At 42.6% G+C, this 68,964-nt stretch overlaps 4 protein-coding genes across 4 annotated transcripts; 1 reads left to right on the top strand and 3 right to left on the bottom strand.

Moving 5' to 3' along the window:
- Window positions 1–15,595: 15,595 nt before the first annotated feature.
- Window positions 15,596–27,635, bottom strand: LOC120066482 (transcription initiation factor TFIID subunit 3-like). The gene is made up of 7 exons (XM_039017881.1): window positions 27,295–27,635; window positions 26,313–26,564; window positions 24,232–26,075; window positions 24,026–24,108; window positions 20,596–20,857; window positions 18,460–18,566; window positions 15,596–17,978 (listed from the first exon to the last, which is right to left on the bottom strand). The coding sequence occupies exons 1-7, from the start codon at window positions 27,458–27,460 to the stop codon at window positions 17,864–17,866; spliced, it is 2,829 nt and encodes a 942-aa protein (XP_038873809.1). The 5' UTR covers window positions 27,461–27,635; the 3' UTR covers window positions 15,596–17,863.
- Window positions 27,636–27,707: 72 nt separating this feature from the next.
- Window positions 27,708–47,700, top strand: LOC120066481 (rab GDP dissociation inhibitor beta-like). The gene is made up of 11 exons (XM_039017880.1): window positions 27,708–27,858; window positions 28,847–28,954; window positions 29,829–29,928; window positions 30,117–30,251; window positions 31,176–31,374; window positions 31,750–31,881; window positions 32,171–32,270; window positions 39,077–39,248; window positions 39,585–39,729; window positions 46,983–47,037; window positions 47,145–47,700. The coding sequence occupies exons 1-11, from the start codon at window positions 27,814–27,816 to the stop codon at window positions 47,298–47,300; spliced, it is 1,347 nt and encodes a 448-aa protein (XP_038873808.1). The 5' UTR covers window positions 27,708–27,813; the 3' UTR covers window positions 47,301–47,700.
- A 58-nt stretch (window positions 47,701–47,758) lies between these two features.
- On the bottom strand, window positions 47,759–65,345 carry LOC120065967. Its single transcript, XM_039017007.1, has 11 exons — window positions 65,285–65,345; window positions 62,760–64,241; window positions 60,227–60,538; window positions 59,734–60,046; window positions 59,046–59,511; window positions 55,027–58,929; window positions 54,765–54,890; window positions 54,466–54,619; window positions 54,112–54,217; window positions 49,659–49,840; window positions 47,759–48,405 (listed from the first exon to the last, which is right to left on the bottom strand). Exons 1-11 carry the CDS (start codon window positions 65,343–65,345, stop codon window positions 48,305–48,307), a joined length of 7,206 nt encoding a protein of 2,401 aa, XP_038872935.1. The 3' UTR covers window positions 47,759–48,304.
- A 605-nt stretch (window positions 65,346–65,950) lies between these two features.
- LOC120065966 (protein TASOR-like) lies at window positions 65,951–67,165 on the bottom strand. Its single transcript, XM_039017006.1, has 4 exons — window positions 67,147–67,165; window positions 67,023–67,114; window positions 66,419–66,556; window positions 65,951–66,150 (listed from the first exon to the last, which is right to left on the bottom strand). The coding sequence occupies exons 1-4, from the start codon at window positions 67,163–67,165 to the stop codon at window positions 65,968–65,970; spliced, it is 432 nt and encodes a 143-aa protein (XP_038872934.1). The 3' UTR covers window positions 65,951–65,967.
- Between the last annotated feature and the right edge of the window lie 1,799 nt (window positions 67,166–68,964).

Raw genomic sequence — 68,964 nt, 5'->3', positions numbered from 1 at the left:
GAACAGTGCAGAGCAGGGGTGTATTCATTAGGCACCAAACGGAAGAAAATGTACTGAATCACAGATGGCGGGAGGGGCTACCTGAACTTGCCTAATAAGAAACACTCGTTTTGGTTTGCTGTTGCAAAATGTTTTGGTATGTTGTGGCCTAATGAATACAACCCGGAGCAGAGAGAGTTTGGTAGCCTCATCAACTGGACAGGAATTGTTCATTATAGCGTTCGCAGCAGCTTCACATTCACATCCCCCCTAAAATAATATTGGGAGTGACTCAGTCGCACTGATAAGGAATATCCCATTTATGAAACCCCAGTTAATTCTGTATCCATAGCAATTTTCAAGGCAGACTACACTGCAGTTTGTGTTTATGTTAATGCAGAGTTTAAAAGAGCTTTGCTATGCATCGCCTACATACAGTTGAAGTCGAAAGTTTACATACACCTTAGCCAAATACATTTAAACTCAGTTTTTCACAATTCCTGACATTTAATCCTAGTTAAAATCCCCTGTCTTAGGTCAGTTAGGATCACCACTTTATTTTAATAATGTGAAATGTCAAAATAATAGTAGAGAGAATGATTTATTTCAGCTTTTATTTCTTTCATCACATTCCCAGTGGGTCAGAAGTTTACATACACTCAATTAGTATTTGGTAGCATTGCCTTTAAATAGTTTAACTTGGGTCAAACGTTTCGCCTAGCCTTCCACAAGCTTCCCACAATAAGTTGGGTGAATTTTGGCCCATTCCTCCTGACAGAGCTGGTAACTTAGTCAGGTTTGTAGGCCTCCTTGCTCTCACATGCTTTTTCAGTTCGGCCCACAAATCTTATATAGGGTTGAGGTCAGGGCTTTGTGATGGCCACTCCAATACCATGACTTTGTTGTCCTTAAGCCATTTTGCCACAACTTTGGAAGTATGCTTGGGGTCATTGTCCAATTGGAAGACCCATTTGCGACCAAGCTTTAACTTTGTGACTGATGTCTTGAGATGTTGCTTCAATACATCCACATCATTTTCCTTTCTCATGATGCCATCTATTTTGTGAAGTGCACCAGTCTGTCCTGCAGCAAAGCACCCCCCCAACATGATGTTGCCACCCCCGTGCTTCACGATTGGGATGGTGTTCTTCAGTTTGCAAGTATCCCACTTTTTCCTCCAAACATAACAATGGTCATTATGGCCAAACAGTTCTATTTTTGTTTCATCAGACCAGAGGACATTTCTCCAAAAAGTACAAACTCTGTCCCCATGTGCAGTTGCAAACCGTAGTCTGGCTTTTTTATGGTGGTTTTGGAGCAGTGGCTTCTTCCTTTCTGAGCGGCCTTTCAGGTTATGTCGATATTGGACTCATTTTACTGTGGATATAGATAATTTTGTACCTGTTTCCTCCAGCATCTTCACAAGGTCCTTTGCTGTTGTTCTGGGATTGATTTGCACTTTTCAAACCGAAGTACGTTAATCTCTAAGAAACAGTACGCGTCTCCTTCCTGAGCGGTATGACGGCTGTGTGGTCCCATGGTGTTTATACTTGCGTACTATTGCTTGTACAGATGAACGTGGTACTTTAAGGTGTTTGGAAATTGCTCCCAAGGATTAACCAGACTTGTGGAGGTCTACAATTGTTTTCTGAGGTCTTGGCTGATTTCTTTAGATTTCCATGATGTCAAGCAAACAGGCACTGAGTTTTGAAGGTAGGCCTTGAAATACATCCACAGCTGCACCTCCAATTGACTCAAATGGTGTCAATTAGCCTATCAGAAGTTTCGAAAGCAATGACATCATTTTCTGAAATTTTCCAAGCTGTTTAAAGGCACAGTCAACTTAGTGTATGTAAACTTCTGACCCACTGGAATTGTGATACAGTGAATTATAAGTGAAATAATCTGTCTGTAAACAATTGTTGGAAAATTACTTGTGTCATGCACAAAGTAGATGTCCTAACCGACTTGCCAAAACTATAGTTTGTTGACAAGAAATTTGTGGAGTGGTTGAAAAACGAGTTTTAATGACTCCAACCTAAGTGTATGTAAACTTCCGACTTCAACTGTACATATGACCATGTGACCTATTGTACCATATACTGTACGTTACATTCAGGCAGGCACATACACAGCCTATCGACCATTATCAAATACATCTAATCAAATTGTATTTGTCACATGCTTCATAAACAACATGTGTAAACTAACAGTGAAATGCTTACTTACGGGCCCTTCCCAACAATACAGAGAGAAAAAAGGGAGATGTTATAGAAAAATTATAACACGAGGAATAAATACACAATGAGTAACGATAACTTGGCTATGTACCCAATTACCTTGTACCCCTGCACATCGACTCAGTACTGGTAGCCTGAGGCAATTGAGTTAAATACTGTATGTACATAAAGGTAGGAATTAAGTGACTAGGCAACCGGATGGATTATAAACAGTAGCAGCAGCGTTAGTTAGTGCAAAAAGGGTCAATCCAGATAGTTAAATAGTTAACCAATAGCTACCTAGACTAACTATTTAGCAGTCATATGGCTTGGGGGTAGAAGCTGTTTAGGGTCCTGTTGGTTCCAGACTTGGTGCATCTGTACCACTTGCCGTGTGGTAGCAAAGGGAATAGTCTATGACTTCGGTGGCTGGAATCTTTGAAAAGTTTTTGTGCCTTCCTCTGACAGCTTCTGGTATAGAGGTCCTGGATAGCAGGGAGCTCAGCCCCGGTGATGTACTGGACCATACGCACTACCCTCTGTAGCACCTTGCGGTTGGATGTCAAACAATTTCCATACTAAGCGGTGATGCAGCCAGTCAAGATGTACTTAATGGCGCAGCTGTAGAACATTTTGAGAATCTGAGGGCCCATGCTGAATATTTTCAGCCTTCTGAGGGGAAAGAGTTGTTGTCGTGCCCCCTGAGGGCCCCCCCGTGTTGAGGATCAGCGTGGCAGATGTGTTGTTGCCTACCCTCACCACCTGGGGGCAGCCCATCAGGAAGTAGAGGATCCAGCTGCAGAGGGAGGTGGTCAGTCCCAGGGTCCTGAGCTTAGTGATGCGCTTGGAGGGCACTATGATATTGAATGCTGAGCTGTAGGTAATGAACAACATTCTCACATAGGTGTTCCTCTTGTCCAGGTGGGAGACGGCAGTGTGGAGTGCAATAGAGATCTGTGGATCTGTTAGGGGGGTATGCGAGTTCAAGTTGGTCCAGGGTGTGCAGGATGATGGTGTTGATGTGAGCCATAACCAGCCTTTCAAAGCATTTTATGGCTACAGATGTGAGTGCTACAGCTCGATAGTCATTTAGACAGGTTACCTTGGCGTTCTTGGGCACAAGGACTATGGTGGTCTGCTTGAAACATGTAGGTATTACAGACTGGGTCAGGGAGAAGTTGAAAATGTCAGTGAAGACACTTGCCAGCTGGTCAGCGCATGTCCTGGTAATCCATCTTGCCCCGCGGCCTTGTGAATGTTTACATTGTTGCCCAGAACAGCTGGTACTCTTATGAATGGTTCCGTGTTGCTTGCCTCGAAGCGTGCATAGAAGGAATTTAGCTCGTCTGGTAGGCTCGCTTCATTGGGCAGCTCACGGCTGTGTTTCCCTTTGTAATCTGTGATAGTTTGCAAGCCCTACCACATCCGCCGAGCGTCAGAGCCGGCGTAGTAGGATTCAATCTTAGTCCTGTATTGACGTTTTGACTGTTGGTTGGCTCATCGGAGGTCGTAGCGGGATTTCTTATAAGCATCCGGATTAGTGTTCCGCTCCTTGAAAGCGGCAGGTCAAGCCTTTAGCGCAGCTTTTGGTTGCCTGTAAACCATGGCTTCTGTTTGGGATATGTACATATGGTCACTGTGGGGACAACATCATCGATGTACTTATTAAAGAAGCTGGTGACTGATGTGGTAAACTCCTCAATGTTATCTGATGAATCTCTGAACATATTCCAGTCTGTGCTAGCAAAACAGTCTTGTAGCGTAGCATTTGCTTCATTGGACCACTTCCGTATTGAACGTGATTATAAGGTGATCTAGAGGTTTTTCGCCTCTAATTGCACAGGTGACATGCTGGTAAAAATGAGGTAAGACCGATTTCAGTTTCTCTGCAATAAAATCACTTGCCACTTGGAGCGCCACCTCTGGATGTGCATTTTCTTGTTTGCTTGTGGCCCTTTAAAATTTGTTGAGTGCGGTCTTAGTGTCAGCATCGGTTTGTGGTGGTAAATAGACAGCTGTGAAAAATATAGATAACTCTCTTGGTAAATAGTATGGTTTGCAACTTATCATGAGGTATTCTAACTCAGGTTAGCAAAACCTCGAGACTTCCTTAAAGGGATACTTTGGGATTTTGGTAATGAGGTAATTTATCTACTTCCCCAGAGTCAGATGAACTCGTGGATACCATTTTATGTCTCTGTGTGCAGTATGAAGGAAGTTAGAGGTAGCTTCGCAAGCCAATGCTAACTAGCGTTAGCGCAATGACTGGAAGTCTATGGGTATTTATATGCAGAAACCCATAGACTTCCAGTCATCGCGCTAACACTAGTTGGCATTGGCTCGTGAAACTAGCTCTAAATTGCTTCATACTGGACACAGATAATTGTGAGTAATACTATTAGATCTCCAAAAATCTCATTAAGAAAAGAAGATACATTTCAACAGTAGTCTCGTGGAATCCGACGAGTTAGTCTGGATATTGCAGCGGTTAAGAGAGTTGAGCCAGTAACCAAAAGGTCACTGCTTCGAATCCCTGAGCCGACTAGGTAAAAAAATCTGTTGATGTGGCCTTGAGCAAGGCACTGAACTCTAATTGCTCGTGTAAGTCGTTCTGGATAAGAGTGTCTGCTAAATGACTAAAATGTACTAAATATAGTCAAGTCTGGCATGGGAGATCTGCTGGGCAGCCTACTGTGGGCATAAAGGGAACATATTGTGCAGAGATATTAAAATAAATACTGTTTTATTGTTGCAATGGAAGTATGTTGCCGCCTCTCTCAGTGCTAGCCTCCCATGTTTAATCCATCAGATGATTACTATGATAATCCTATTGTAATCCCTACACATACCATGCATTCCTTGTTTACATCTTTTCTATTGTATCCCTCTGTAATGTGGGACGATCCGGACTATTCCTAGCCCCTACGAATCAATTCATCCAGCATTTGATTTGCACCTCTTCTAAACCAATGGTGGAGCGGGTCAAGTAAAAATAGGCCAACTGCACAGAGCGACCCAAATGGGTTATGTCACGTCTGTTTGTATATGTCGCCATAAACTTACTGCCTGCCTGCCTGCATGACTGACATACTTTCTCTTAGCTCTGAAAGCATTTGCAGAATGGCAAACAACTGAAGCTGGCGCTCTCAAAATGGAGAAGGAGAGGATATGAGTATGACTCAATTTTGTAATCTAATCTGAAAAGAAATGCACAGCGTCGTAGCCTGGCTGTAATGTTGGTTAACACAAACCTTATCAGAGTAGTTTGAGTTTAGGTTTGTGGTACTGGCTTATGCAAATTCCTTATTGGCTAATGTAAATTGTCCTGTGCCTTGCAGAAGATAGCTCAGAGCTTATGCTGATTTTGACTAGAGGCGTTAGAGACAGGATGGATGAACTTGTTCTCAGAAACTATGCCCTGTACTTTCCAGTGGCCTCTGTCATTTTCAGGAGGTGGAATTCTGTTTGCGTCACCGACAGCCTGACTGACAGAGCCCCATTTCTTCAGTTTTTAACTGTGAACGAGAGTCGCACCTATTTTTGTCTTCGACCCATTTATTTTTCTTCCATTTATTTTCATTTCTGGGTGACCGTTGACCTTCAGAAGGGACGTCCTTTAATTTAGATGCTGTTAATACATTAGTATTGAATACACAATTCTTTGGTTTTTAAATCAGATAATATGTTTTTTTTACACAATTGATTTGATGATAACTTCAATCAATAGGACTAATAGGTGCGTCCTGATCAGGTCTGTCTGTTTCTTAAAGATGGATTTTTGGGCAGGAGGGGAGATTTTCCCCCAGATCACAAGTTAGATTGTGTCTCTTTTTCTTTCAGTGAAAAACATACACATCATAAATCTACCCTAACCCACCATGGAATGGGAATGAATACGGCAAACAATGAATCCATCCTATAACAATAGCCATTATCCACCACCACAGGAACAAAGAAGCATTACAATCACTGACTATAGCTCCAACTACAACCACAACTACAACAAGAGCCAGTCAGTTTAGATCTGATTCCTTCTGAATGAACTAGGGGCCAATCCAACATCCAACCAACCCTACGGACGTACCTCAGAGATCCTAGGTCCTCATTCCTGACGGGGACACCAGCGGCGGAGGCAGAGGGGGGACAGCGCATGCTGTTAACATACAAGCTCTGCACCAGGGCTAGATCCGACGAGTGTTCCAACATCGCACGGTGCTCTTCCAGAAAAATCCAACTTATTGTGTGTGTTTAAATGGCCACTTCTCTTCTTCTCACTCTTTCTCCCTCTCTCCGGGTAGCCTATTTCTCTCTCTCTCTCTCTGTCTCTCTCTCTGTGTCTCTCTCCCGCTCCCCCCACCCCCTCTCTTTCTCTCCTCCTCTGGTTTAGTGCAGTAGAGCACCCCCTTCGCTAACTGGCGTAGCTGAAATAATCCTTTTTGACAGCTCATCGTGGGCTAATGCATTGTGCCGCCCGCGGCAGCCTGGTTCGCAGGCTGCAAAGCTGCGGCCACAGTAGCACTCTTCCACTAATTGACACCCGTATTAGGAAGAGTCCAGGAAATTGGACAGGGTTGGTTTGTTCCTACTGGCACACTGGGATACATGGGGCAAAGAAGGGGAAACTTCTGAATAATTTACCAATGGATCCTTGGATCTGTTTTTCACTCAGGTCCTGGGGTTCAGGTTGTTGTGGCACGATCCCTGTTTCATGTTTTGCATGTATTTTGAATGATGCCTGGATACAGGAAAAAGACAGTATAAATGTACTTCAAACCCAGGTCAAATGTAGGTCAAACCCAGGTGTTGTTGTGATGAAGCACATACATGGAAGCTAAACCCCAGGTGCACTTGTGGCAGGAAGTTTGGTCCAACCACAGTCTCTGGGTCCAACAGGGGAATCAATACAAAAAGAAAAGCTCCACACTCTTTTGTAACAGATAAAGGAATTTCTATGTGTTGATAAACTGTATTCTGAAGTGTCAAACTTCAAATGTTCACATATTTCAATTTTCAAACTCCAATTTTCAAACATCAAACTCCTAACTACTAACTATGCAATTAAATGCGAGGCTTTTGCCCAAGATTTAAGCTGTGAAAACACCAAATCTTTAACACCGGTAAATATTTATTGGGGCCCGGCTCCTATCCCAAAACCCATCTCCAATCCAGTCATACCATCACTTCCTGAATAATCTCCTGTCTGACCGGAGGGGATGTGCATATGTCACATTCTCCAGATTCTCTCGACTGATGGATGATAAGCCACAGGAGGAGAAGAGAGAGAGAGAGGTACAGAGAGAGAGAGGAGAGACACAGAGAGTGTGATAGAGACATTGAGAGAATGGGGGAGAGAGAGACAGTGTCATTATTACACTAGAGTAGAGATGGGGGGGAAGGATAGTGTGCTGCCTATACCGTATATGTTTAGTCAGTAAGCCAACACTGTGGTGAGCATGAGTACCTTTTAATAAAGGAAGGATTATGCTTGTCTTTTGTTTGCCATCTCTGTCAGGTCGCATGTTGAGCCTGACCTGAACAGAAATTTCTGCAATACTTTTGCTAGATTAAATACTGTATATCCCCATTGAGACATGGTGTGCATCCTAAATGGACTCTAATCCCATAGGGCTCCGGCCAAAAGTAGTGCACTATAAAGGGAATATGGTGCCTTTTGGGACACACACGTGATCATATCCCATTGACAGTGTAGCATATTAGCTGTTTGACCATCTCTGTATGGTCATCAGATGTGCTTGTACTACAGACAACGTCTCTTCTACTGTAACGATCGTTCAGTTGGCATGACAACGCGAGTTAGAGAAGTTGGCTATTAGCACACTCAGATCTGGCAACTTGGCCAGTCAAAATGCACTCTCATCAACTTCTTCAGATGAGATAAGCATGCACACAAACACACTCACGCACACGCACGCACACACAATATGTTACCCAAACAGGTTCCAGAACTAAAATATTTACATAGTGTTGTCCCAGAACCTGGAGCCATTGGCCATCACCCAACTGACAACAGGAAGTGACACATGAAGAGGCATACCCTAGTTTCAAATGACTTGTTTATTACTCTAATTTAGTTACTCATATCTCATCCGCCGTCATATTTATCAAAGTGAAGAGTATGGCAGGCAAGAAGTTCGATCATTTCCTGCTGATAGCCATATGTAGTTTCAAATTACAACTCGATTTCCTTAGTTTGCATAGCAACTCATCATTGCTCATCCACCTACACACTACATTGTTAAAAAAATATTATGACAATGACATGCAATCATATTAGTTCCTGTTGATGTGTTTAGCTCCTCCTTTCATTCCAGGTACACGATGGAACAACCTAGTGCTTTCGCCTAACCACAACATTAAGATGACATTTTGAATGAGGTTTGCTCTGTGATATCCTTCTCTGACTCCGAGAGCCCAGGAGAAAATACATCTAGGCCTCCGACCCCCATAGGTCTCTCTCTCTCTCTCTCTCTAACATTAAGTAGGAAAGGGATTTGAATGCAGTGCATGTGGATGTGTGTGTGCGTGCAGTGTGTGTGCACTTCATGCAGGCTGGGCGGGTATCATAGGGATAAGACTGACATGATGAAGGGGATCCTCTCTTCCTCTGATCTGAGCATAAATCCCTCCTGTTTCAGCACTACTCTTACAGTCTTAGTTTCCACATAAATCATTTAACGCTGATGTGGAAATACTAGCAAGTCTTTGTGATGTGTTGATGCTGTCTGTCTGCCTGTGTGTCTGCCTGCGTGTGTGCCTGTGTCTCTGCCTGTGTGTCTGCCTGTCTCTCTACCTCTGACTCTGTCTGTGCTAGGGGCAATTGCACATTCATATTCTGCACATCTACCATTCCAGTGTTTAATTGCTATATTGAAATTACTTCGCCACCAAGGCCTATTTATTGCCTTACCTCCGTTATCCTACTTCATTTGCACACACTGTATATAGACTTTTTCTACTGTATTATTGACTGTATGTTTGTTTATTCCATATGTAACTCTGTGTTGTTGTATGTGTCAAACTGCTTTGCTTTATCTTGGCCAGGTCGCAGTTGTAAATGAGAACTTGTTCTCAACTGGCCTACCTGGTTAAATAAAGGTGAAATAAAAAATTAAATAAAAAAATGTATGAAGCAGAGAGCTAAAGTTCCTGGATTCTTGGCCTGACCTAAGTTAACTTACATTAGTATTTTCTGAAATACCTCTGATCCAAATGTTACATTCTAACACTGTAATATCTATAGTCTGATCCAAGTGTCACGTTCAACAGTAGGCTTGATTCTAATGGAAGGGATTTTGAAAGTAAAGCCGTATCTATTAAAGAAACAGTGAAATTATATCATTCAGGAAATAACATCAATTTTAAAGATAACACTTTTCAGAAGGTCAATATAATCTGAAAGGAAAGTCAAGAACATCCGTTAGTCAACAACATCCGTTAGTCAACCACCACATCCGTTAGTCGACCACCACATCCGTTAGTCGACCACCACATCCGTTAGTCGACCACCACATCCGTTAGTCAACCACATCCGTTAGTCAACCACCACATTCGTTAGTCAACCACATCCGTTAGTCAACCACTACATCCGTTAGTCAACCACATCCGTTAGTCAACCACATCCGTTAGTCAATCACCACATCCGTTAGTCAATCACCACATCCGTTAGTCAACCACCACATCCGTTAGTCAACCACATCATGTTAGTCAACCACCACATCCGTTAGTCAACCACCACATCCGTTAGTCAACCACATCATGTTAGTCGACCACCACATCCGTTAGTCAACCACATCCGTTAGTCAACCACCACATCCGTTAGTCAACCACATCCGTTAGTCAACCACCACATCCGTTAGTCAACCACCACATCCGTTAGTCAACCACCACATCCGTTAGTCAACCACATCATGTTAGTCAACCACCACATCCGTTAGTCAACCACCACATCCGTTAGTCAACCACATCATGTTAGTCAACCACCACATCCGTTAGTCAACCACCACATCCGTTAGTCAACCACATCATGTTAGTCAACCACACATGTTTCAGTCTCTCTCTCCCCTCTCTCTCTCTCTTCTCTCTCTCTCTCAATTCAATTTCAATTTAAGGGGCTTCATTGGCATGGGAAACATATGTTGACATTGTTTATTATCTATTTCACTTGCTTTGGCAAACGTGAAATAAGCAATAAAACATTTACAGTAAACATTACACTCACAAAAGTTCCAAAAGAATAAAGACATTTCAAATGTCATATTATGTCTATATACAGTGTTGTAATAATGTGCAAATAGGGAAAATAAATAAGTATAAATATGTGTTGTATTTACAATGGTGTTTGTTCTTCACTGGTCACCCCTTTATTGTGGCAACAGGTCACAAATCTTGCACACTGTGGTATTTCACCCAACAGATATGGGAGTTTATCAAAATGTGATTAATTTTTTTATTCTTTGTGGGTCTGTGTAATCTGAGGGAAATATGTCTCTATTATGGTCATACATTTGGCAGGTTAGGATGTGCAGCTCAGCTTCCACTCATGTTGTGAGCAGTGTGCACATAGCCAGTCTTCTCTTGAGAGCCAGGTCTGCCTTTCTCAATAGCAAGGCTATGCTCACTGAGTCTGTACACAGTCAAAGCTTTCATTAATTTTGGGTCAGTTACAGTTACACTGGGTAATCTCTGTTTAGGGCCAAATGTCATTCTTGTTTGCTCAGTTCTTTTGTTAATTCTTTCCAATGTGTCAAGTAATCATCTTTTTGTTTTCTCATGATTTGGTTGGGTCTAATTGTGTTGCTGTCCTGGGGCTCTGTGGGGTCTGTTTGTGTTTGTGAACAGAGCCCCAAGAACAGCTTGCTTAAAGGACACTTCTCCAGGTTCATCTCGCTGTAGGTTATGGCTTTGTTATGGAAGGTTTGGGAATCGCTTCCTTTTAGATGGTTCTAGAATTTAACGGCTCTTTTCTGGATTTTGATAATTAGCGGGTATCGGCCTAACTCTACTCTGCATGCATTATTTGGTGTTTTACGTTGTACACAGAGGATATTTTTGCAGAATTCTGCATGCAGAGTCCCATTTTGTGAATTCTTGGTTGGTGAGCGGACCTCAGACCTAATAACCATAAAGGGCAATGGGTTCTATAACTGATTGAAGTATTTTTAGCCAGATCCTAATTGGTATGTCAAATTTGATATTCCTTTTGATGGCGTAGGCCTTTCTTGCCTTGTCTCTCAGATCGTTCACAGCTTTGTGGAAGTTACCTGTGACGCTGATGTTTAGATCGAGGTATGTATAGTTTTTGGTGTGCTCTAGGGCAACGGTGTCTAGATGGAATTTGTATTTGTGGTCCTGGCAACTGGACCTTTTTTTGGAACACCATTATTTTGGTGTCTCTGAGATTTACTGTCAGGGCCCAGGTCTGTCAGAATCTGTGCAGAATATCTAGGTGCTGCTGTAGGCCCTCCTTGGTTGGTGACAGAAGAACCAGATCATCAGCAAATAGTAGACATTTGACTTCAGATTCTAGTAGGGTGAGGCCGGGTGCTGCAGCCTGTTCTAGTACCACTTTCCCTTTCTATTAGTGGATGCACTTTCACATGGGTCTGATTGTGAAAACGGATTCTGAAACTTCTGTCAGTCTGTGTCTTGTTATCCATTATTTTGTAGAAATGAAAGCTCCATCCGTAGGTATTGGTTCAGGGTATTGGTTCTGAGTATTGGTTCAGGGTATTAGTCGTTTCTGGCCAGTGACTATGTCTATGAGAACCTCCAGTCCAAGCCCTGTGATGACCAGCTTTAATTGGCTCATCTAAACACCCTCAGATAAACAATTTATGATGGAACAGATGACCCGGCAACAAGACCTGGCAACAAGCTGTGAATGTATGAGACTTGACACCCAACAGCGTGGGGGGGGGGGGGGGGGGGAAGAGAGAGAGAGAGACATCTTAACTACCCAACACCATCAGATGCGTTTGGCTAAGATGATGGTCACAACCATTCCTATAACCTTGTTTCTGCTGACGTCGCCATCTCCCTGTAGGTCTCACACATCTCCAATATATCTCCTAAGGTCTCACATGTCACACAGGAGAGGAAACGGTTTGCTTGTAAGAAAGGATATGCTCGACATTGATATTATTCTTACGTTAGCAGGGAAGAGCTCGTATAAGTCCAGTTCAATTTCAAATGCCAAACTTGTTTACACCACTTTCTCTCTCTCGGTCTCTCTCTCTCTCTCCCTCTGTTTACACTTTCTGTAACAGTGACTTGACTTAAACCCTGCACATACTGTATAATGCTTCCTGGCTTTTTATAAGCACATCTGAGCATACCACACTTTCTATAAAGAAAGGCATTTGAGGGAAATGTTTACACATTCAATGATCTATGTATTGTTCATTGAATGCATGGTGTTGTATAACCTGATGAAGATGGCAGAGAGCCGCCATTAAAACACGTTTTTAGTTATCTGTACAAAGCACAGTTGGTAAATGAGCTTATCTTGCAAGAGAACACTTTTCACTTCTCTTTTTCCAAGGTCCTGTTTCACTTCCTCTCAGACTTCTTCACATCAGAAGACTGTCTTCTTCCCATCAAGGGCCAGCTGTGGCACACACAAACACACACACACTTTCACTCTTTATCTCATAACATTCTCTATACGCCATTACATTTTTAGCACTCACCTACACTATCCACCCACCCAGCCACCACCCATACAACACAACACAATCCAAGCATGACAGTATAGTGCATCAGTTCTGCTTTCTGCCTGGCCAAATATTTCAATTTACTGTGAAGATTTCAACAAGATTTGGAGCCCACATCATCTGACTCAAGCAGTCTAAAATAGACCAAAATGAAACCCCCAGCATGAGATGTACCGGGTTGTGACAGACAGGCAGGCATACAGACTGACAGAGAGACAGGAAGGCAGCCAAGCAGACAGACAGACCGACAGACAGGCAGAGAGACAGACTGACAGAGAGACAGACAGGCAGAGAGAAAGACAGACAGACAGAGACAGACAAATAGGGAGATAGACAGAAGGAATAGTGTAGGTATCTCCTTAAAGGTGCAATCTGCAATGGTTACAGCTATTCAATGGTTGTTTCAATTAATAATATATTATAGACCCATTGGAGTACAGATGACAGATTCTGGTTTTAAATGTCATCACGATGCAAGTTACAAACCAATTGCCTCCTAACTCATGGAGAGACATGAGATAAAAAATGCTGCCTGTTACTATGGTGATGATTTCGCTGCTTGCATGGTGTTGCTATTCCTATTATCGGCACAGGTACTGTTATATACTGTATATAAAAGGAGAGATCTGGAGAGCGAAATGTAACATTAACATGTATCCTATTAACGACGGCAAAACAAAAACCCAGTCCCTATTCACTGGGTGGCCGTGTCTAGTTATTTGACCTCTGAAGTGAAGCACCATAGGATTTGGCAAGATAGCACAATTATTATTATTTTTTTCATTTTTCAAAATCAAACATTGCTAACAGCACATGCCATTTTTACCTACAGACAGATGGGTATCAACAAAATAGTTCCCTGCATGATATAGGCCTCATTATGGTCCAATCAGAACATCTATTTACTCGTCTACTGTAATCCCATGGCACCTGTGGTTTGTTGCATCATGTGGGCTAGAAGACACACTACAAAAGCTACTGGACTTTAATTACAGTTCAAATTGCAGAAAGTGAAAGGGGGATACCTAGTCAGTTGTACAACTGAACGTATTCAACTGAAATGTGTCTTCCACATTTAACCCAACCCGTCTGAATCAGAGCGGTGCGGGGGGCTGCCTTAAATCGACATCCACGGCGCCCGGGGAACAGTGGGTAGAACGACAGATTTTTACCTTGTCTGCTCGGGGCCAAACTATTCCTCAGAGACGTTCCACATGGTTTCTACAGCATTCTGTGCACAAAATGAATTCCACTTCTTCACGCCCCATAATCCAACATTGGATAAGAGCACCACACTCAATGTCATGGCATGTGAAGAAGCCTGCCAGTACCTGCATTAAGAATGACACCATGTGGTCATACGGAGAAATGCAAAATTTGAAGAATTGCTGTGTAATGGAACATAACTGTGCTGCATAGTGCCTGACAGACCTTTAAATTGACTAAATACTGTGTATTACAACACCAGGAAGACATTACTTCTTTAACATTCTACCTACCCTTGGATTTTTTATATTTTTTATTTATCCTTTATTTTACCAGGTAAGTTGACTGAGAACACATTGTCATTTACAGCAACAACCTGGGGAATAGTTACAGGGGAGAGGAGGGGGATGAATGAGCCAATTGTAAACTGGGGTTTATTAGGTGACCGTGATGGTTTGAGGGCCAGATTGGGAATTTAGCCAGGACACCGGGGTTAACACCCCTACTCTTACAATAAGTGCCATGGGATCTTTAATGACCTCAGAGAGTCAGGACACCCGTTTAATGTCCCATCCGAAAGACGGCACCCTACACAGGGCAGTGTCCCCAATCACTGCCCCGGGGCATTACGATATTTTTTTTTTTTAGACCAGAGGAAAGAGTGCCTCCTACTGGCCCTCCAACACCACTTCCAGCAGCATCCGGTCTCCCATCCAGGAACTGACCAGGACCAACCCTGCTTAGCTTCAGAAGAAAGCCAGCAGTGGTATGCAAGGTGGTATGCTGCTGATTTTTAAGTCTTATAAAGACATTATGAAGGATCATACATGTCTTCAGCAAATAATAAAGCATTTTACCTGTCAGCTTTAAGTAAAGTATTACTGGAACGTTTACACTAGGCTTTAGACTAAGTAAACGCTCTGCGCTGGATTCTTGAACATTCTAGTAGGCTCCATTTGAGCAATCAACATGAGGTGTTTCTTGAATATTATCCACTAGACTTCTGGGTGCCAGTCTGTTAAATCTCTTGCCAACTCCTTATGGAAGGGGACTGTGGACAAGGGAGAGGAAACTACTTATTTTGGGCTGTATGACTCCATACTCCTCAGACAATTCAAATCCAAATGACAGCAAAAAAAAAATGACACTGCTTCTTTATCCAAACATTTCAGATTAATTTAACAAATTCAACTTCGGTTTTGTTAAAATATTTCCACTGTATTTTCATGAATTAAAAGCATCAAAACAAAATAAACTAAGACAAAAGTATCTTAGGGTAAAAGGGTGAGAATTGCACACAGAACAATCAATGTAAAAAAAAAAAAATCACAATGGAAGATAGAAGTGGGATATGAACCTGAATCATGGAAACAAGGACAGATACGTACAGAGAACTTGGGTACAGATGAAGATGACCAACTGCCATCCTAAAAAATGGAAAGAGTAATGACATTTGTGTAGTTAACACTGTTAGGCTTTAATATATGAAATATCAGCAAAATTAGATACCTTTACAATGAGCACAGCTACTGTTTAACTGATTGGAAGACAATCTATATGAAAAATAAAAATACAAAAACTTACTTGAAAAAATAACCATAAATTACAGAAATTCATTTAAGTTAAAAACCAATAATCTGGAAATGGATTTAACAAATTAGAATAAAAGTCCTAAGAACAAAATGCATGTGGCTTGGTTGGAAGTTGGTATTTACACACAAAGGCAGTCACCTTTATATACAACCCCCTACGTATTTATTTGGACAGGGAAGCTAAAACTTTTCAATTTGGCTCTAAACTCCAGCATTTTGGATTTGAGATCAAATATTTTATATGCGGTGACTACAGAATGTCCTATTTTCATACATATCTGTTATACCGTTTAGAAATTAATGCATTTAGTCCCCCCATTTGAAGTTGTCATTACAAGTACAGTATTTGGACAAATTAACTTATAGTATGTTACATTTAGTCAAAAGATTAGTATTTAGTCCCATATTCCTAGCACACAATGACTACATCAAGTTTGTGACTCTACAAACCTGTTGGATGCATTTGCAGTTTGTTTAGTTTGTGTTACAGATTATGTTGTGCCCAATAGAAATTAAATGAATGGTAAACAACATTGTGTAATTTTGGAGTCTCTTTTATTGTAAATAAGAATAGAATGTTTTCTGAACTACATGAATGTGGATGCTACCATGATTACAGATAGTTCTGAATGAATCGTGAATAATGATGAGTGAGAAAGTTAGAGGCATAAATATCATAACACCTTATAAAAATGCTAACCTGTTTTTGTTAATGGTTAGAGGTTTGCATGTTTTAGGGGCATGATCTTTGTGAATATAACTTTCTCACTCATCATTATTCACGATTCAAGTCATGATTATCCGTAATCATGGTAGCATCCACATGAATCTAAAATATTCTATTCTTATTTACAATAAAAGTGACTCCAAATTGACACAATACATTATTTACCATAGCTTTCTATTGGACACAACATGATCAGAAACACAGCCAAAACAAACTGCAAATGCATCCAACTCGCTTGTAGAGTCACAAGCGTTATGTAGTCATTGTGTGCTAAAAATATGGGAACAAATAATCAACTTTTGAGTAAATGTAATACACTATAAGTGAATTTGTCGACATTCAAATGGGCGGACTAGATACATAAAGTGCATTAATTTCTAAACGGTATAACAGATATGTATGAAAATACCCTCAAATAAAACAGGACATTGTGTAGTCACCGCATATAAAATATTTGATCTCAAATCCAAAATGCTGGAGCATAGAGCCACTAAAAGTTTAAGCTTCACTTTCTCAATAAATACGTAGGGGAGTATACATTACACATTTAAGGATACTGCAGCAGAAAACCGAGAGGGGGAATTTTAAACAGGTAGAATCTGAATCTGTCATTCAGTTTGATATTATTGACCTTATTTTATGTGACAATACTAGCCTGGTTCCCAGATGTGTTGTCTTGCTGTCTCCAACTCAAGACAATAGCCATCGGAATTGGCAAGAGCACACACAGATCTGGGACCAGGCTATGACAATACTAAGGTAAACAACAATAATAATATGAGGATGGATGAATGTAGACTTCTCTCTATACCCTGTTCTCTTTGACAACATTGAACTCAACAATTATCTGTTTGAAGCCATGATGATTGAAAAGCATAATCTCCGTGACAACATCAGAGCACCTGAACATTCCTTCCTGAACACTGGGCTCTCACATCAACAGAGGCTGCGTCCCGATTATCTACCCAAGTGTGCACTTGCAAGTGCACACTCCAAGAGATTGTTCAATCCATGAAAGGGACTGTGATGTGGAGTGCTAGTGCACACTGACAGAAGGGTAGAAAACCGGGACGCAGCCTTAAAAGCACCCCCCTCCCCAAAACACTTTACAGAAGGGAGGGGAAGGAAGCGTAGTAACCATGGAACCCACAGAATGGCGGTTGGACATGTGCTGGTTAAAGAGTCTGTATTTCTTTGTTTCCTACAGTCATACACGGGCGCTATCATATCATTGGCTCATCATGTCATTCACTAAAGTCATCAGGAGGTGTGAATGTCTCATCTGTTATGTTTTTCCACTTTTCTTTCTTTCTTTGTTTACAGCAGTGTCCCAAGAGGATGGCTTGAAGAAGCAATCAGTCCAGCAAATGAACAGTCCTAAGTGAGCTTTGTTTTGCATAGTCTCTCTCAATGCACTTTGTGTTTCCTCTTCTTGTGTTTTTTGTCCTTTTTCTTTCCGGCACACTTCACACAGAACCACTGCTGGTCCTCGGGAGGGGCCGAGACCATCCCGACACAAGGCCTGGGGGGAGAAAGACGGAATCAGTGAGTGATAAAAAGGAGGGAAGATGGAATGATCAAATAGAGATTCATAGTAAGAGTAGATCAGCTTTCCACAGTGTAGCATAAGTTGTATTCTTTAGGTTACAACAAGTCAATGTTCCAACTTGTCAATGTTCCTCACTATGGTTTTACAGCAATAACTAGTCAATGTTCCTCATTATGGTTCTACAGTAATAACTAGTCAATGTTCCTCACTATGGTTTTACAGTAATAACTAGTCAATGTTCCTCACTATGGTTTTACAGTAATAACTAGTCAATGTTCCTCACTATGGTTCTACAGTAATAACTAGTCAATGTTCCTCACTATGGTTTTACAGTAAATGAATGAATGAATAAACAAATATATGAATTAAATCAATGGATGGATGAACAAACAAATTAACAAATGAATAAATAAATGAATTAATGGCTGGATTAATGAATCCAAACCTCTCTTACCAGTGGTACCAGTCATCACAGTCATCACAGCCAATCATGGGACTACCGTCGTCAGGCTTGTTACAACCAGGACAGATCCAGACCTTGTTTCCCCACTCATCACGGACCTACAGGGGAAACAACATTAGCAACAAGACAATCAGGAGTACAATAAGAATATGCATCACATAAAATAAACGTGTTTATTATGTATGCCAATGTACACCGAGTGTACAAAACATTAGGAACATCTGCTCTTCCCCAGGTGAATTCAGGTGTTTATTATGTAGGGCCAATGTACACCGAGTGTACAAAACATTAGGAACATCTGCTCTTCCCCAGGTGAATTCAGGTGTTTATTATGTATGCCAATGTACACCGAGTGTACAAAACATTAGGAACATCTGCTCTTCCCCAGGTGAATTCAGGTGTTTATTATGTAGGGCCAATGTACACCGAGTGTACAAAACATTAGGAACATCTGCTCTTCCCCAGGTGAATTCAGGTGTTTATTATGTAGGGCCAATGTACACCGAGTGTACAAAACATTAGGAACATCTGCTCTTCCCCAGGTGAATTCAGGTGTTTATTATGTAGGGCCAATGTACACCGAGTGTACAAAACATTAGGAACATCTGCTCTTCCCCAGGTGAATTCAGGTGTTTATTATGTAGGGCCAATGTACACCGAGTGTACAAAACATTAGGAACATCTGCTCTTTCCCAGGTGAATTCAGGTGTTTATTATGTAGGGCCAATGTACACCGAGTGTACAAAACATTAGGAACATCTGCTCTTCCCCAGGTGAATTCAGGTGTTTATTATGTAGGGCCAATGTACACCGAGTGTACAAAACATTAGGAACATCTGCTCTTCCCCAGGTGAATTCAGGTGTTTATTATGTAGGGCCAATGTACACCGAGTGTACAAAACATTAGGAGCATCTGCTCTTCCCCAGGTGAATTCAGGTGTTTATTATGTAGGGCCAATGTACACCGAGTGTACAAAACATTAGGAACATCTGCTCTTCCCCAGGTGAATTCAGGCGAATGTTATGATCCCTTCTTGATGTCACTTCTTAAATCCAGTTCAATTTGTGTAGATGAAGGGGAGGAGACGGGTTAAGAATGATTTTTAAGCCTTGAGACAATTGAGACATGGATTGTCTAGTGTGTGCCAATCAGAGGGTGAATGGGCAAGACAACCGATTTAAGTGCCTTTGAACGGGGTGTGGTAGTAAGTGCCAGGCAATTTGTGTCATGAACTGCAACGCTGCTCAACAGTTTCCAGTGTGTATCAAGAATGGTCCATCACCCAAAGGACATCCAGCCAACTTGACACAACTGTGGGAAGCATTGGAGTCAACTTGATCCAGCATTGACGTGGAATGCTTCTGACACCTTGTAGAGCCCCGATGAATTGAGGCTGTTCTGAGGGCTAAAGGGGTTCAACTCGATATTAATGAGGTGTTCCTAATGTTTGGTATACACAGTGTATATCCATGACCTGTTACTATCCGGAGCAATGGAGAACATGCTCAAGACTATGCATGCTGCAGTTGTGCTTCTTCAATAAAAACATATTTCAAAACACATAGGAGTAGAAAGACATGGAAACGTATATCTCCCTCACTGACTTTAAGCATCAGCTGTCAGAGCAGATTACAGATCATTACAGCTGTACACAGCCCATCTCTAAACAGCCCACTAAAATACTTCATCCTAATATATACATACATATATTGCTCCTTTTCACCCTGGTATCTCTACTTGCACATTCATCTTCTACACATCTATCACTCCAGTGTTTTAATTGCTAAGTTTGAATTATTTCGCCACTATGGCCTATTTATTGCCTTACCTCCCTAATCTTACTACACTTGCACACTCTGTATGTATATTTGTCTATTGTGTTATTGACTGTACGTTTGTTTATCACATGTGTAACTCTGTATTGTTGTTTGTGTCGCACTGCTTTGCTTTATCTTGGGCCAGGTCGCAGTTGTAAATGAGAACTTGTTCACAACTGGCCTACCTGGTTAAATAAAGGTGAAATAAAAATGTTAAAAATGAGATGTATATGAGTGATTAAGGGGGTCCCTCAGGAAGACAGAATAGTCAGGAGAGATACATGAGTAATAAAGTGCGGTGGCACTCACCACATATGTCTTGACAGTTTCAGTGACCACGCTGCGTACACATGTTTTGCCGGAGGATGCGGGGGACAGCATGGCAGGGGGAGGGCTGTCAGGGGGAAGATGGGATGCAGGAGGTGCCAACGAGGGTATTGGAGGGAGGATTGGAGGAGGTGGCGGCAGCTGAAGGCGATTGCCGGGTCCAGATTTGGTGGCGGGGGTCTTGGGAGCTGGCATCTTAGGCGGTGGCAGCGGCTCGGAATTCACGACCACCTTGCTGATAACTCTGGAGATAGGCAGAAAGAGCGAAAAAGAGGGAAGGCGAGAGAGAGAGAGCGAGAGAAGAAGAGAAAGAGAGACATCAGAACAGAGCCAATGAGAAATGACTTCATGCGGGTCAAAATAAGAGTCCCTGAACCACATAGGACCAGCCACAGCACTTGTTTTGTACATCTATGTATAATTATTCCTGTGTCAGTGTGTGCTATACATGTTTGATGCAGCTGAATGCCGCAGCCAAATTAAGTTAAAGGTGCAATATGTAGAAATTGCTCAGCATTTCCTGGTTACTAAAATTCTAATAGTTCGCTTAATTTCAATTTGTGACAAAACAAGCAATGTATAGTGTAGATAATCATTGTACCATCTAAACCGCTGTGAAATCTATTTTCAAACACCAAAAAATATTGTATTTTCAAATGTTTGAAGCTGGTGTACAAAATCAAAAGTAAAAGACAAAAACGTAACTTAAGAACGGGCAGCATAGAAATAGTGCCACATAAAACAGATTTACCTACATACACCAGTCAATAGTTTGGACACACCTACTCATTCCAGGGTTTATCTTTACATTGTAGAATAATAGTGAAGACATCAAAACTATGAAATAACACATATGGAATCACGTAGTAACCAAAAGTGTTAAACAAATCAAAATATATTTTTTATTTGAGATTCTTCAAAGTTTTCCCCCTTTGCCTTGATGACAGCTTTGCACACACTTGGCATTCTCTCAAACAGCTTTATGAGGTAGTCACCTGGAATACATTTCAATTAACACGTGTGCCTTCTTAAAAGTTCATTTGTGGAATGTCTTTCCTTCTTAATGCGTTTGAGCCAATCAGTTGTGTTGTGACAAGGTAGGGATGGTATACAGAAGATAGCCCTATCTGGTAAAAGACAAAGTCCATATTATGGCAATAACAGCTCAAATAAGCAAAGAGAAACAGTCCATCATTACTTTAAGACATGAAGGTCAGTCAATACGGAAAATGTCAAGAACTTTGAACGTTTCTTCAAGTGCAGTCGCAAAAACCATCAAGCGCTATGATGAAACTGGCTCTCATGAAGACCACCACAGGAATGGAAGACCCAGAGTTACCTCTGCTGCAGAGGATACGTTCATTAGAGTTACCAGCCTCAGATTTCACCCCAAATAAATGCTACAGAGTTCAAGTAACAGACACATCTCAATAACAACTGTTCAGAGGAGACTGTGTGAATCAGGCCTTCATGGTCAAATTGCTGCAAAGAAACCACTACTAAAGGACACCAATAATAAGAAGAGACTTGCTTGGGCCAAGAAACACGAGCAATGGACATTAGACAGGTGGATATCTGTCCTTTGGTCTGAAGAGTCCAATTTTTAGATTTTTGGTTCCAACCGCTGTGTTTTTGTGAGACGCAGAGTAGGTGAACGCATGATCTCCGCATGTGTGGTTCCCACCGTGAAGCATGGAGGAGGTGTGATGGTGCTTTGCTGGTGACACTGTCTGTGATTTATTTAGAATTCAAGGCACACTTAACAAGCATGGCTACCACAGCATTCTGCAGCGATGATCTGGCCTCCACAATCACCTGAATTTAACCCAATTGAGATGGTTTAGGATAAGTTGGACCGCAGAGTGAAGGAAAAGCAGCCAACAAGTCCATGCGCCGAATACAACAGGTGGAGACCATGAAATACATACTTACAAGCCCTTAACCAACAACGCAGTTCAAGAAAGAGCTAAGAAAATATTTACTAAATTAACTAAAAGTATTTTTGTAAAGTAAAAAAGTAACAAGAAAATAACATAATAATGAGGCTACCGGTACCGAGTCAATGTGCGGGTTTACAGGTTAGTCGAGGTAATTTCTAAAGTGACTATGCATAGATAATAAACAGCGAGTAGCAGCAGTGTAAAAACAAAGGGGAGAAAAAGAGAAACTATTTACATTGATAACAATGTAAATAGTCCGGGTGGCCATTTAATTAATTGTTCAGCAGTCTTATGGCTTGGGTGTAGAAGCTGAGAAGGAGCCTTTTGGTTCCTAGACTTGGCGATCCGGTACCGCTTACCGTGCGGTAGCAAAGAGAACAGTCTATGACTTGGATGACTGGAGTCTTAGACTATTTTTTGGGCCTTCCTCTGACGCCACCTATTATATAGGTCCTGGATGTCAGGAAGCTTGGCCCCAGTGATGTACTGGGCCATACGCACTACCCCTGAGTAGTTGCCATACCAGGAGTTGATGCAACCGGTCAGGATGCTCTCGATGGTGCAGCTGTAGAACCTTTTGAGGATCTGGGGACCCATGCCAAGTCTCGCTCACATTGGCTACGGAGAGAGTGATCACATAGTCGTCCTGAACTGCTGGTGCCCTCATCCATACTTCAGTGTTGCTTGTCTCGAAGCGAGCATAAAAGGCATTTAGCTCATCCGGTAGGCTTGCGTCACTGGGCAGCTCACGGCTGGGTTTCCCTTTGTAGTGCTCAGCATATGTGGGAACTCCTTCAAGACTGTTGGAAAAGCATTCCAGGTGAAGCTGGTTGAGAGAATGCCAAGAATGTGCAAAGCTGTCATCAAGGCAAAGGGTGGCTACATTGAAGAATCTAAAATATATTTTGATTTGTTTAACACTTTTTTGGTTACTACATGATTCCATTTGAGTTATTTCATAGTTTTGATGTCTTCACTATTATTCTACAATGTAGAAAACAGTAAAAATAAAGAAAAACCCTTGAATGACTAGGTGTGTCCAAACTTTTGACTGGTACTGTCCAATGCCGCTCTGACATATATGTATATATATTCTTAATCCATTCATTACTTATATTTAGGTGTATTTTGGAGTATATGTTGTGAAACTGTTAGATATTACTTGTTGATATTACTGCACTGTCGGAGCTAGAAGCACAAGCATTTCACTACGCTCGCAACATCTGCTAAACACGTGTATGACCAATAAATTTGAATTGATTGCTGTTTAAAAATATATATATTAAAAACCTGTTTTCGCTTTGTCACTATGGGGTATTGTGTGTAGACTGATGAGGATATATTTTTATTTAATACATTTTAGAATAAGGCTGTAACGTAACAAAATGTGAAAAAGGTCAAGGGGTCTTAATACTTTCTGAATGAACTGTAAATGGACTTAAAGTTGTATTGATTTGAATTGAGAAACTTACATTTTGTCCTGTCCAGCCCCCACCCTCAGGGTCAGCCTGGGGATGACAGGAGACGGGACAGTCACTGGAGTCTCCACCCTCACCTGGAACAGTGGGAAAAAGAAGGAGCAACGTGTTATTGTGTGTGTGTGTGTGTGCGTAAGATGCTTTACTAATGTTTTATAAAACGCTACACTACAAACCAATACTGGGAAAAGACAAGTTACCTTTTCTAGTCTGATCTTCTCTTTTTCCTTCTCTCGCTTCTCCTTCTCTTTCTTCTTCTCCTCTTTCTCTCTCTCCTTCTCCCTCTCCTTTTCCTTGTCTTTATCTTTCTTCTTCTTCTTCTCCTTCTTGTCTTTCTTCTTGTCCTTCTCCTTGCTCTTCACATCCTTGTCCTGGAGGATGGGGGGAAGAGGGGGCAACATCGAGGGGATGCGGAGACACGTCGACGGGCTGAACAGGACAGGCATGTCACCCAAACTGAACGGGGTGAGGGAGGATATCTTCTGCCTGTCCTTGCCCTTCTCCCGCTTGTCTTTGTCCTTCTTGCTCTTCTCCTTGTCTTTCTTCTTGTCTTTGTGTTTGTCCTTCTCCTTCTTGCCGCTGCCATCCCCTCCAGCGCGGGATTTGATCTTGATCATGGAGCCCTCCGGACTGCCAAACCCTATCATCTGACCCTGGAAGTGTTCCCTGAGGTCGTCCTTGTTTCCAAGGTCCTTCCATGGCATCTTGGCCTCTTTGGAGAAAGAATCTTTGCTCTTGTCCCTGTTCTTATCCTTGTTCTTCTCTTTCATCTTCCCCCTGTCCTTATCCCTCTCTTTATCTTTCGGTTTCTCTCCTTTCTCCTTCTTCTTCATCTTTGTCTTCAGCTCCTTCTTCAGTTTCTTCTTGATGTCAGTCGAGGAGATGAGTTTGTTCTTCTCCTGGTACATCTTGAGGAGGGGCTCCGGCGTCGGGGGTGAGGCGGACGCTGAGGAGAGGTACGATTCGTCCTGGGGTTGTCCTGCCGAGGGATCCCCCTGGTTTACCTTGCGTATGACCTCATTGATGGAGTCGTCCATGGTCCAGTTCCCGGGGCCGCTACCTGCGTTGAGGTGTAATGGCGTGGACAGGTCTTTAGCCATGCTGTTGGCTCCCAGTGAGAGCTTAGGCATTCCTCCTGGCTCCATGATAGTGAGCCTCCGGGGAGAGGAGAAGCCATCGTTCTCCGACTCGCAGCCCGACGAGAAGGCGAAGGGGTCGGGCTCCCGCTCGGCGCATGCCCTGGCGATCACAGTGTCGATGGAGTCGTCGATATCGGCGTTGTCTGTGCCAGGTTCGACGAGTTTACTAGAGACGAAACCTGCAAGCTCGTGGTCCTCCAGGCTCTGCACGTGGATATTCTCCTTCCCCATCCTCTCACTGAGGGCTGACAGGGGCAGCCTCTGTAGGCCAAGGGCCTGAGCCTCCGACTTGCCCTGGGGGTGAGACCCAGACTTGGCTCCAGAGCCTATTTTGGGGCTCTTGGGACTTTTAGGGCTCTTGTTACGACAAGGGGACTTTTTCCTTTCCTTGGAAGATTTGGGCGAGCGGATGGGGCTGCCTGACATAGCCCCACCAGCGTTGACCCCCTTGGTGGACTTAGTCCGTGGCCTGCCGGGGGATGAACCTTTGGGCCCTTTGCGGCCTTGACTGCCATGTGACTTATGATCCGAGTGTCTCCCGGGGGTCACCGGCTGGGGTCTGAACGACGTTGGAGGCCCAGGTGTCTCAGGGGACAGAGACATTGAACCCAGGCTGTCGTGCGAGTGGGAGGCCATCATGCCTGGAGGAACACGCTGGGGGTTGAGAGAGGTGAGGGGCTCCCTGGGCTCCATACTCCAGTCGGGGCTGAAGCCGGGGTGCATGCGAGGCCTCTTGGAGGTGGGCATCATACCCATGGCTGCGTCGGGGCTGTCCAGGTGTCTCTTCACAGGGTGGTTCTCATCGTTCACCGCCTCGTCGTCATCCATATCCTCGTCGGTATCGTCCAGCGGGACCTGCATGGCCTCAGCAGAGGTGCCCATGTCACCAAGGGCTTCCTCCTCTTCTGCAGTTGAGAGAGAGATAATACTGAGTTAAATCAAAATCACTCAATCTTCCAGAGTCTGACTGGCATTGAATTAAAGGTCAAAGATAAAAACATGATCTGTTTGACAAAACCTCATAAACACACAAATACAGAAGCATACTCTCCCCATCACTCCCTATCTCACAACATTCTCCATGCACAGCTGTTCTCCATAGAGGTAGGTTGTGTAACACACACACAATGCTACAGCCTTACCTTCCTGTAGTGAGACCAAAGGTGGCATATAATCTGGAATGTAGTCCTTCCTCTCCTCTGCGTCCCCCCGGACCCCCACTCCAGGCTGAGGGAACTGCAGCATGTTGTTCTTGCTGAGGGGGAAGAGGGGCGTCTGCTGGGCGAACCCTACGGGCTCCAGGTTGTGGACATAGTCCTCCAGCTCAGATAGACTCACCCCCAGCAGCCTAAATGCCTGGCCTACGTCATCCAGCACTGGGTCTGTTCTCCCATCTAGGAACAGACAGGAGAATGCATGAGACATCACACCGAAAGGTCTTCTTTTACATGCATCTTCCTAAGGGTCAAACCCAAGGGGTGAGACTGAATGGACAACAAGGATCATATCATGCCAGGACTTGTCTGCATACAGTATTTCCTTTGTCATACAGATCATCCTCTTTCTTAAATCATGGTTTGATTGAGCAAAAATGAAGATATCCTAAACCATTAGCTGTTAGGTCTTCAGCAAATAGTTGCTTTTCTGTAATTTCATCCTGTGCAATTATTGACAAACCTACTATATTTATAGGACAGTATTTTCTTAAAAGCCATTCTAAATGAGATACCACACTGTTTTCCTTCTCTGCCATGTTGAACACTCCCCTGTGTTGACATCTGCGCTAACCATGTCGGACACAGCATGACCGGTTTTAGAGAAACACAAATACACATGGCCAAAACATACACAATTAAGCTAACTAAACAGCTACATACATGCAATACTTAGAAAATGTATACTCGCAAACATAACTAAGTCTGGTCATTGATTACATAATGTGGCTAAATAACATAGTTGGTTAGCAACTTGGTTATCTTTACTGAAAAGGTATATTATTAGCACTAACGTTAGGCCTCGGTTGGAGGGGTTGCTTAGTCACAGAGCCGGGAATAAACAACGTGACTCAATACCTAGCCAGATCACTTTCACTTCAAGTAGACATTTCAGAAATACAGTACTTACAGAGCTCCGAATATCGATGACAACCCCTGGCCAACTGCTGGATATATCTGTGCATAACATCGGAAAGCAGGTCGCAGGCGGTGAGCTGCACCGCATCCCAGCCCAACGCTTGGCAGATCTGCGCCACCGACACACGCAGCAGCGAGCGGGCATAGCTCTCGCACATCACGGTGACTTTAGTAACGGTCGTGGCTTCGTCAATCCCTACTATAGAACATCTTCCTGGTCTTCATGATGCATGAAATACATGCAGGTCGCGAACAAAACGCTCGATGAGGGTTAATTTTGACATCTATTCGAGTAAATATGTTGGCGGTCTTGTCAGAACCGCCATCTTGTTTCCACCGACAAACCCATCGATTAGACATGCGCAAAAACATGGGACAACCCACAGAAGGTACGTTCGCAGGGATCATTACCTGCGCTGCGCAGCCGGAAAACTTTTCAACTACCAAACAGCCATTCCATTTTCACTGACATAAATAACCGTAGGGATAAAGTAAAGAAGGACACTCAGCTATGGATGAAGAATATGATGTTATCGTTCTCGGTACCGGCTTAACGGTGAGAAAATGGACAAAGCAATAGTACGAACTTCCAATAGTCGAAGCATGCTCATGCATGACATGTCACAGTTAGGTGTGTAGGCTAATCTGTAGGCTAATGTCATAGCTAACTAACGTTAGTGCTAAATTAGCTTGCTTTCTCTTTTGTTAGATATCCATTTTAAGTTATTTTCAGAAATGTGTCTGCTTTGTTTTTCAGTAGTGTTATCTGTGTGTGGTGATACTTTCCACAGTCTGCAACAAGTGACAGCTCACGTACAATAACTAGTATTTCCTGTTATTTTCAACTAGAGTAAAATCACAGATAGAACAATGAGACAGATATTTCACAGGATGTATAAATGTGAAGCATCTGCTTGGCGTTTCCACTCACTACCAAATATGGTAGTGAGAGGAAGCCCACTGGCGGGCAGTGGGAGATGGATTTTGGCCGAGATTCTTATCGAGAAAAACATTTGATCTCAATACAGTTTTCTGTAGCCAAAACTAAAATATGCTATTAACAGAGTGGACCAAGGTTCGTAGACTTTACCCTTTGTGAACGTTTTTTAAAAGTATTGTTGTTTAGAAGGAACGCAAAGGCGAAATGAGCTATTGCACACGCGCACTTCACAGAATAGGCGTTCCCTAACGGAAACATGCAGATGATGCTAGAACGCGCCAATAGGATTTCGCTCACACGTGCCTGGCTCTTCACCCCTCCTTGCTTGTTCTGCCCACTATGGCTCACGTGTTCACATTGGAAACGACAGGCTGTGGTGTATCTTGGTTTAGTTATAAAAAATCATTGGTAAAATGTAGCTAACATTAGCTAGTTGGCTACACTGGCTAAGTACTAGTAGCCAGTTTAGCTAGTTGTGGTGTTAGCTGTTATACTGTTTACATTGTTATTTAAACATCTGTCTAAAACATAAAATACCACTTTTATACATCTATTTTTGTGTAACGAACTTACCTGTCTGACTTCTATCTATTTATTTCCAAAGGAATGCATTCTGTCTGGCATAATGTCAGTGAAGGGGAAGAAGGTGCTTCATATGGACAGGAACTCGTACTATGGAGCAGAGAGCGCTTCCATCACACCACTGGAAGACGTAAGCGAAGGCACACAAGATGACCATTTTTATGCTATCATGCCTGTCCTGTTTTCTTTTGGTCAAACCTTAACTAGGCCAGCCCAGTAATTGGCTCAACTCAGATCAGTAGTGTGGAAAGGGTATTAACCTGGGCTGTATTCATTATTCGAATTCCGTTGCAAAACGTTTTGCAATGGATACCGTTTACCATTTACTCTAGAACCCAATCGGAACCAAACAGGGAGGGACCTACCTGAAGTTGTCCAATAGAAACTTGTTTCCGTTGCAAAACGTTTTCCGTTTGTAGTAAACCAAATGTTTTGTAACGGAATCCAACTAATGAATACACACCAGTGGTTCTAAAACAGCCCACATCGTGTGGTGTTGTCACACAAATATAGAGTTACATGTTCTATTATCTATGTTGTCACACAAATATAGAGTTACATGTTCTGTTATCTATGTTGTCACACAAATATAGAGTTACATGTTCTGTTATCTATGTTGTCACACAGATATTGAGTAACATGTTCTATTATCTATGTTGTCATACAGATATAGAGTAAGTAACATGTTATGTTATCTATGCTGTCACATCTCATTGTTATAGTTGAGGCACAGCTGAGTTTGAGCTACTCAAAAACTGACAGCACTGTTTTACTGTCAAAGAAATTAAGTAATCAAATCAAAGTTTATTTGTCACGTGCGCCGAATACAACAGGTGTAGACCTTACAGTGAAATGCTTACTTACAGGCTCTAACCAATAGTGCAAAAAAGGTATTAGGTGAACAATAGGTAGATAAAGAAATAAAAACAACAAGTAATAAAAAAGTAATAACAAATCAAATGTTTAATCATTCCTGTTTAGTTTTTTTCTTGTCCCCCCTCCAGTTGTACAAACGCTTCAGCCTTCCAGGTAAACCTCCGGAGTCCATGGGAAGAGGTCGGGACTGGAGCGTGGACCTCATCCCAAAGTTCCTGATGGCCAATGGTAGGAAAGCAATATGGCATTCTAGATATAATACTGAGTGCAGGGTTGTGTTTATTAGCCACCACACAGGGGGGGGGGGGGGGGGGGGACTGGAACAGGAAGGGACTAACTGGCCTTGTCCAATAAGAAATGTTTTCCTTTGCATGCCCTAATGACCAGGTCTCTTTTCCTCTCTGGGCTCTACCCAGGTCAGCTGGTGAGGATGTTGCTGATCACTCAGGTGACCCGTTACCTGGACTTCAAGGTGATCGAGGGCAGCTTCGTCTACAAGAAGGGAGCCATCTACAAAGTGCCTGTCACTGAGACAGAGGCACTGGCCTCCAGTGAGTGTATATACACTAGGTGTACAAAACATTAAGAACACCTGCTCTTTCCATGACCGACTGACCAGGTGAAAGCTAAGATCCCTTCTTGATGTCACTTGTTAAATCCACTTCAATCAGTGTAGATGAAGGGGAGGAGACAGGTTAAAGAAGGATTTTTAAGCCTTGAGACAATTGAGACATGGATTGTCTATGTCTCAAGAGGGTGAATGGGCAAGACAAACGATTTAAGTGCCTTTGAATGGGTTATGGTAGTAGGTGCCAGGCTCACCGGTTTGTGTCAAGGACTGTAATGCTACTGGGTTTTTCACACTCAACAGTTTCCCATGTGTATCAAGAATGGTTCACGACCCAAAGAACATCCAGCCAACTTGACACAACTGTGATCAACATGGGCCAGCATCCCTGTGGAATGCTTTCAACACCTTGTGGAGTCCATGCCCTGACAAATTGAGGCCGTTCTGAGCGCAATAGCGGGGGGTGCAGCGCAATATTAGGAAGGTGTTCTTAATGTTTTGTACACTCAGTGTATATCAATGGGATTCTCAGATGCTTATTTCTATAATATTATGCCATTAAGTACAAATAAACTTACAGTACAGTGAGTGCATACATTTGTTGGTATGTATATGCTATCTTCTCTGTTGATTATTTGTGGATGACCTATCCTCAAGGAGAAAAAGTTAAGTCTAGTAAGTCGTATTCTATTAACTTATGCTATAGCTATACAACTTAACCAAGCTTTTATCCCAAGCGACTTACAGTATTTCTGAGCGCATCCATTTTTTTTGTATGTGTATGCGACCCCCACAGGAATTAAATCCACAATTGAATCCACAACCACACAGGACCACATTCTTAGTCTCATTTCAGACCAAAGCAGCTTTTTCTATTTCTGTCTGACTGACTTTTCTGACACCTCAGGTTTGATGGGGATTTTCGAGAAGAGGCGGTTTAGGAACTTCTTGATCTTCGTTGCCAACTACGACTTGAACGATCCCAAAACCATGGAGGGTGTCGACCCCAACAAGTCGACGATGCGTGACCTGTACAAGAAGTTCAGCCTGGGCCAGGATGTGATGGACTTCACTGGTCACGCCCTCGCTCTCTACAGGACAGACGAGTAAGTGGCTTTGTCTGAAATAGGACAAATATACGCACCCATATTATTATTATAATAATACAATTATAGGGAATTGGGTGCCATTTCTATATATACTATATGTGTGGATGTTTCTTGAGGTTTTATTTAGTATTATTTATTGTGAGAGCTCGGGTGAGTACGATTTTTGTCTTCTACACTATTAGAAACTTGAATGATGGGAATTAATAGGATGGGCGACTGTCCACTGTGTTCAGGCAGGTACAAATAATTCAAGGGGTGTCAAATCTAAAATATGTAACATCTATAAACATTTATAAGCATTTTTGATGGCTTATTCATGAACATTTTAACAAAGTAACCGTGTTACAATCTAGTATTTGTGTGATCTCTCAGCTACCTGGATCAGCCCTGCATCAACACTATCAATAGGATCAAACTATACAGTGAGTCTCTGGCCAGATACGGCAAGAGTCCTTACCTCTACCCTCTCTACGGCCTGGGGGAGCTGCCACAAGGCTTTGCCAGGTAAGATTACTTAGTCTCCGCCCTGCTATTATGTAATTGTTCCTGATTAATCAAGAATTCCTGATTTTCTGACGCTATCGTTTTCAGTACATACTAGAGTTGAAGTTAACCTACTCCCAAACCAATATCCTACTGATTTCAGTTGTTCTGATCATATAAATAAAATCTCATTCTAGTTCTGTGGTTCTGATCACATCCCTGATTTGACTGTTTTTAGCCTTTTGCTTAACTAACCCATCCCATGCTCCACTATTCACCAGTGTCTTTGACTTGACTTCTCTCCCTCTAGGTTGAGCGCTATCTATGGTGGGACCTACATGCTGAACAAGCCCATAGAGGAGATTGTTATGGAGAATGGAAAGGTGGTGGGGGTCAAGTCAGAGGGAGAGGTGAGTTTTTGTCACATTTTTGCCTCATGTTATAATTAAGCAATAAGACCCGAGGGGGGTGTGATATATGGCCAATATACCACAGCTAAGGGCTGATCTTATGTATGACGCATCTCGGAGTGCCTGGACACAGCCCTTAGCCGTGGTATATTGGCCATATATCACAAACCCCTGAGGTGCCTTATAAACTGGTTACCAACTTAGTTAGAGCAGTACAAATATCTTTGGGATTCATACCCGTGGTATAGGGTCTGATATATTTTTGGTCATGTAGTGTATGCGGACACCTGCTCGTCGGCATTAATATGGAGTTGGTCCCCCTTTGATGCTATAACAGCTTCCACTCTTCTGGGAAGGCTTTCCACTAGATGTTGGAACATTGCTGCGGGGACTTGCTTACATTCAGCCACGAGCATTAGTGAGGTAATTAGTCCTGGCTCACAGTCGGCGTTCCAATTCATCCCAAAGGTGTTCGATGGGGTTGAGGTCAGGGCTCTGTGCAGGTCAGTTCTTCCACACCGATCTCGACAAACCATTTCTGTATGGACGTTGCTTTGTGCATGGGGGCATTGTCATGCTGAAAAATGAAAGGGCCTTCCCCAAACTGTTGCCACAACGGTGGAAGCACAGAATCATCTAGAATGTCATTGTATGCTGAAGCGTTAAGATTTCCTTTCACTGGAACTAAGGGGTCTAGCCCGAACCATCAAAAACAGCCCCAGACCATTATTCCTCCCCCACCAAAATGTACAGTTGGCACTATGCTTTCGGACAGGTAGCGTTCTCCTGGCATCCGCCAAACCCAGATTCGTCCGTCGGAGTGCCAGATGGTGAAGCGTGATTCATCACTCCAGAGAACGTGTTTCCACTGCTCCAGTCCAATGGCGGTGCGCTTTACACCACTCCAGCCGATGCTTGGCATTGTGCATGGTGATCTTAGGCTTGTGTGCTGCTGCTCGGCCATGGAAATTTCATTCGTGGAGCTTCCGACGAACAGTTATTGTGCTGACGTTGCTTCCAGAAGCAGTTTGGAACTCGGTAGTGAGTGTTGCAACCAAGGACAGACGATTTTAACGCACTACGCGCTTCAACACTCAGCGGTCCCGTTCTGTGAGCTTGTGTGGCCTACCACTTTGCGGCTGAGCCGTTGTTGCTCCTAGACGTTTCCACTTCACAATAACAGCACTTACAGTTGACTGGGGCAGCTCTAGCAGGGCAGACATTTGACGAACTGACTTGTTGGAAAGGTGGCATCCTATGACGGTGGCACGTTGAAAGTGACTGAGCTCTTCAGTAAGGCCATTTTACTGCCAATGTTTGTCTATGGAGGTTGCATGGCTGTGTGCTCAATGTCAGCAACAAGTGTGGCTGAAATAGCCAAATCCACACATTGGAAGGGGGTCCAGATACTTTTGGCTGATAGCCGTGGTACACTATATATATACAATCAGCATTCAGGGCTCGAACCACCCAGTTTATAATTATTGTTTTATATTAGTTCCTCATGGTGAATGTCTTTTGGCAGTGTATACAACTGACAAAATTTGAATGGTTCCAGATGGCGGTTCGCTAACTCTCACATGGTGCTGACAGAGATGGTCGCTTCGCGTTCTTAGGAAACTATGCAGTATTTCGTTTTTTAATGTATTATTTCTTACACTGTTACCCCAGGAAATCTTAAGTCTTATTACATACAGCCGGGGAGAACTATTGGATATAAGAGCAACGTCAACTTACCAACATTACCACCAGGAATACGGCTTTCCCGAAGCGGATCCTCTGTTTGGACCACCACCCAGGACAATGGATCGGATCCCAGTAGGCGACCCAAAACAACGGTGCCGCGGAAGGGGCAGACAGAGCGGTCTTCTGGTCAGGCTCTGTAGACGGGCACATCGCTCACTGCTCCCGTGTATACTACTCGCCAATGTTCAGTCTCTTGACAACAAGGTAGACTAAATTCGGGCAAGGGTTGCCTTCCAGAGATACATCAGAGATTGTAACATTCTCTGTTTCACGGAAACATGGCTCAGTCGGGATACGTTATCAGAGTCGGTACAGCCACCCGGTTTCTTTACGCATCGCGCCAACAGAAACAAACATCTCTCTGGTAAGAAGAAGGGCGGGGGTGTATGCCTTATGATTAACGAGTTGTGGTGTGATCATACCAACATACAGGAACTCAAGTCCTTGTTCACCTGACCTCGAATTCCTTACAATCAAATGCCGACCGCATTATCTACCAAGAGAACCAAGAGAATTTTAATCACAGCCGTGTATATCTCCCCCAAGCAGACACCTAGACGGCCCTGAAAGAACTTCATTGGAAACTGGAAACGATATATCCCGAGCCTGCATTTATTGTAGCTGGGGATTTTAACAAAGCTAATCTGAAAACAAGGCTCCCTAATTTTTATCAGCATATTGAATGCACGACCCGGGCTGGCAGCATTCTGGATCATTGTTACTCTAACTTCTGCGACGCATACAAAGCCCTCTCTCGCCCTCCTTTCGTCAAATTTGACCACGACTCGATTTTGTTGCTCCCAGCCTATAGACAGAAACTAAAACGGGAAACGTCCGTGCTCAGGTCTGTTCAACGCTGGTCCGACCAATCTGATTCCACGCTTCAAGATTGCTTCGATCACAAGGACTGGGATATGTTCCGGATAGCCTCAGACAACAACATTGATGTATACAGTGAGCAAGTTTATTAGCGAGTGCATCGGTGATGTTGTACCCACGGTAACTATTAAAACCTCCCCCAACCAGAAACTGTGGATTGATGGCAGCATTCGTGCAAAACTGAAAGCGTGAACCACTGCTTTTAATCATGACAAGGCGACCGGAAACATGACCGAATACAAACAGTGTAGCTATTCCCTCCGCAAGGCAATCAAACAAGCTAAGCATCAGTATAGAGACAAAGTAGAGTCGCAATTCAACGGCTCAGACACAAGACGTATGTGGCAGGGTCTACAGTCAATCACGGATTACAAAAAGAAAACCAGCCCTGTTACGGACACCGAAGTCTTGCTCCCAGACAAACTAAACAACTGCTTTGCTCACTTTGAGGACAATACAGTGCCACTGACAGGCCCGCTACCAAAACCTGCGGGCTCTCCTCCACCGCAGCCAATGTGAGTAAAACATTTAAACGTGTTAACTTCTCTGGGATATGTGGGACGGTAGCGTCCCACCTAACCAACAGCCAGTGAAATTGCAGGGCGCCAAATTCAAAACAACAAATCTCATAATTAAAATTCCTCAAACATACAAGTATTATACACCATTTTAAAGATAAACTTCTCGTTAATCCAGCCAAAGTGTCTGTCTGATTTCAAAAAGGATTTACGGCAAAAGCACACCTTGCGATTATGTTAGCTCAGTACATAGCCACAGAAAAACACAGCCATTTTTCCAGCCAAAAAGAGGAGTAACAAAAAGCAGATATAGAGTTAAAATGAATCACTAACCTTTGATGATCTTCATCAGATGACACTCATAGGACTTCATGTTACACAATACATGTATGTTTTGTTCGGTAAAGTTCATATTTATATCCAAAAATCTGAGTTTAGGCGGGACGCTACTGTCTCACTTGGCCAAAAGCCAGAGAAAATGCAGCGCGCCAAATTCAAATAAAATACTATAAAAATCTAACTTTCATTAAATCACACATGAAAGATACCAAATTAAAGCTACACATGTTGTGAATCCAGCCAACATGTCTGATTTCAAATAGGCTTTTCGGCGAAAGCACACCAAACGATTATGTTAGGTCAGTACATAGCCACAGAATAACACAGCCATTTTCCCAGCCAAAGATAGGAGTCACAAAAAGCAGAAATAGAGATAAAAATGAATCACTAACCTTCGATGATCTTCATCAGATGACACTCATAGGACATCATGTTACACAATACATGTATGTTTTGTTCGATAATGTGCATATTTATATCCACAAATCTCGGTTTACATTGGCGCCATGTTCAGAAATGCCTCCAAAATATCCGGAGAAATTGCAGAGACACGCCAAATAACAGAAATACTCATCATAAACTTTGATGAAAGATACATGTTTTACATAGAATTAAAGATACACTTGTTCTTAATGCAACCGCTGTGTCAGATTTCAAAAAAACTTTACGGAAAAAGCACACCATGCAATAATCTGAGACGGCGCTCAGATATAACAACATTTCTCCGCCATGTTGGAGTCAACAGAAATACGAAATTACATCATAAATATTCCCTTACCTTTGATGATCTTCATCAGAATGCACTCCCAGGAATCCTAGTTCCACAATAAATTGTTGTTTTGTTCGATAATGTCCATTACTTATGTCAAAGTAGCTACTTTTGCTAGCATGTTTAGTACACATGTCCAAACGCTCGCGCAGATCCAGGCGAACGTCAGACGAAAACTTCAAAAAGTCATATTACAGGTCGAATAAACTTGTCAAACTAAGTAGAGAATCAATCTTCAGGATGTTGTTATCATAAATATTAAATAACGTTCCAACCGGAGAATTCCTTTGTGTCTACAGAAGTAATGGAACGCAAGCCGATATCATTTGGAATGCGCGTGACCAAGAACTGGCACTCTGCCAGACCACTGACTGAAACACTTCCCATCCGGCCCCACATCACAGTAGAGGCTTCATTCAACGTTCTACAGACTGTTGACATCTAGTGGAAGGCGTAGGAAGTGCAAACAGATCCATATCTTACTGGGATTTGAATAGGCGATGAGTTGAAAATCAACCAGCCTCAGAATTCTCACTTCCTGTTTGGATTTTTTTCTCAGGTTTTTGCCTGCCATATGAGTTCTGTTATACTCACAGACATCATTCAAACAGTTTTAGAAACTCCAGAGTGTTTTCTACCCAATAGTATGCAATACTATTATAATATGCATATATTAGCATCTGGGACAGAGTAGGAGGCAGTTCACTCTGGGCAGTTCACTCTATTCATCCAAAAGTGAAAATGCTGCCCCCTATCACAAAGAAGTTAACCCTCGCAAGGCTGCCAGCCCAGACGGCATCCCTAGCCGCGTCCTCAGAGCATGCGCAGACCAGCTGGCTGGTGTGTTTACGGACATATTCAATCAATCCCTATCCTAGTCTGCTGTTCCCACATGCTTCAAGAGGGCCACCATTGTTCCTGTTCCCAAGAAAGCTAAGGTAACTAAGCTAAACAACTATCGCCCCATAGCACTCACTTCCGTCATCATGAAGTGCCCTACCTAACACCCTAGACCCACTCCAATTTGCTTACTGACCTAATAGGTCCACAGACGACACAATCGCAATCACACTGCACACTGCCCTAACCCATCTGGACAAGAGGAATGCCTATGTAAGAATGCTGTTCATCGATTACAGCTCAGCATTTAACACCATAGTACCCTCCAAACTCGTCATTAAGCTCGAGACCCTGGGTCTCGACCCCCGCCCTGTGCAGCTGGGTCCTGGACTTTCTGATGGGCCGCCCCCAGGTGGTGAGGGTAGGAAACAACATCTCCACCCCGCTGATCCTCAACACTGGGGCCCCACAAGGGTGCGTTCTCAGCCCTCTCCTGTTCACCCGTGACTGCGTGGCCATGCACGCCTCCAACTCAATCATCAAGTTTGCAGATGACACTACAGTGGTAAGCTTGATTACCAACAACGACGAGACGGCCTACAGGGAGGAGGTGAGGGCCCTCAGAGTGTGGTGTCAGGAAAATAACCTCACACTCAATGTCAACAAAACAAAGGTGATGATCGTGGACTTCAGGAAACAGCAGAGAGAGCACCCCCCTATCCACATCGACGGGACAGTAGTGGAGAAGGTGTAAAGTTTTTTTTTTTTTTAGTTCCTCGGCGTACACATCACAGACAAACTGAAATGGTCCACCCACACAGAGAGCGTGGTGAAGAAGGCGCAACAGCGCCTCTTCAACCTCAGGAGGCTGAAGAAATTTGTCTTGTCACTGAAAACACTCACAAACTTTTACAGTTGCACAATCAAGAGCATCCTGTCGGGCTGTATCACCACCTGGTACGGCAACTGCTTCGCCCACAACCGTAAGGCTCTCCAGAGGGTAGTGAGGTCTGCACAACGCATCGCCGGGGGCGAACTACTTGCCCTCCAGGACACCTAAACCACCCGATGTCATAGGAAGGCCAAAAAAATCAAGGACAAAAACCGCCCGAGCCACTGTCTGTTCACCCCGCTATCATCCAGAAGGTGAGGTCAGTACAGGTGCATCAAAGCTGGGACCAAGAGACTGAAAAACAGCTTCTATCTCAAGGCCATCGGACTGTTAAACAGCCATCACTAACATTGAGTGGCTGCTGCCAACATACTGACTCAAATCTCTAGCCACTTTAATAATAAAAAATTGGATGTAATAAATGTATCACTAGCCACTTTAAACAATGCCACTTTATATAATGTTTACATACCCTACATTACTCATCTCATATGTATATACTGTACTCTATACCATCTACTGCCTCTTGCCTATGCCGCACGGCCATCGCTCATCCATATATTTATATGTACATATTCTTATTCATTCCTTTACACTTGTGTGTATAAGGTAGTTGCTGTGAAATTGTTAGATTACTTGTTAGATATTACTGCACGTCGGACCTAAAAGCACAAGCATTTCGCTACACTCGCATTAACATCTGCTAACCATGTGTATGTGACCAATAAAATTTGATTTGATGAACTTAACCCTGAACCTATCCTTACCCACCATCACCTGAATTATAAACCCTAAACAATACCATCTCTCCTTTCCTCTCCAGATAGCCCGCTGTAAGCAGCTGATCTGTGACCCCAGCTACGTCATGGACAGAGTCAGCAAGGTTGGCCAAGTGGTCCGTATCATCTGTGTCATGAGCCACCCCATCAAGAACACCGGCGACGTCAACTCCTGCCAGATCATCATCCCTCAGATCCAGGTCAACAGGAAACATGGTGAGACCCCTGGATACTAGGGTACTTCGTAACACATTTATAACCCATACATAACACATTCATAAGCAGTACATGAGCATTTCATCAATTCTTGTGTGTGTGAAATTAAGTTGCCACTTGTTGTGACTTTTTTGAATGGCATCGCCTGTGTTCATTCGGCACCAAACGGAAGAAAACAGAAACAGGGAGGGTCTACCTGGAAGAAACGCAGATGTTTTTGCTTTTTTTCTGTTTTCAAAACGTTTTGCTACTTTTTACACCCTACTGAACACAAGGCAGTGGAGCTTAGTTGAGGGTGTATGATATGTCACTGGTCTCTTGTGTTTTTTGTGGCAGACATCTACGTGTGTATGATCTCCTCGGCCCACAACGTGGCAGCGCAGGGCAAGTACATTGCCATCGCCAGCAGCGTAGTGGAGACTAACGACCCAGAGAAGGAACTCAAGCCAGCCCTGGATCTCCTGGAGCCCATTGAACAGAAGTAGGCTTTTGATTCTATGTTGCTATACTGTGCTGTACTCTACTATAAGATACACTGTTATACTACTGTACTGTTACACTAGTGTCTGGTAAAGGGTATTCACTGACATTTTCAACCTATCCCTGACCCGGTCTGTAATACCAACTTGTTTTGAGTAGACCACCATAGTCCATGTGTCCAAGAACGCCAAGGTAACCTACCTAAATGACTATCGCCCTGTAACACTCATATACACAGTAAGAATATGTACAGTTGAAGTCGGACGTTTACATAGACCGTAGCCAAATACATTTAAACTCCGTTTTTCACAATTCCTGACATTTAATCCTAGTAAAAATTCCTTGTTTTAGGTCAGTTAGGATCCCCACTTTATTTTAAGAACGTGAAATGTCAGAATAATAGTAGAGAGAAGGATTTATTTCAGCTTTTATTTCTTTCATCACATTCCCAGTGGGTCAGAAGTTTACATACACTCAATTAGTATTTGGTAGCATTGCCTTTAAATTGTTTAACTTGGGTCAAACGTTTTGGGTAGCCTTCCACAAGCTTCCCACATTAAGTTGGGTGAATTTTGGCCCATTCCTCCTGACAGGGCTGGTGTAACTGAGTCAGGTTTGTAGGCCTCCTTGCTCGCACACAGTTAGGGTTCTGCCCACAAATTTTCTACAGGATTGAGGTCAGCTCCCTGCCATCCAGGACCTTTATACCAGGCGGTGTCAGAGGAACGCCCCCAAAATGTTCAGACTCCAGTCACCCAAGCCATAGACCGTAATCTCTGCTACCGCACGGCAAGTGGTAGCACCAAGTGCACCAAGTCTGGAAACAACTGCTTAATAAGACAGCTAAATAGCTAATCAAATGTCTAACTGGACATTTTATTTGTTTACTAACTCTTGCACTGACTCTAAGCACACATACTGGACTCTACCCACACACTCGCACATACTTACACTCACACAGCAACACACACATACTGAAAGTATTCATTCCCCTTGACTTATTCCACATCTTGTTGTTACAACCTGAATTCTAAATGGATTTTTTTTTTTTTTACCCATCTAGACACAATACCCCATGATGATAAAGTGAAAACATGCTTTTAGAAATGTTTGCAAATTTATTGAACATGAAATATAGATATCTAATTTACTTAAGTATTCATACCCCTGAGTCAGTACTTTGTAGAATCACTTTTGGCAGCGATTACAGCTGTGAGGCTTTCTGGGTAAGTCTCTTAAGAGCTTTCCACACCTCGATTGTGAAAAATGTGCCTATTATTTTCAAAATTCTTAAAGCTCTTTCAAATTAGTTGAATACCTCCCAGTATCTGGTGGAAAGCATACTGAACCAGATTTTGCAAGTGCTTAGCTCCCATTCTGTTTACTTGTTATATCCTGAAACTCCCTAGTCCTTAATGATTACAAGCATATCCATAACATGATTCATCAACCACTATGCTTGAAAATATGGAGCGTGATACTCAGTAATGTGTTGTATTGGATTTGCCCCAAACATAACTTTTTTGTCCTGAATACAAAGTGTTAACTGCTTTGCCATATTTTTTTGCAGTATTACTTTAGTGCCTTGTTGCAAACAGGATGCATGTTTTGGAATAGTTTTATCCTGTACACGCTTCCTTTTCACTCTGTAATTTCGGTTAGTATTGTGGAGTAACTACCCTGTTGATCCATCCTCAGTTTTCGCCTGTCACAGCCATTAAACTCTAACTGTTTTAAAGTCACCATTGGCCTCATGGTGAAATCCCTTAACTACCAGTAGAGTTGAACATGTGATGGAAACACATTGAACTTTACATTTTTATTCGGTAAATGAAAATGTAGAGCCACTGAACACGCCGATTGGCACGTGTTTTTCTGTTGCTCATTAGAACAATTGTATTTCATAGTCACGGTGGTGTGTTTCATGAACGATTTCCACGTTCGGTTAATGATGTTTGTCCCTCATGAGACATTAGATGTGGAAGCCAATTTAACTTCCTCAAAATCCCCAGAATGAATCTAAGATAACTCAAGAAATCAGTAATGTTAGTTTTTTTTCATCAAACTAATGTGTCTGGTGCAGTAAGAAAATGTGCGCCGTGTTGTATTATATAAACAAAATCAGAGCTGCTGGGTAGGTCTGTCTCACTGAACAAGTCCGTTTGGTGGAAACACCACTGTTGGAAAATGCTAATATTTTATTTATGCAGATCTTTGAATATTCGCATGAAAATCTGTCACCAATTGGACGGAAACCTAGCTACTGTTAATCTACAGCTGTTGTTTACGAAGCATGTGACAAATACAATTCGATTTTTGGTTTACTACTGTAACTATTATACTGTTATGTAAGGGATAATCATTTTGAGGAAGTTAAATTGGCTTCCACATCTAGTGTCTCATGGGGGACAAACATCATTAACCGAACGTGGAAATCATTCAGGAAACACCACCGTGACTATGAAATACAATTGTTCTAATGAGCAACAGAAAAACACGTGTGTTCAGTGGCTCTACATATTCATTTACCGAATAAAAATGTAAAGTTCAATGTGTTTCCATCACATGTTCAACTCTACTGGTAGTAATCAAAAGGGGCTATGCAATGTAAGGAAAAGTGTGTTCCACGAAGCGCTAGTGAAGTGGAACTGACCTTCCAGAGTTGCATTGATTTCCGTAGAACGCATATAAATGTGTTCAACGTCTACTGAAGTAGCTAGCTAGCAAGTTTACTCGATAGCTACAGTAGTTACCATGGTAACTAAACAGCCTTACTAGTTTAGCTAACCAAACCATCAGTTCTATCTAGCTTGCTATTATGAAAGTAGAATTCAACAATAACACTGTTTTCAATTCCACGTTTGCTTCCAAAAGCAGCTCAAACAAAACATGTAAAAATGAACTATTGAATTGTACCGTGCGTTATTTAAGTGATAATGCCCGAGAAGCCAGTGTTTGGAGGATTTATCAAACGTTGGGACAGACCTACTCATTCAAGGGTTTTGCTTTATTTATATTATTTTCTACATTGTTGAATAATAGTGAAGACATCAAAACTATGAAGTAACACACATGGAATCATGTAGTAACCAAAAAAGTGTTAAACAAATCAAAATATATTTTAGATTCATCAAAGTAGCCACCCTTTGCCTTGATGACAGCTTTGCACACACTTGGCATTGTCTTCACTATTATTCTACAATGTAGAAAATAGTAAAAATAAAGAAAAACCCTGGAATGAGTAGGTGTCAACTTTTAACTAATACTGTATTTTCATAAAAGACGTTATTGTGATGAATTCCACAAGATATAGTCCAGACACAAATCTAGGGTTGCTACCCAAGCCGGCTGATCGTTCGTTCTATCGGTTTGGTTGCTAGAGACGTGTTCCAGTCGTTCAGTATTTTTGTTCTGCATCTATGGACACATCCAATGGAACACCGTTTGGGTCTTTGCGTCAAAAAAAATACATGTCATATAACACAATTTGACGTGTCAAATAAGATTGTTGACCAATCAGGACCTGAATATGACTGCACGTCACATAATAATTTAACACGTTCATAATTTTTTTACGTAGTTATTACACATTGATTACACTATCACTCTTTTTCATATGTCACAACGATTCATCGATACGTATGCTATGATGCTAGTAAAGTTATCTCGCGCACATACAGTGCTGGTCATAAAAAAAATAGAAGTAGCTAGCTCATGGATGCAAACAATGTTCTTCCCCAAAAACATAGAAAACGACTGTTTCAGTAGCTATAGTTAGCATGCTATCTATATAGCTAGGTGCCATCATCTAAAATAACCCTAATTTATAAGACAGTTCTTAGTTGATTAATGGTGGTCGGAGCCATCTATGTGAAGCTAGCCACAATAGTGGACTTTGTGGTTAGCCTTCAAAATAAATGTCATTGACAGTGATGCAAATAAATATAAATAGTAGAATTATGCCATAATTAAATAGATCATGCTTAACGAGGTTGGAATGTATATAAAATCAACAAAAGACCATTTGTTAATTTCACAAAATTCTGTTGAAATCACACTGAATGTATTATACTTTAGAATTGCATTGGGGGCATACTTATTTCACTGTACAACCTTACCTATGGATTGTGGATCAATGACATGGGGTATCAGTCTACTCAGTGTCACCCAGAGAACATTACCGTTCTATTATTGCGGGACTCTGAAACAACTGGGAATTGAGCCACATTTATTGTCAACCTATGTGTATTGAACACTGTTCCAGAGGAAAAACAATACTGCGTGGATGTTTTGGAGTCTGATAACTCTGAGGAGGATGTTGGGGGGGGGGGGGAATATATTGGGTATTGAGTAGACCGATACCCCATTTCATTGATCCCCAATCCTTAGGTAAAGCTGTACAGTGCAAAATGAATGTCAATACACACAATAGGCTGACTGGGGAGGTGATTTCACACAGTCACAGTCCCGCGACAACGCTAATATTTGCGTAAACTCTTCACAGTTGTGTTCTGTGGGTGTCACAGAGTAGACTCACATTCCAACCTTGTTTAACATTATCTAGTCAAAATATGGCATCATTCCACCAATTGTAACCTTCTGTATCACTTTCAAATAGGTACTTTTATTTTGAAGGCAAACCGCAAATTCCACTATTGTGCCTATGTAACCGATGTGAAATGACTAGCTAGTTAGCGGTGGTGCGCGCTAATAGCGTTTCAATCGGTGACGTCACTTGTTGTTCCCCTTGACCTGCAAGGGCCGCGGGCTTCTACACCTGTATTGCTTGCTGTTTGGGGTTTTAGGCTGGGTTTCTGTACAGCACTTTGAGATATCAGCTGATGTAAGAAGGGCTATATAAATAAATGTGATTTTGTGGCGTGATGGGTAACGATGCTTCCTGGGTGACTGTTGTCTGTGTGCAGAGGGTCCCTGGTTCGAACTCAGGCGAGGAGAGGGACGGAAGCAATACTGTTACACTTATTGTGGCTAGCTTCACAACACAGTCCGGTCGAGCCTCACTAGCCAAATTAACCAAGCTGGCTGCTTATCATGTTAGCTTTGGGCAACAGGGTTAAGTAACTGGCTAGCTAGTTATATTTAAATAGGCGAACAACAACTGACTACCTAGCTAATCACAAGGATTCCAAAATCATTGCTACGAATAATGAAAATGACTGCAGTTTCTACTGGTCATTGTTTTCAGGCTGGTTGTATTGGTGCTAGCTAGGTACCAAGCTAAAGCTAGCTACCCCAGAAGTTGCGTTCGAACAAATAATGCCTTATTACCAACGCGTATTGTAAACACATCGTTCGTGGCCGGTTTTTGCTTGTTTGCAGACTTTTTTTTTTGTACAGCATTGACAGTGCTACTAATAGTGGTGGCGCTTGGCTTGCACATTCAGTACACACAACGTTCAATAATATAACGGTGTTATTTGACGTGTCAAATTAATAGCTTATTTAACTTTTTTGACACGCAAAGACCCAAACGGCGTTCCATAGCAACCCAGTCATTCATTCTAAATGTTCCATTGCTATACTGCTAGCTACCAACTACGGCTAACTTAGTCACGTCAAAAAGTGCAGCCAGAATAACAGCAAAGTAGCCGCATTTGTTCAAGTTGTTTTCTAGTGACATTTATTTGCACACATCCATAACAATGAGCTAATGAGGTGCGATTTCGCCTGGCTTAGAAAACGTGCTCACTTGTCAGAACACTGTTGTTCAGAGGAGCTAGCCAACAACACAGCTAACACAATCACTTCAAACTGAAGCTGGAAAGACTGTAAACTAGCTGCACTTCGTCTCGTTGTAACTTTTTTCAATTAACATTTATTTGTAAAAATAAGGCCAGCTGATTCATGATTTGACTGGCTGAAAAACGCTGCCTGACTGTCTCGTCCGACTCCCAACACGTTCATTACTATGGGACAGCTGTAGATCCAATTTGAATATTGAAACAATGTTGTAAATGTCGGAGACAGACAGCAATATTTATACAAATCTCCGCTGGTCTAAAAGAAATGTGAAATAATGTCTGTTTTTTATAGTGGAGATCAAGTTTATAAATTGCTTGACTGGGCTGATGAGACAGTGGATCATGCAGGTGTAACAGTTTAGCTTCCTCTCCTCGCCCCGAACCCTAGGCACACATCAACAACTGGCTCCCACGAAGCATTAGTTACCAATCGCGCCACAAAAGCCGCGGCCCTTGCAGAGCAAGGGGAACAACTACTTCAGGTCTCAGAGTGAGTGACGTCACCGATTGAAACGCTATTAGCGCGCACCACCGCTAACTAGCTAGCCATTTCACATCGGTTACACAGGCAGATGGAACAGAGTAAATGGGCATTTTCATGTCATAGATTTAGCCGGTGGTAACTTGTGGAATAGACACCGGCTGGAATGCGGTTTAAATCAATCAGCATTCAGGATTAGACCCACCCGTTGTATAAAGAGAATTATAAACTGGGTGGTTCGAGCCCTGAATGCTGACAGCCATGGTATATCAGACCATATACCACGGGTACAACAAAACATGTTTACTACTCTAATTACATTGGTAACCAGTTTATAATAGCAATAAGGGACCTCAGGGTTTGTGGTGTATATGGCCAATATACCACGGCTAAGGGCTGTGTCCAGGCACTCCACATTACGTCGTGACTAAGAACAGCCCTTAGCCGTGGTAAGGGCACATCTCCCGGGTGGCGCAGTGGTCTAGGGCACTGCATCGCAGTGCTAGCTGCGCCACCAGAGTCTCTGGGTTCGCGCCCAGGCTCTGTCGCAGCCGGCCGCAACCGGGAGGTCCGTGGGGCGACGCACAATTGGCATAGCGTCGTCCGGGTTAGGGAGGGTTTGGCCGGTAGGGATATCCTTGTCTCAGTATGTAAAAAAAAAAATGTAATAAAATGTATGCACTCTACTGTAAGTCGCTCTGGATAAGAGCGTCTGCTAAATGATTAAAAATGTAAATGTAAAAATGTGGTATATTGGCCATATACCACACCACCTCGGGCCTTATTGCTTAAATAATGCATGCTCTAGAATGCCCTTCAAGCCAATGAGAAACGAGTATTCAACAATGCCATGGTATGAACTGTTTTACTACTAGCACAGGGGCTCACATCACTGGAACACAATGCTGTAAATACCGTTTTCACACTACTGAGATGTACTGCACTGGCCTGGTAACATATCCTCCATTCGTTGATGTTTTCTGACCCTGTTCAAACCTTCTCTCCTCACAGGTTTGTGAGCATCAGTGATCAATATGCACCAACTGACATGGGAAAAGACAGCCAGGTGAGTGAATTAGTCCTAATCCTCATGTTGGCCTTCATTTTTTTTTTTTTTTTAATATATGGGCATAATTTATCTTTCCCCTCTATGCTTCTGGAATATCTATGCAGATATTTATTTCACGTACATATGATGCAACGACCCACTTTGAGACCACCTGTGACGACATCAAGGACATCTACGAGCGTGCGATGGGCACTGAGTTTGACTTTGCAGAGATGGAGCGCACGAAGAACGACATCTTTGGAGACGCTGGTGATCAGTGATCGTATAATCAACATGTCCAGACAACTCCAAATCTTAACAAACTGGTTTATAATCCAAATGTATTGTTGGAATCTGTATCAATGACCCTTTAAAACAATGGAAATACATTTGTAGAAAAAGAAGAATGAAATGTTTTACTAATAAGCAAACAATTTGTGGTGGCTACGTTTTGTAGGCTAATTTGTTTGACAGTTGGTTGAAAACATGCAATGATCACATTGTGTGACATCATGAAGGTTTCTTCACTTTCTGACAAATGTGAATGTCGCCAAATAATTGGTTTTATTCGGGTTTATACGTAGACAATATAAATGTGATATAAATTGTATTTTTTACATAAGGCACTATTCTGTGTTAAAGTGAAATAAAGATGTATTTTATCTGGAATAGAGAAAAGAACCATGGTCACTTTCATTTTTTTGTTGCATGTATGTGGTTGAAAAGAAAAGATGAGGAACACTACTTCAATTTCTTTATATCGCAAAAGTACAATAAATGTCTTTACAAACATACATATAAATACACAATTGAAGAAATATAATGCTGAAGCAGATGTTAATCTATACACAATCTACCTGTTATAAAAAAAATATTACGAATAAATATATCTACATGAAATTAAAGGCAATTTACACAAAGGAACCAAAACGTTGATCTAAGTAAATGTTTTTAGCCTTTTTTTGTATTATTACACTACAATTATTTAGATCTGGGTTAGATCGTCAGTATGTATTAAACTTCTGAGAGAACGCCCAAGAATTCCCTAAAAAGTAGATTTTGGAATACAAATGTTTATTTCTTAAAGGGGCCTCCTCCTGAGTGGTTCCTCTCGAGGTTTGAAGGTTTCCTTAGAGTATTTCTTTGCCGCTGCTCATTGGCCTCTTGGTCGGGTTGATTTAAATCACTTTGACAACTTTGTTACAACTAAAAAAAGGGCTTTATAAATATAATGTTATTGCATTTTGATGTACTGAGGACTTCTGTGGACAGCTTCCCCATCAGCTTAAGAAATAGTGCATGTGTCACTCTGAGAAATCAGCAGGAAAGAGTTAATATTCATTGTGAAGATCCCATGTTTTGCAAACGCTTTGTCTGCCGTTGTGTCTGCAAAATAAATAAAGAATTATGTCAGAAACAAGCATTCTTGCGACTAAGAATCCTCATGTACATTGAACAAAAATATAAATGCAACATGCAAAGTGTTGATCCCATGATTCATGAGCTGAAATAAAAGATCCCAGAAATGTCCTATACGCACAAAAAGCTTATTTCTCTCAAATTTTGTAAAAAAATAATTTACATCCCTGTTAGTGAGCATTTCTCCTTTGCCAAGATAATCCATCTACCTAACAGGTGTGGCATATCAAGAAGCTGATTAAACAGCATGATCATTACACAGGTGCACCTTGTCCTGGGGACAATAAAAGGCCACTCTAAAATGTGCAGCTTTGTCATACAACACAATGCCACAGATTTCTCAAGATGACGGAGCGTGCAATTGGCATGCTGACTGCAGGAATGTCCATCAGAGGTGTTGCCAGATAATTTAATATTAATTTCTCTACCATAAGCCGCCTCAACCTTGTTTTTAAAGAATTTGGCAGTACGTCCAACCTGCCTCACAACTGCAAACCACGTGTATGGCGTTGTGTGGGCGAGCGGTTTGCTGATGTCAACATTGTAAACAGAGTGCCCCATGGTGGAGTTATGGTATGGGCAGGCATAAGCTATGGACAATGAACACAACTGCATTTAATCAATGGAAATTTGAATGCAGAGATACCGTGACAAGATCCTGAGGCCCATTGTCACCATCACCTTATATTTCAGCATGATAATGCACTGCCTCATGTCGCAAGGATCTGTACACAATTCTTGGAAGCTGAAAATGTCTCAGTTCTTCCATGGCCTGCATACTCACCAGACATGTCACCCATTAAGCATGTTTGGGATGCTCTGGGATCAACGTGTACGACAGCGTGTTTCAGGTCTCGCCAATATACAGCAACTTTCCACAGCCATTGAAGAGGAGTGGGACAACATTCCACAGGCCACAATCAACAGCCTGATCAAGTCTATGCGAAGGAGATGTGTCGCACTGCATGAGGCAAATGGTGGTCACACCAGATACTGACTGGTTTTCTGATCCACGCCCCTACTTTTTTCCTTCTTTTTTTAAGGTATCTGTGACCAACAGATGCAAATCTGTATTCCCAGTTGTGATATCTAGCCTAATGAATATATTTCAACTGACTCAGTAAAATCTTAGAAATTGCGTTTTATATTTTTGTTCAGTATATTTATTAGCTACACACGTAAACTTAACGAATTCTGTATAGGAAATTCTGATATCTCACCAGTTATAAATACAGGTAAACGAGCCGATACATTCTGGACCTGTAGGCGAACTAGACAGTGGAGGTAGTTGGGTCGTTCCCTTGAAATGACATCACATTCATGGTAGGGTAAGACCTCCACCATTCCAGCCTCCTGGCAGACATCCATGAAGATTTTTTTGCCCTGTGCTTCCACACTAGACCTGTAGAGGGAGGTACGAACAGTTATGGCAGTTAGGATTTTACGGGATCATTAGTTACCTTGAAATATAAAATTTACTTTGTCCAAGATTCAAATCAAATGCATTGTCTTTGACTACCTGCCTTAGACCTGTATCAAATAAAATCTAACTTAATTTTAAAGTGCATTTAAAATCGCAACACACTACAGTAAAACAATAACATTTTGCAAACAGAAGAATAAAAAGTGTAAATGAACAATTATGGTGGTTAGTAAGGATCTTTTACGGGATAATTAGTTCCCTTTAAAATATAAAAATGTACTTTGGCCGACATTAAATGAAACGCAGTGTCTTTGATGACTAGTGCACTGCAATCGACTTTAAAGGGGGATTTCTGCTTGAGCTGACATCTGTGGCATTTACAGAATTAATTCTCTAAAATATCAAGTCATCACTAGGGCTGTGGCGGTCATTGAATTTTGTCAGCTGTGATTGTCAAGCAAATAACTGCCGGTCTCAAGGTAATTGACCTTTAATTAACAAACACATTTTTAGCATCTCCTGGCTTCCACACTGATGCAGACCTTTGGAACATCTACATTTTTAGAAAGTCTATTAAATCCATTTAATATAGCCAACACCATCACAATAAATCCATTATTTATTTTAGACAGGTCTAAAGGAACATGATATGAAGAAAATGAAGTCTATTTCAGAAGAAGAGAAGAGCATACTCAATTGTCCTTATGGGAGTGCGCACATGCGGCTATTCTGTGTTGAGCAGTTTAACAAAGAAACATATCCTCCTATATGCTTCATTTAGAGTTACAGTTGAAGTCGGAAGTTTACATACACCTTAGCCAAATACATTTAATCTCAGTTTTTCACAATTCCTGACATTTAATCCTAGTAAAAATTCCCTGTTTTAGGTCAGTTAGGATCACCACTTTATTTTAAGAATGTGAAATGTCAGAATAATAGTAGAGAGATGGATTTATTTCAGCTTTTATTTCTTTCATCACATTCCCAGTGGGTCAGAAGTTTACATATACTCAATTAGTATTTGGTAGCATTGCCTTTAAATTGCTTAACTTGGGTCAAACGTTTCGGGTAGCTTTCCACAAGCTTCCCACAATAAATTGGATGAATTTTGGCCCATTCCTCCTGACAGAGCTGGTGTAACTGAGTCAGGTTTGTAGGCCTCCTTGCTCGCACATGCTTTTTCAGTTCTACCCACAAATTTTCTATAGGATTGAGGCCAGGGCTTTGTGATGGCCACTCCAATAGCTTGACCTGTGTTGTCCTTAAGCCATTTTGCCACAACTTTGGAAGTATGCTTGAGGATATTGTCCATTTGGAAGACGCATTTGCGACCAATCTTTAACTTCCTGAGACTGATGTCTTGAGATGTTCCTTCAATATATCCACATAATTTCCCCTCCCATCTATTTTGTGAAGTGCACCAGTCCCTCCTGCAGCAAAGCACCCCCACAACATGATGCTGCCACACCTGTGCTTCATGGTTGGGATGGTGTTCTTTGGCTTGCAAGCCTCCCCCTTTTTCCTCCAAACATAACGATGGTCATTATGGCCAAACAGTTCTATTTGGCCAATTAGTCTATCAGAAGCTTCTAAAGCCATGACATCATTTTCTGGAATTTTCCAAGCTGTTTAAAGGCACAGTCAACTTAGTGTATGTAAACTTCTGACCCACTGGAATTGTGATTAAGTGAAATAATCTGTCTGTAAACAATTGTTGGAAAAATGACTTGTGTCATGCACAAAGTAGATGTCCTAACTGACTTGCCAAAACTATAGTTTGTTAACAAGAAATTTGTGGAGTGGTTGAAAAACGAGTTTTAATGACTCCAACCTAAGTGTATGTAAACTTCCGACTTCAACTGTATTTATGCAACTTTAGTTGTGATACAAACGTTGGGCTATATGTTTTGATGCGACTTGCATGAAAGGCATGAGCTCTTTGTTTTTTAAGCAGGCTGTTAACACTTCATCAGTCTCTCATTCACAATTTGACAAGCACTTGATAATGCCTCGAATTTCCCGGTGGCATCCCCCTAGTGTGGCCGTAATGCCCCGTAATAAAATTGAAATAAAAACATGCATTTTGTGGCCGTTGTGCCCTTGGGCTGAATATAATAATTATAATTCCCTTCTCCCGGCTGCATGTTCCGACGCACCTCTGTCACGATCGTCATAATAACTGGACCAAAGCGCAGCGTAATCTGGGTTCCACATCTTTATTGCTATGTGAACCTCAAAGCAAAACAAAACAATAAACGAACAAAACGAAACGTGAAGCTATAATAGCACTCACAGGCAACTATACATAGTCAAGATCCCACAAAGCACAATGGGGAAATGGCTGCCTAAATATGATCCCCAATCAGAGACAACGATAAACAGCTGCCTCTGATTGGGAACCATACCAGGCCAACATAAATCATTAATCACCTAGATAACCCACCCTAGTCACTGTCACCCCCCAACCAACATAGAGAATAAACAGCTCTCTATGGTCAGGGCGTGACAACCTCTCACTCACACGGTTCTCAGATATCTCAATTCTTATTAGCCAATGCCCGTAACGTGATCGGGCTCTTCTTACAGTCATCTATCACAGCTCTGAAGTAAGCTACAAGTGAAGACAAGACACGTCGAGGACGCAACTGCGCTAATCAATCTTATCAAATTCCGAGGCGCATATTAAAGATGCTAGAACTGTCCACGTTTACTTTTCGTCAGCAATCAAGATGAGTAGGCCTAACGAAGACCAAAAGCACTAGGCTATGTCAATCGACAATTTTTTTCATTTTACCTTTTTATTTAACTAGGCAAGTCAGTTAATAACACATTCTTATTTTCAATGACAATCTACCAGGGAACAGTGGGTTAACTGCCTTGTTCAGAGGCAGAACAACAGATTTTTACCTTGTCAGCTCGGGGATTCGATCTTGCAACCTTTAGGTTACAAGTTCAACGCTCTAACCACTAGGCTATCTGCCGCCCCACTATCCCCCATAGTTATAAAGTTGACCTATTCTATTGGTCCGAGAGAGAAATATTCCAAACATAGTCTGGGACAGTTGTGGGATGCGATTAAATACCAAATTAATACAACTACTTGCATCCAAAAAAACTTTCAAAAGCAATGAGGCTGAAGCAACAGATCAGAACATTTTGCTTAAAATGTTGATAAACTATTAGGCTATTTCTTCACCTTTATAAGCACAGCAATGTGCACACAGGCAGCAGGCTATAAGCACGAATATTCCAAAATGCAATCAATTAGCGGGAAAACACCATTCTCTAAAGTGACCACATGCGATTATACATGTAATGCTTTATTATAAAGGTGCATTTTTATGGTGAAAATGATCTTCCCCAGACTTGAAAATCACACACCGCCTATGTATGCCACTGGTTACAAAGCGGATTAATGTGCTTAATTTTAAGAAGTTATTTGGCCACTTTAGTTGTGATACAACCCTTATCAAAACATATAGGCCTATGGGCTAGACTACATGAGGTGTGCAACTATGATTTGAAAAAGTCGCCAAAAAAAAAGGCACGCGCTGTTTCTTGCCTTACGCTGTACATCAAGTGATAGGCTAATATTGTCACTTATCAGACTATTCTTGATTTAATCTGGTCTTTACATATACTAAATAATATGTGTGACATTTGTTTTGATTTAGAATGGACCATTAACATGCACCTGTCTCGGGGCAGGGGAAAATACATGTCATCTATGCAATTAAATAGCGAATGGAGGACGCTTTTCCCCATGGTTCATTTTCATGCCAGCCAGGTAGGTTATACTCCTGTTGTAAAGGAGTTGGGAAAGTTGAGAAATATAATATGCCTAGCCTATAGAAAGCTGATGAGATCCTCTTTTTAAGAGGTCTTCAAAACTGTTTTCTCACGCAATTGCATAGCCTATAGAATTTTTGCACAACATGATGGGCAATCATGAAGTGTTTGATTTGATTTTCAAATACATTTGCATTGATGTCAGAGTGATTAGGGGCACAATAGAGTGCTGGGTACCAGGCAGTTAGTACGTTTGGTAGGCTACTAATGACCATCAGCAGCATCAGAGCTGGAAGAAGCCCAGTTACCGTGACTAAACAGCCACGTGGAATTTGACTGTGGTCATGACTCGTGACTGCCGGTGTGGCAGTAATATGGTCACCGCCCTAACAGCCCTAGTCGTCACCACACATCTAAAGAAGCCATCGTAAAGCTTCTTACAAGAGCAAGAATAAGCTTACCGTGCGTTCTCTTTCAGTTTCCGGCTGTCTCTGTAGTGCAACAGCCATTTCCACTTCCCTTTTTTACTCAGTCCCTCCAGGAAACCAGACATTTTCTTCATGTTGCCTGAGAGAGAGCGAGAGTTACTCAGCGACTCACACATTCCATGCAATGTTGGGAGGGAACATAGCCTGGCCCCAGATCTGTTTCTTGCCAAACATCAGCCATAGGAGTTGGCAAGATGACACAAACTGATCTGGGACCAGGCTAGGGACATCCTAGTTGCTTGTAGAGATAACTGCTGTGAAAACATAATAACATGTAGAAAATGCACTTTTTTATATGTTCTCTTGCAAATAGAGAAGCGTCCATACTGAGACTGAGTGTGTGCAGAGCTGCTCCCTCAAACACCACAAAACCGCCTTTGCCGAAGAGTTCTTGGTGGGTCAGGTTCACGATGTCATCAGGACGGTCAATACCAGCAAACAACACATTCTGAGACTTCTTTAACTCAAGCAAGTGAGGGACCTAAGGGTAGAACAGAAATCTCAAAACGACGATGTAATGACAAAGTATACCGATTCAAAAGGTTGGATTTCGAATCTGGATTGATGATTATTTTCCGGGAGTTTGAAATACTTTTTATAAGTCTACAATGGTATAACAGTCTTACCTCACAAATGTGTTCAGCAATATCTTCGTTCCTTAAGATGATGTGTAGAGGGCACGATGGACTTTCCTTTCCAAGGCAGAATTGAGACTGTTCTACCGCAATGTGGCCCTCTGCTTCTAACAGCTCCTACAAAATTAAAATGCTTGTTTTTAAACATGGCGGAATAATAAATGTTGGCTTTCATTATTGTACTAATGGTTTTCATAGACTAGTCCCAGATCTGTTTGCACTGCATAGGCTAACGTTTTTACATTCATCTTACCTTCGTCTCTCTGAAGAATGGGTCAGATGATGTCACCAGTATGTAGAACCTGAATTTGTTCTTACATGACTGTCTCACAACAGAGTTCAGATTATCATGCAGGCTGTCATACATGTCCTCCTTCATCTGCCCACAGAAGTCTTTGCTTGGAGCTCGACACTTTGGCGAACTGTTTCTCTTTGCTTCTTCCCTCTTGAGTCTCTCAGTTCTGGATGGGTATTTTTTGCCTGCGCAGACCTCGGTCATCATAGCATGGTACGCCTTGAAACTATCCACAACCAGATCTGAAACTTTTACATGCGTCATCTCACTGCCCTTTGTACAGGACAATTTCTTAAGATGCTGAGGTTCTCCATCTGTTTCTTCAGGCATAGCCATCCTTTCAGGCATCTCCACTCTGATCTTTTGTGCTGCAAGTGACGGTATCGCCTCCCAGTGCTCCTCGGAGCCGTCCTGATCCTCCTGTAGACTGGAAAAGTGCACTGTCACAGCCGGGCTACTGGTGGAAGCTCTTTCTTCTACGTTTGACCTGCGGTGTCTCGATCGGATGTACCTGCTGCTGCTACTACTCTTACGTTTTAGCATCTGGTTCATTCTCTCTGAGAAGATGAGGGTCTCCAGATCCATAGATGACTGTGTAAGATCAGATTCATCAGCGTTATGTGTATCATCCCACCTCTTGGAGAACTCCAGAAAACTGCTCAAGCCCTGTCTGTTTGAGTCAGGAACAGTCCGTGTGTGCATGCTTGCTGTAGGTTTCAAAACGGGATAGTTTTCATAGGTGATTCTGTTTCCTTTGTGATCCAAAACGGTAACTAAGCGTGGCTTTGCCACTGAGGAGTCTTCTTCCTTGGTCATATCCATCTGGCTGCCACTCCTCGTAGCCCTACAATACTTTAACCACTCCTGTTGGTTCTCTTCCATACGGGAAAGTATTTTGTCTGATTCTTCAGACTGGAAGGTGACCGACGAGGAAATGCCTTGCTTGCTGAAGTCCAAAACCCCATCAAATTCCCTTTGCTCCCATTCCTGAGACTGGCGTAAAGAGTTGATGAAGTCAAGTCTTGTTTTATTCAACCGGAATTTACTTCTTAAATGTTTGTCATCTGATATCCAATTGGTCTCTAAACTGGATTCAATTTTGTCTTTATCTACAGAAGGCGCCTCATTTTCACCCATAACATCCTCATCAGCCATAACATCCTCATAATCTTGCAAAACTGCAATCTGTCTCATCTCTCTGGCATACTCTGTGTTATAAGGGTGAGCATTAGTGTTTGAGCGGACAGGGGTATCGGTTTGTTTGCTTTTTAGGACATCTGAAGACATAGGATCAATATCTGTTGGTCCTTCTTCCCAGTTGTACTGTCCTCTGCTGTCCTCACTCTTGGAGAGATTCACAATCATGGCAGGTTGCTGGCTGTTTGGCTGGGGCTGAGTAAAACTGTGCACTGAAAGGTTCTGAGAAGCTGCTGTAGGTCCACTGCCCGCTGGAATACTCAGACGGGTGGACTGTAGGATGAGCTCACTTAAGGCAGGATGCAAACAAGTCTCTCTTTCTAAGGCGATTTCACTAAAGTTCCCAGTTAATGTTGTTTCATTGGACAGGACTTCCGGGTGGATTGATGGCACAGAGAAGGCAGCTTTCTCTGTTAAGGAACAGTGGGTGTTGGGAAAGGAGTAAGATAAACTATGCAGCGAATGGCGACTTGAATGAGCATGCAGGTCTGGTTCAACAGCGGCAAGTCGCATATTTGAATATGGATCGTAATCGCTTCTTTCCTTTAAAGAAGATGAGGGAGTGTTGAGAGGTGTGCTAGTGGCGATTGGGTTCTTGCGAGGATCAGCCAATATTTGAGAGAACTGATTATCAATGGCTTCCAGATTATTTGGTTTGTTATTGTTGCTGGATTTATGCAGCTTGTGCAACCCAGTAGCAGCCCTAGCTTTATAGAGACTAAGACTTGGTTCATGATGATCCTTTTCATTTTCAATGAGCGCAAGACCACTATCGAGGTTGGGACTGTTGGTGTCTTTCGCATTGGGCAACAAAACAGTGTTTGGTGTGTGATGGATATAAGAAAATCCTGGAACGAAAGGTGGCTCGCATTCTGTAGGAGTTGGGCATCTGCTGTAACCTTCCCCAGTGCTGAGGGGTTTGCTGACCCCATCGGCATCGCAGATGGCCAAGGAGGCGCTGCAGATGTCAGGAATGGGGATGTAACCATACAGCACCTCATCCACAGTTGGGCATCGACTGACTGATTCTGTTCCCTTTGAAACTATTTTTGCTAGCATTTCAGCTGATAACACATTAGCACTATCACAGACTGTGATCAGTGTCTCTTTCTGACTTGGGTGAGTATCATGCACCTCTGTGTGATTAATATCCTGGCTATCCTTCTCTACTCCAATGAATGGTATTTCTACTCCAATAAATGGAATTTCTACCTGACCTTGCGCCATCTCTGATGCCTCACCTATTGAATGTAGAACATCTGTGTGTGCGATGTCTTCCCTGGGAATCGGTGGTATTTCCACCTGACCTGTCAGTCTTTCTGATGTCTCGTCTTGAGAATGTTGGGACCCTGGCGGGAATGTTGTGGAGCTTTGAGTTGTGACATCATCAGATTTACTCTGACCCTGCATCAATTCTTTTTCCTGTTCTTTAGTTTCTACATCAGCCTCATCTATTTCATGTTTAGCCACTCCTAAAACATTATTGGGCTGAATGAGTGTGTGAAACTCGCCTACAAAAGGCATATTCCCATCGCATACTGGAAATACTTGCGTGGGCAGTTCATCATCTTTACATTTAATCTCACCATGCATTTCTGGCAGTACTCTGCTAGTCCCAGCAGAAACATCCCCACCCTGCCCCATTGGTAGTTCCTCATCCGTGGAACCATTTATATCATGCACTACAGTGGGTTCTACGTCTATGTACAGCTTGCCATTACATTTCACAGGTAGTGTCGTATCTCTCGGATCATTTCCACCATGCACCACTGACAGTGTTGCTTTATGGGAATCAATGTCAGTATGTGATATCTCTGGTAGTGCCTCAGCCACAGACGTATTCCCATCACACACCACAGGTGGTGCTTTATCTCCTGAATCTTCTCCACAAATCATCGCTGGTAGGGTCTCATCTCTAGTATCATTCCCATCCTGCATTGCAGTTTGCACCTGGTCTTTGGTGTTTCCATAATCTCTGGGAACATTTTCACTGTGCACTGCTTTGAGTGCCTTATCTTTATCAATGAAATCCTTCCCAACATGCACAGCAGTTTGTGCTTTAGTGATTTCCTTGTTTGTGGTATCTTTCCCAGCATGCACCGCTTCTGGTTTTGCAGCTTCAACAGAATCCTTCACGTTGTGATCTACTTTGTGCATCTCCTCTTTTGACTCACTGCCATCCCAGATGACAACGTGAGCCCCATCTCTGGCTTCATTTGCATTACTCTCAACTGTGTCAGCCATATTGGCAGCATCACCATCCATCTGCACTTCTGTGTATGGCATTGTTTTGACTGAATCGTTATCTTTAAGTTGTTGCTCCTTATTGACATCTTTAGAGCCCATGGTTTTAAGACACGCTGCATTTGGTTCTCCATCACCCGTCTTCTCCTCCTCCTTTTGGACAAGCTTTTTGTTGTTGCCCTCCAAAGCCTGAGCAGTTTCAGTCTCCAGGAGCTTTTCTTGATGAATGTACACACTTGCTGCCTGTTCACACAGAAGTATGTACGATTGATCACTTTCCAAAGTTCTTTCGTAAGGGGACACACCATTTTGGAGGGTACCCTTGCTGTCATTCTCATGGTTGTTGGTTTCATAGTCTTCATCATCACCCAGGTCACTTGATTTTTCTGACATCATGCTGTCCACACGGTCTCTGTAAACCTGTAGAGAAAGAGAACAAGAAGATAAACAATTAATCATTGCAACAAAAAAAACAAGTCTACAAATGTATTAGAAAACATATGTGGTTTAAATATATAATATATTTGTTTTCCAACCTTTAACTCAACACCTGTACTTCGTTTCGGACAAGAGATGGTTTCCTTGTGCAGGCCAGTTGCTTTTCGGTATAATGGATGATTTTTACAATCTATTCTCTGCTTAGACTCTGTGTCTAGAGAGACTAGCACAGTTGAGGTTGTTTTCATTGAAAGGTCCAATACCTCAGCTTCCAGGCTTAATGGTTGTGCTTCTTTTTTACCCATGTTACTAAGGTCCAAAACTTCAGGTTCTGGTATCCTGGAGAGGGCTATATAAGCAGGGGAACTTGTCTTGGTCTCAGGTGGAACCTGGGCTGGTACCGTTCCATGAGCCACTTCTGTAGAATCCTTTTTTTCCAAACATGTTAGAGTTGAGTCTGCCTGGCAGAACCTCGCAGTGGACCTGCTGTAGAAAAGACCTATCCACATGTGGATAATGAGCTGAACCTGTTCCTTTGTGTCCTTAATGTCAAAATCCCATGGGCTGTACAGAGAGGGAGTGCAGAGGGATGAAGGGAAAGGACAGAGAAAAATCAGAGTTTTAATTTGCAATTCCAGTCAAACAATTAGTCGACCACTGTGAGTAATATAGTATCAGCTTTTGGTCTCTAGCAAACTCTTCAGTTATCCTTTCTTCTAGCTACTGTATGCATAACTAATCAAACTGAAGACATTAGTATTTAAGTTAGTGATTGTAAGTACATACCCATGTAGGGCTCTAATAACTGTTTTATCCTTAGGGTCGTTGGTAAACTTGCTGTCTGAATTAAAGTTGTAGTTTTCCTTCCACAGCCTTGTCACTTGAACTGAGCCATCTTTTTCAATGAACCGCCGGAAGCGATGGAACTTCTGCTTGCACCCGATTCCTTTGCTCAGGGATTCCGGAGCCAATCCGGGTTCCTTCCTGTTCTGGTCCTTCTGCTGACACAGGAAGGCCCGTAGTGTTTGAGATCCGTCAGCAAAGATATCCTTGCGATGCTGCTGAAGTCCCTCCGAAATTGGGACTTGAAGGATTGAACCTGACAAACCCAATAGTAGAGAGGATGGCGGCAGTGAGTATGAATGTTCGTGTGAGACTAACACAACCCGCTCCCCACTCCCCACTACCAGCCCCTTGGGTGACGGAGACTGAGGGAGGAGTTTAAGCCTAGCAGCAGAAGGGTGCTTCAGCAGAGCAGGAAGGACAAACTCTGGCTCACCATCTGGATCATGAGGAGAGATGCCATCTTTGACACTGTTGTCACTTATCACCAAACTTGGGTGGTCATCTTGTTTCTCAAGAGCCTTTGGGTCTGACTGTTGTTCCAGTACTTTGTCATTACTGGTACTGCGAGCCAAATTAACCAATAAGGTCAGAGAATCTGCAGGTGGGCATGATACAGTGCTGGCACATTCGCAGGTGCTACCCCTACTGACAACACGGCTGTCATCCGGGTCAAGTGTCACTAGTTGGGAGGATATAGCTACTTTCTCACTTTCTAAAGAAGCTGGTGAGCGATAATGCAACCACCCTGTAGAAACAAAAGACACAAAGGAGACAGAAGGAACAGCATGAAAACAGTAGCGCATGGTGATGATTAATACCTACATGGCTGTAAAGCAGTCCCCTGCATGCAAATTAGGTAGTAAAGATCTTTATTTTATTTATTTTTTTACTTTTTGAAGCTGATAATGTATTTCTTGCAATAGTAAGAAATATCCTCGCCAACCCACTGAACCTAATTTAAACATGATCTGTAATAGATGTAACTTTATGTTCAACAGGGGGACCGCAGCAATAGGGGATCTAGCCAAACAACACACAGCAAGATGAGGCAGAGGCGGCAGCAAGAGGTCCCAGATCTGTTTGTGCCGTCTTACCACGTGCGTTACAATGACCATAGGATGGCACAAACTGATCTGGGACCAGGCAAGCAAGAGCCCATTAGCACATTACTTCAGAATGCCGCTTTGCAGTTCAGATGAAAAAGGAAATATAGAAACGGAATCGTCAGGAATTCAAGACAACCGGATTATTTCGGTATATTTCAACATTTCAGCACATATATTAACTGTAATCACAACTCAATGATGAAGAACATTGCTATCTAATTTAGCATTTGGTTTAATGAGAACAAAAGAAAATCCATCTGCATGGTCTGTTATTTGCATGACATGTGAAGTTCACAACAACCACGAACTTCCCCAAAAGGAACTTACATTTTTTCCTAATGGAGTCTGCATGCTCGTGTTTCTTTTTGAATGGTCTCCTCTGACTCGCCAAGATGATTGTTGTTGAAGGTGAGCTAGGCAAAGCCTCAGATGTTTGGTCAGATGTGGCTTGAGGTGGGACCAGGTCTAGTCTGTCCTGAATATCTTTCTTTAACGGAATATCACTTTTTTCTGGAGATTTGTGTGCGTCATTATGCAACTCCGTAGGAGTCAAGCCTAATGCTAGTGCAAACTTTGGGTCTAGGCCAAATGTCTGTTCCTTTGCAACTTCAACAGCACCTGTGGTTCTGTCCTGGTTGGCTTTGTTGATATTATCATTTTCCATTTTATCCATGCCAGGAGTATCAGCCTTGCTTTTCTTGTTCAAGGGTGATGTTTGATCTTCTGGAGCAGGATTGATGGATGTATTCCTCTTTCCCCCTCTTGAAAGAACTGTCTTTAGTTGACTGAGGGATATTGCGACATATTGACGCTTCTTTTTGTGTTTTCCTGAGGAAGGAGAATCCGTGTCTTTGTTCAGGACCAGTTCTGAGGGATTCAGAGAGGCCATCTTGCCTACATCAGCCATTTTGACCTCATGCAGACTGTCTTTACTGTCTAACATCCCTATGGGCAAATCTTTGTTCTCATCTGACTTGTTCAACTCTAGGTTAGGTCCATCTCCTGTTTCTATGGGTTGGGGGACTTTGATACAAGCTTCAACCATCATCTCGTCAGCACATTGTTTGTGATCTAACACTTTCCCCTTAATTTTCAATGATTCTATATCCTTGGCGATAACTTCTGAACCGTGAGGGACAAAAATTCTACCACATTCGGAGATGATTGCCTTCAAGTCCCACCGTTCTGTCTTCTTTTTCAATGGATGGTCATCATGAATCAAATCCATACTTTCTTTATTTCTCAATGGGTGATAGTGGATTAAATCCTTGCTTTTCATTTTCAATGGAGGATCTTGGATCAAATTCCTCAATTCTCTTGGCATTTTCAATGGGTGAACTTGGGTCACATCCACCTTTTCCTTCTTTTTCAATGGGGGATCTTGGATCAAATTCATCAGTTCTCTTGGCATTTTCAATGGGTGAACTTGGGTTACATCCATCCTTTCCTCCTTTTGCAATGGGTTAACTTGAATTAAATCCATCTGTTCCTTCCTCTTTTTCAATAGGTAGACTTCACTTGAATCCATACTTTCCATGTCCTCTTTTTCTTTCTCTTCAAAGTCAGCCACTGTAGACCTCAAGATCCTTTTACCCAATCCGCTAAATCTATGACGTTTCCTTGGCCGTTTCCTCCAATCAGATATAGAGGAATGACTGACCTCTGTGGGTTTTGAAGGCTGATTGGCCTTGCCACGTTGCCCATTGAGAGCACTTCCGCCCTTATCCTGTACTTTGGCGCAAGGCAAACTGGAGTTATTTGTGGTAGACTCTGTGTTGATCAAGTCAAGGTTCTCATTGTGAGGTAAAACGGTTGCAGTTCTTTCAGTGGCAGTGATGACTAACACTGTTGGGAGGTTACCTGATGCAGGTGAGGTTGAAACCTCTGTCACCTCTGTGGCCTTTTTCATCACTCTCATACTGGCTATCCCAAAAGCCTTTGCCGACACTTCAAGCTGGGAAAGATCAGAGGGAACCTCCTCTTGCACCTCCTTCTGAGGCAAAGTTCTCACATTATCCTCTACGCCTGCCGCTGGTGCCTTGCTATTGGGCTTGGTCGCCAGGGCCGGACTAGGTTTCCTCAAGACCCCTGCTGAGACTGGAGGCTGTGAAACACCAGAGGGCATTTCCTTTTGCACCTCCTTCAGGTACAAGTTAGTCTCTTCATTCGCTACTCCTACCTCTGGAGCGTTGCAGTCTGCCTTGCCCAATGCTGCCAGGTCAGCTTTCCCCAAGACCTCTGCAGAGACTGGAGGCTGTGAAACACCAGAGGGCATATCCTTTTGCACCTCCTTCAGGTACAAGTTAGTCTCTTCATTCGCTACTCCTACCTCTGGAGCGTTGCAGTCTGCCTTGACCAATGCTGCCAGGTCAGCTTTCCCCAAGACCTCTGCAGAGACTGCAGGCTGTAAACGATCAGAATGCACCTTTTCTTGTACATCAACTTCAACCTCCTCTGGGATCAAACGTGTCCCTTCATCCTCTGTTCTTACCCCTGGTGCATTACAGTCAGCCTTGGTCTTCCCAGGTTTTTCAGAGCCATCTGCCGACACAGAAGGCTGAGAAAGATCAGAGTGAAGCTCCTCCTGCACCTCTTTTGGAGGCAAAGTTATCCCTGGTGCATTACTGTGTGCCTTGTTCAAGCCAGGTTTCCCAAAATCGTCTGCAGGGATTAGAGGCTTGCTAAGATCCGAGGGCAACCTTTCTTGCACTTCCTTCGAAAGCAGGTTATTCCCTTCCTTTACTGCTTTGTCTGATGCATTACTGTCTTCCATAGTCTTACCAGGTTTCTCAAAGTCCTTCATTGACACTACAAGTGCTTTACTAAAGTCTGCTGCTGTGTCAGCTGTGTCTCCTGGGGCCTTTCCCCCTGACTGCTGCTCCTCTGGGCCACCCAGACTAGCAGGACTCATGGGGGACCCCTCTGGAGATGACAGACAGTAGTAGACATCATCATCCGGCTCATCTCCTCGCTCCTCTCGCCCTGCCACCAGAAGCTCCGTGGCTCTGGACACCGACAGCTCAAAGGAGCCTGGCTGGTGGAAATAAGATTTGAGACGTTTCCATCCCATCTCAGTCCACTTGGGGGCGGAGTAGAGGTATTTGAGGGCGTCGGGAACATCAAACTGATCTGGGAAGATGCTGGCCTCCCTGGATGGACTGATGGTAAGCCCAGGGTGGATGAGGGAAGCGTAGCTCTGGATATGCTGCTCTAGTAAACCACGTAGCTCCCCACTTGGTGAAGGGAGGCACTTTTCCACCTCTGTCTCTGCATAGTTCAGTGCCGGCACCACCTGGAGGCACTCTGGTGAGAGGAAGGGCTTCTTCCAGCAGACCTTGGTGTCTGTGGTAAAAAATAAAAAAAGGCATTACATAAAGATACATCACAAAAGATTAGATAAAAATCACTACTGTATACAAGGGCATAAGTGTTCACAAATTAAAGTTGGCCACACACACCTCTATGTATAGCTCTGGAGTCTGGAAACACAAACATCCCCTGCAATACCTCTGGCTTACTGGACCCAGTATCTGGAAATATACAATTATAATGTCACGTTAGAAGCTAAATATCTATCTACAATATCTAAATACAGTATGTTGTGTATACAGGTTCTGTCTTACCTTCATATGTGAGGAAGTGAGATGAATGTAACAGTATAAGAAAACCATTATCATTCAGTTGTATTGTGAGGGCCTGTTAGTAAGAAAAATATAATTTATTTGAATCAAAGTCTGACAAGGCAACAATGTACTGCATTCCGTTCTTTCAATAGTCTGTGAGCCAAATTTAAAAACAATGAAAGCTCACCAGGTCTTTCTCCTTGAGGTCCTGTGTGAGCTGAGAGAGAGAGGTGTCTTCAGCCTCACTGGGTGCAAGCTCATACAGACTGCAACCCATTCCTTCCAGAGACACTGAAAAACAGTACAACTCAATATAATAAAGTACTCCTAATGTGTAATAAGTTAGTTATTGCAAGAAAATACAAAATACAGAAAAAAAGGTGATCATTTAGACATTCAGCATTCCATGGTAAAGAACGAAAAATAAATCTGTGTAAAGCTAATATAATAAAATATGCCATTTAGCAGAAGCTTTTATCCAAAGTGACTTACAGTCATGCGTGCATACATTTCATGTATGGGTGGCCCCGGGAATCAAACCCATAATCCTGAGGTTGCAAGCGTCATGCTCTACCACTGAGCCATATACACTCAATAAAGACTGTTATCAAAGCTGAATAAATAAACAGTTTCATCTTTATTCAGATAAGCAACACCTAAAAATTTCCTGAGAGGGTTTTGTTTGTGGTGACACTGCTCAAACAAAATGCTATCTATCAAAATGAAACCTCTTTTTGAGTACATTTACAAACATGACTGTACCTTCACCGGAGAAGCAGGTTTCAAATATAGCCTTCGGTAATTTCTGCCTCAGATCTGACATTTGAATTGCTCCGTCAACTGACATCATTGTTGGACTGCAATCAACCAAAAGGAAGGACGTGTAATTCATGTGACATTCTCAAGTTATGTTACCACATGAAAACAGAATAAAATGGGGAAGTACTGAAATGTGTTTTTAGATTTTCCGTTGCTTAATGTTTTTCCATGGAGTGTCCTACTGAACACGACCCACATCAAGTCAATTGGAGATAGATTCAGAATATATTTTTAAAGTCGTATCATAGGGAGAGACAGTACACCTTCACAGGGTTGCGTTGAACTTACAGTTTAGCTGGGATTAGGGGTCCTGTGCTGGACTTCAGACCCACATGGTAGATCTGAGAGCTGATTTGGAGCTGGCCCCTCCACGGATAGTAGTGAAAGACTGTAATCGTATTCCATTACCATTATCATAACATTATCCAAAAGCACCAGTGCAGTGTTACAATACACACAAAAAGTCAAATTCATATGGATAACACACTAGACATAGACACATTGATAAGTAGGCATCAGTTCATTGCTCACCTGTTTTTTCTTCCTCACTAAAAAGACAGGGAGACATTTTTATTTTTATTAATCATAACAATAACAGTTTAATTCCTTTTTTCACCTAATATTTTCTATTGAGCATAATGTCGTTTGTTACAAACCCCCATGAGGGGAAAGAGGGAAGTGTACCTTTTCTCCTGCTCCTCTGATGCGGATGTCTTGGTATCCCAATAGGAGAAAGCCACGATAGCGAATGGGCAGACATGGCTGGGAGGCTGGACTGCCCCTCCAACAGGCAGCTCATACATGTAGTACTGCAAAGACCAACACAAATCTCGTCAGCTTTGCTATTGTGTTCTATTTACCACTACTGTATCTGCAGGTGTATTTCATCAACTTTGCTAAATGCCTGTGGCAAAAAGACAAATAATACATAATTACATTTTTTCGTTAGAGGTAGCTTACTAAATAACATTTTTGTTTTATTGCTTTGACACACTGAGCGCATATTTGACAATTGAAGGCAACTTAACACACCATGTGAGAGGGAGGGATGATGGTGGAAGGAGGGAGGAGTCTCACCTGTGTTCTCTCGAAGGCCAGGAAGGAGCTGGTGTTGGCTGATACAGAACTGAGCTGCTCTGATACATGACAGTCAAACTCATTAGAGGGAGAGGTGTAGTTTACTGTGTAGTTCTCAGTCACCTCTCTGACCCTGCCCTGTAGAACCCCACAAAAAGAGAGAGAATTAAATTGCAGGCCCTTTCAACTAATCAATCAAATATATTTATAAAGCAGTTGACCCAAATATATTCATCAGCAGTAGTCCCAAATTGCTTTACAGTAACCCGGGCCTAGACCGCAAACAGAAGCAGAAGCACAGTGGCCAGGAGGCAGAAACCTCAAGACAAACCTTTGGGGGAAAGGAGGTTACCCAACTTTGAGGTTACCCAACATTATGACCCGGTGGCCGGTTCTGACTAGAGGGAGTACAGCTACGACCGGAAGTGTTTTTTTTTTGTAGCAGGTTAGGAGAATTAACGTGGCAGGTTAGGAGACTTAGGTTAAGGTTAGGAAAAGAGTAACGGTTTAAAATGCTCTCATAACCTGCTATAAAAAGTTACTTCCGGTCGTAGCTGTACTTCCTCTAGTCAGCACCCCTATTGCCCTGCTACTGTGTACATACCTTGGTGAGCTTGATGATGGCGATGTACCCAGACTTCCCGTGGTACCAGCGGTTTAAGTCCAGGCAGTCCGAGTACTTGGACACGTACACACCTGAGTTACCAAGAAAAGACACACGTGCACACCTGAGTTAAACAAGAACATTCACAACACTGATAAGTCTGTTTCCACAACAAGAACATGGGGTGGTGAGTGTTCCAGTATCCCCCCTCCTCTTTCCGATAAAACCAAAACAACAAGAACATGGGGTGGAGAGTGTTCCAGTATCCCCCCTCCTCTTTCTGATAAAACCAAAACAACAAGAACATGGGGTGGTGAGTGTTCCAGTATCCCCCCTCCTCTTTCTGATAAAACCAAAACAACAAGAACATGGGGTGGTGAGTGTTCCAGTATCCCCCCTCCTCTTTCCGATAAAACCAAAACAACAAGAACATGGGGTGGTGAGTGTTCCAGTATCCCCCCTCCTCTTTCTGATAAAACCATAACAACAAGAACATGGGGTGGTGAGTGTTCCAGTATCCCCCCTCCTCTTTCCGATAAAACCAAAACAACAAGAACATGGGGTGGTGAGTGTTCCAGTATCCCCCCTCCTCTTTCCGATAAAACCAAAACAACAAGAACATGGGGTGGTGAGTGTTCCAGTATCCCCCCTCCTCTTTCCGATAAAACCAAAACAACAAGAACATGGGGTGGTGAGTGTTCCAGTATCCCCCCTCCTCTTTCTGATAAAACCATAACAACAAGAACATGGGGTGGTGAGTGTTCCAGTATCCCCCCTCCTCTTTCCGATAAAACCAAAACAACAAGAACATGGGGTGGAGAGTGTTCCAGTATCCCCCCTCCTCTTTCTGATAAAACCAAAACAACAAGAACATGGGGTGGTGAGTGTTCCAGTATCCCCCCTCCTCTTTCTGATAAAACCAAAACAACAAGAACATGGGGTGGTGAGTGTTCCAGTATCCCCCCTCCTCTTTCCGATAAAACCAAAACAACAAGAACATGGGGTGGTGAGTGTTCCAGTATCCCCCCTCCTCTTTCTGATAAAACCATAACAACAAGAACATGGGGTGGTGAGTGTTCCAGTATCCCCCCTCCTCTTTCCGATAAAACCAAAACAACAAGAACATGGGGTGGTGAGTGTTCCAGTATCCCCCCTCCTCTTTCTGATAAAACCAAAACAACAAGAACATGGGGTGGAGAGTGTTCCAGTATCCCCCCTCCTCTTTCTGATAAAACCAAAACAACAAGAACATGGGGTGGTGAGTGTTCCAGTATCCCCCCTCCTCTTTCCGATAAAACCAAAACAACAAGAACATGGGGTGGTGAGTGTTCCAGTATCCCCCCTCCTCTTTCTGATAAAACCAAAACAACAAGAACATGGGGTGGAGAGTGTTCCAGTATCCCCCCTCCTCTTTCCGATAAAACCAAAACAACAAGAACATGGGGTGGTGAGTGTTCCAGTATCCCCCCTCCTCTTTCTGATAAAACCAAAACAACAAGAACATGGGGTGGTGAGTGTTCCAGTATCCCCCCTCCTCTTTCCGATAAAACCAAAACAACAAGAACATGGGGTGGTGAGTGTTCCAGTATCCCCCCTCCTCTTTCTGATAAAACCAAAACAACAAGAACATGGGGTGGTGAGTGTTCCAGTATCCCCCCTCCTCTTTCTGATAAAACCATAACAACAAGAACATGGGGTGGTGAGTGTTCCAGTATCCCCCCTCCTCTTTCTGATAAAACCAAAACAACAAGAACATGGGGTGGTGAGTGTTCCAGTATCCCCCCTCCTCTTTCTGATAAAACCATAACAACAAGAACATGGGGTGGTGAGTGTTCCAGTATCCCCCCTCCTCTTTCTGATAAAACCATAACAACAAGAACATGGGGTGGTGAGTGTTCCAGTATCCCCCCTCCTCTTTCTGATAAAACCAAAACAACAAGAA

The sequence above is a fragment of the Salvelinus namaycush genome, chromosome 21, assembly GCF_016432855.1.
Source record: "Salvelinus namaycush isolate Seneca chromosome 21, SaNama_1.0, whole genome shotgun sequence".
NCBI lineage: Eukaryota > Metazoa > Chordata > Actinopteri > Salmoniformes > Salmonidae > Salvelinus > Salvelinus namaycush.
This window is presented reverse-complemented; position numbering and strand designations above follow the sequence as displayed.

What these genes read in the sequence shown, in the direction of transcription:
- LOC120066482 (XM_039017881.1), bottom strand. Translation starts at nt 27,460, where the DNA reads ATGTGCGAGAGCTATGCCCGCTCGCTGCTGCGTGTGTCGGTGGCGCAG. An exon ending in TCATCGATATTCGGAGCTCT is followed by an intron (nt 26,565 to 27,294) that starts GTAAGTACTGTA and finishes GTCTGTTCCTAG; the next exon opens with ATGGGAGAACAGACCCAGTG. An exon ending in AGAAGATCAGACTAGAAAAG is followed by an intron (nt 24,109 to 24,231) that starts GTAACTTGTCTT and finishes CCACTGTTCCAG; the next exon opens with GTGAGGGTGGAGACTCCAGT.
- LOC120066481 (XM_039017880.1), top strand. Translation starts at nt 27,814, where the DNA reads ATGGATGAAGAATATGATGTTATCGTTCTCGGTACCGGCTTAACG. An exon ending in CCATCACACCACTGGAAGAC is followed by an intron (nt 28,955 to 29,828) that starts GTAAGCGAAGGC and finishes TCCCCCCTCCAG; the next exon opens with TTGTACAAACGCTTCAGCCT. An exon ending in GCTCTCTACAGGACAGACGA is followed by an intron (nt 31,375 to 31,749) that starts GTAAGTGGCTTT and finishes GTGATCTCTCAG; the next exon opens with CTACCTGGATCAGCCCTGCA.
- LOC120065967 (XM_039017007.1), bottom strand. Translation starts at nt 65,345, where the DNA reads ATGTCAGATCTGAGGCAGAAATTACCGAAGGCTATATTTGAAACCTGC. An exon ending in CATTCTTCAGAGAGACGAAG is followed by an intron (nt 54,891 to 55,026) that starts GTAAGATGAATG and finishes TTAATTTTGTAG; the next exon opens with GAGCTGTTAGAAGCAGAGGG. An exon ending in TTGCTGAACACATTTGTGAG is followed by an intron (nt 54,620 to 54,764) that starts GTAAGACTGTTA and finishes TTCTACCCTTAG; the next exon opens with GTCCCTCACTTGCTTGAGTT.
- LOC120065966 (XM_039017006.1), bottom strand. An exon ending in CCATCATCAAGCTCACCAAG is followed by an intron (nt 66,557 to 67,022) that starts GTATGTACACAG and finishes GGGGTTCTACAG; the next exon opens with GGCAGGGTCAGAGAGGTGAC. An exon ending in TGGCCTTCGAGAGAACACAG is followed by an intron (nt 66,151 to 66,418) that starts GTGAGACTCCTC and finishes TGGTCTTTGCAG; the next exon opens with TACTACATGTATGAGCTGCC.